Raw genomic sequence first — 72,089 nt, 5'->3', positions numbered from 1 at the left:
AAGTGCAACGCACTGCCTGCTTTGTTGAAGACATCGATCAACTTTTCATTGTTATTCATACCGTGTATCACTCACTTCGCGAAGTAGAACATGTAGCAGTATTATGAACAATACTACGTTCATGGGCACAAAGTGATTGCGATCCAAATAGATTTTCAGTGTGCACAGGATTAGAATGAGGTCATTGTATATTTCTTAAACCGTCGTCCAATGTTCCCATATTCGCGTTTTGTGTAGCATTTTTTACACACTTTATGATCGGCGCACGAAATTAGGACTCTAGTAACAAAAAACGCCAGTTTCTGTTTATAACAATGTTGACGAGTTAATTTTTAACATTTTTACATTTAAGATTTAATGAATCGCCAACATTTTACGAAAATAAAAACCTGTCGCGTTTATTTCTGAACCATTCAAATTTATTTAAAATAATAAAAAAAAACATCATCGGTTATTTATTTGGCTAACGCGCTAAAGCATTGTTCGCTCAGAGCGTAAGCCATAAATTGTGACATTTATATTTATTTATTGATATTATTAAATCATTCTTGCTGTTAAAATCTTTTTTGAGAAATAGTATAAATAAACAAAGACATATTTAATTTACCTTCTGAGAAGTCGGTAAGAGAACACGGTAGCCTTCGGTGATTGACGTAATTATGAAAAGACGCTTTACGACCTTATGTGGCTTGGACGCGTGCTCCGGATGCCGCCAAAAAGTGTAACACGTCGTACCCTTATGGCACAGCCTCAAGAGTTCCGTCGCCATGGCCGGCCCTCACTCACCCTGCAGCGGTGCCACAAAAGCGACCTACGTGATGCAGGTCTGACATGGCGGGAGGCGCAAGAGTTGGCGATGGACCAAGGGAAGTGGCGCGAACTTGTGCATGCCATATGCTCCAATGCTGGGTTAAAGAATAAGATCTTCTCTTTATAGAAGGTAAACCATTGCGCACTACCAGAAAATGCTATTCTGAAGACCACCGGCCGCCACTGCCTTATGATCTCCATTGACCGTAACGCGAGCTCCCGCTTTTTTTTTAACAAATAAGGTTCGATGATTCCACTAGCATGTAAACCGCATAAGCTAGTGTATTATTTGTATGTAAAGAGATCTGTAGGGTCTCTTCTAGATTGAACCCCATATGCGCCAATTTTGTTTATTAACAAACCCGTTTAGCCCAAAATAAGCGTCATCGCTTAAGTAAAACATTATTTATATATTAATTAAGTTAGCATTTACTTAGTAAAATTCCATTTTAAAAGAAATGAAAATATAATTAATATTAAAAAACCTGTAGAATTTTATATTAATTATATTTTCATTTCTTTCATTATTTAAATCTTTGAATCGCTGTTCGATCATTACTCTTTTCATGATTTTCCGGTCTAAATACTGATCATAAGTGTCAAAAAGAATGCGCAGTATTACAGGTCGGTTTGAGGATTAACCCTTTCGTATGTTCTATCTAAGCAAAAAATAAAACTCTTTTTCCATTGTGGAATCTTGAAAACAGAGAGGTAATGGTATTTCATGCGAATCGAGTTTAAATATCACGAAATCGGTGATTTAATGTAGTACAAAATTATAATATTTTACCTGCCATAAAATACAAAATCTCGATCGTCTTTTTCATCTTCAGCGAGTGTAGTTATGTGCAGTGGATAAAAATTCATCTCTCAAGTAAGATATTCTTTGTCCACTTCTCCTTGCATGTAGCGTGTATAGTTTGGATAAGTGATTGCACCCCTCACCTTACCCTACTACACTTTAGTTTATACAATCAAAAATTTATGGAAAACCTCAAACAGCTATTCATTCATTAAAGACCAATAATTAATGGGCGAAAGCGGGATGTGCCGCAAGAGCGGGCAAGCCAAACGTTATTAATTTAATTTACAAATTAATTATAGTGATATTTTTAATAACATTCCAAAATCACGAAATATTGAAATCAACCGTAGAAGTTTTCACTGGTAATAGTTATTTTGAGTTTCGTTGTCTAATAGTCATTCCCACACCCCACAATTCCTTCGCCAATATGAATTAGTATCGTGAAGTGAGTGTTCTATTAAATAATGTTGAATTTTGAAGTATGATATTAAAATATTGTTTATACTATTGATCGAAGTTGTTTGATGAGATTTGAATATTTTTTGTGACCTTTGTTTCGCCTTCAAGCTAGGCAGGTGACAGTCACTCAGATTCAACTGGCTCAGATATGTGATCTGGGGGTCATCTATGTGAGGATCTTGGAGTACATGGTGAAAACACTCGAAGATGGTGCTTCACTACAGTTATTTTAATGAATAAAACTCACGTTCAGTATAACGATATTTATTGTTAATGTTACTACTATTATCCCATGGTCAAGGTCACATATATTTTATATATTGAATAATATAGTTCTTAAAAAAACTGTAAAGAAAATATATATACTAATAATTATAGGAAATAATTCGTAGAATTTTATTGACTATTTAAGTCCAAATTTATTTACATATTATATTTATTTATTTAATTTTTAATAACTTATAAATGTCTTAATATTATAGAGTCGCTTATTAGAAAGTTGAAGATTCGCACACGTAATTAGGATGTTTTCGCGGCTTTTTATCAGGTTTGACCAGAAAAAGAAGAGATACGCTGCGAGGATTAAAGTTTTACCTCTCAAATAGTTACATCTTGAATAAGAGAAGTTAATAGTTTACATACATAATGATCCCTTAGCTCATCGACTGGACTTGTAAGGATTTACGTTTACACTTTATGGTTATATCATCCAGTTTTGAGCTATACAAACTATGATTTTTCATCTCTACTTATGTTCGGACATACTAGTCTAAATGATAGATACAAAGTTATAAAGGCTTAAGATTATCGTAGTCTATTAGTTAATATTATTATGTTCGCCTTATATCTATGTTTATATAAATCTGTTTATTATGTCATCACAAATAATTAATCTGCAAGGAAATTTTGATTATTTCTGTTTTAGTATTACGGTATTATCTCGCTCACTCGTATAGAGTTTATCTATGGAAAATTGCCCACCTAGTGTGTGCTCTTTCCACTCACTGAACCTTATACTTCAAACAAAACGTGTGTGGAAAATTGTCCCGAGCGCTGGCTCTGTCTGACATACGGAGTTATATAGCAATTATAAGAAGGAGAGCTTGCACTATATTATTAAATGTACGTAAATTTGCATAATAATAATGCATATTTAAAAGATGCTGCTTTTTACATGATTCTATAGAACAACTTGGGATTCTGATACGTCATTTGATTATAATATAATGGCAATCATATAATGATTATTAATTCAATCGATTCTATACATCGTGTAATGGCATATTAAATTTGCTCGTTGATCTTATGTTAACAATACAATTAAACATTTAAATACATATTAATTCGTTATGCATACTAGTAATACCTTTACATTTATTTAATTAATCCTATATACTAAATCTATAATACTTACCGCTTAGGTCGACTCTTCGCATCCACAGCCCATCCTGTTTAATTGTTAAACCGGTCAGTATAAATTGCGGGACTTACTCCTTGGTTCTTACTTTGGTTTTGTTATGTGTGGTTTACGGCTTTTTATTTAGCGACAGGATTAATTATAAGGCTGAAATATGCAGTTATATCGTCAAAATTTCACCTCCACGAACACCAACTGAAGGTCAGTGCTCTTGTGCTGGTGTCACAGGCCTATGCACTACCTCCAACGACACTATTGTCAGTTAACTCTCACTTCGTTATTTAATAATGTCTGTAGATGCTGAAAAGCAAAGTGAAAAAAAAAAACAAATGGAATATTATAACATATAACAATTGATAATATTGAATTTTTTTTCTAGGTTTCTACCAAGGCATTTTTCACAGAGCATCACGATACAGGCGACAGTCAAAAATCCTCAGATGATGGAATCCAGGATAGAATGATGCAGTATTCAGAAGTCACGATAGATGAGAAAGACATTAAAAAAGAAATCTTAGAACGAGATACTCCGAAAGAACTACGCCTTATTCTAAGAAGAGTAATCCATTTCTCACGTAATTTAATTTGCTGCATTTGTAGCGCAGTTTTTGGTAGCAGAAGTGCTCTAAAAACTCACAAAATTGCTCACATGGACGTGATTGATGATCAAAATCAAATCATATTTTCTCAACACAGTAATATTAAAGCAAATAAAAATACAAGTACAGGTGAAAAACCCTTTAAATGCAATGTATGTTCATATAGTAGCTCGCGACTTAATAATCTTAAAACACATAAAATGACACATACTGGTGAAAAACCCTATAAATGTAGTGTATGTTCATATAGATGCTCGCGACTTTGTGTTCTTAGGAAACATAAAATGACACATACTGGAGAAAAACCTTATAAATGCAATGTATGTTCATACAGATGCTCGCAGTTTGGTCATCTTAAATTACATAAAATGACACATACTGGTGAAAAACCTTATAAATGCAATGTATGTTCATACAGATGCTCGCAGCTTGGTCATCTAAAAACACATAAAATGACACATACTGGTGAAAAACCTTATAAATGCAATGTATGTTCATATAGATGCTCGCAACTAAGTAGTCTCAAAACACATAAAATAACACATACTGGTGAAAAACCTTATAAATGCAATGTATGTTCATATAGATTCTCACGAATTGGTAATCTAAAGACACATAAAATGACACATACTGGTGAAAAACCTTATAAATGCAGTGTATGTTCATATATATGCGCGCGTCTTAGTGATCTTAAGAGACATAAAGAGACACATACTGGTGAAAAACCTTATAAATGCAATGTATGTTCATATGGATTCTCACAACTTGGTAATCTAAAGAAACATAAAATGACACATACTGGTGAAAAACCTTATCAATGCAATGCATGTTCATATAGATGCTCGCATTTTAATGATCTTAAGAGACATAAAATGACACATACTGGTGAAAAAACCTAATAAATGAAAAGTATTTTCAATTAGATGCTCGTGACTTGGTCATCTCAAAACACATTAAGTGACACTTGCGTACTGATAAAAAACCTTATGAATGCAATGTATGTATATATAGATGCTTTGTACTTGCTTATATCAAATGACACATACAGGTGAAAAACCTTATAAATGTAAAAGTATGTTCATATAGATGCTCGCAGCTTGGTGATCTTAAGAGACATAAAATTACACATACTGGTGAAAAACCTTATAAATGCAATGTATTTTCATATAGATGCTCCTCATCTAATAATCTTAAGACAGAAATTTATACAAACTGGTGAAAACTTTATCAATGCTCTCTGTGTTCATATAAATGCTCGACATCTAGTTGTCTTAACGACCCATATGCTCAGCGTAGGTCAAAATGGACAAAACCATGATCCTGGTAACTCCTTAAACGTTGCAGATAATCTATTTATATAATTTTGAAGCCTTATTATCCTTTATATTTATTTTAAACATTTGATACTGCATAAAGTATTTTTATTATATAAAATAGGATTCTTTTTAACCTCTCGCTCGAATGTTTTAGAATATAGTCATATTTCAGTACATAATTGTGTAGTTGTGTTAAGATATTTTACATTTATTAATATTTAAACGCATTTATAAAACCATCAGTATAATTTATGTCGATATTATTATAGTGAAATATTTACGATAAAAAAATATATTGATAATCTCAGTGATCCCAAATTTGACAAGAATTAGGCATTTTATTATTCAAAAAATAGGCAAGATTAACACATTTGAAAAAAATTCTAAAGATACTGATTATAAGCTATGTCTTTGACCATTTAAGTGTGATAAACATCGTATGAATAATGATTGCTTTATATTAATTATTGACCTAAGAAAGAGGTAGTATTTTTTTGAAATACACCATTTCTATTGGCATTTCATAGTGGTTAAGCTACAACATACGGCCGTTGCTATCAATTGACAAACGATAAATGAAGTAGGGATTAAGATCATAGTAACGCGCGTGTTTGAACATGTACCGTTTTAAAAAAATATTTTTTTTTCGGTTAGGTACATGTTCAAACACTCGCGTAATTGTAAGAACATTAGAAAATAATCAAACCTTTTATTTAAAACCAGTTAGACGCCACTGAAGTCCTGGCACGCGAGCAGCGTCCACCAATGCCAAGGATGTACAGGCACGCACTTGTTTCAGTGCCGAATTTTTTGAATGTAAGTAGGTACTATGTTTTAATTTTATCGTGTAATTTTAAAACAAACACATTCGCAAATGAATAGCAATTGACAGAAACTCGGAATGTTTGTGAATTTTATTATAAGTATGTATTGTAGTCATTGTCAACACAATGTTATGTTATTTTAATCAAACTTGTATTTTTTTACTTAAATAAATTAATAAAAGTATTTTCGCACTAATATTTTCTACATAAAACCTATGTTTTTCCAAGATTGAACGAACACGATATTAATAATAAATCTCTTAAAACACTATAAACTACGCCAGGAGGCCAATCCCCGAATGAAGCATGGCCGAAGTGAGTAGTGGTGAGTAGTCATAACGGGATAGTGTGTTCTCTGACGCGTCCGCGGAAGTGTACTACCCCTTCCTGTGTCCAATAGTGCAACCTAATAATTGCCAAAAATCGGGTGTAATATTATATGATCGCCTTACAGTTTGCATTATATTTTTGTCTATGCCGTCATCTGACGGCATAGACAAAAATAATATGTAGAAAATAATATGTAGCAATCATACTAAAAGTGTATTTACTTATTCCTTTGCAGAATTAACAAAATGTCAATGGCCAATAGGTATCAGATGGAGCTGTTGGTAGAATTCATGGAAAGTAAGTACATAAACGTTTTTCTTCAATTTGGATATATTGTAAACATATCTCGTATACTCGTAAGAAATGTAGCCTACTAAAATTATGCCAATATGTGGAGTTAACACAGTTCGAGACATAACCTGTATCATTATTATGACATAATTTTATTATATGGTTGAAAGTGTTTAATTTGCGACGGCGAATTGTGTAATGACCTCGTTTTTTGAGACTAAAAACCAAACCATATCCTACTGTAACTCAAACCAGTGACACGAACATAATTCGTAGACCCTAAGTGAATGCCCCTCTGGGGGAGTAGTTGGAGACCCAACCATTTTGGTCTGACCTCAATAGCAAAATCTACCACTGGACATATGACAGTTGCCCCTTGACAAAGCTAAACATGATTAAATATGTAAATGAGTCCCACAGTTTGCCTTGCCAGGTCCCATCACCTCTCAAGGTGAACTGTGGAGGAGAAAAATCGGTCACAAACCATGTATATATAGGTAATAAGGTAATGTAATTACAATTTCAAGTAAATTCATGTTAGGTAAAGGGTTAACTAAGATAGATTGAACATAGAGTACGATATAATTGGTAATGTAATTTGTAATATAATAGGTAAATGTAATATAATATTCAATGGGTTGGATAAATAATAAAGCGGGATATATGGACGGGGGTTAATTGTAAGTATATGGTAATTAATGTAATTGAGGTAATATTAATCATTTATAGGATATAACAAAGGGCTACTAGGAAAGTTAAGTTGATCATTCAATATAGGAAAGCGCTGCAACTGTGCCCAATTTATTTCTAATATATATTTTTTTAAATAATGTTATAAAACTAGGTACCATGTAAGAGTATTATTAATGACTAATAACTAATTAGTTAACTCCATTAATTATTTTTCTTAGAATTGACGATTTACACCTCTTGAGTGGAATATTTTTATTGTTTATAAAGAATAATGACCTATTATTAGGTTTGACGATTTATTATAATAATATGCTATCCAGTGTGTTGATATTAATAAGATAGGGTTTTTACTAATTAGGTTTTTTACAGACACTTCAACTATTCATAATTCGTTAGTTGTATTTTTTCTTTTTTGTAAACTCTGACTAGATACGTAGGTAATGGAGTTTTTACCTACTCTATTGTATTGATTTACTATATTTTTTTTTCTTTCACCATATCACGTCCAAACATTGGGGCATAAGGCAAGCACAAATTGGCGCCACTTCCCTCGGTCCATCGCCAACTCCTGCGCCTCCCGCCATGTCAGACCTGCAGCACGTAGGTCGCTTTTGTAGCATCGCTGCAGGGTCAGGGAGGGGCGGCCACGGCGACGGAAGCCTTGAGGCTGTGCTACAAGGGTACGAAGTGCCGCACTCTTTAGCGGCATCCGGAATACATGTCCCAGCCACGTAAATCGTCTCTTCGTGATAACTTCAATCACCGAAGGCTGTTGTGTCTGCTCACGAACTCGGGTGTTTGTAACGCGGTCGTACCAATGTACCCCTAAGATTCGGCGGAGACATCGAATCTCAAAGCTCAAAAGCCGAGACTCTTGAAGCTTAGTTAGATGCCATGTCTCACAGCCATACAGGAGCACAGGTAGCACGCACGCGTTAAACAAACGACATTTGGTCCTCACAGAATACAGCCTTGACCTCCATGTGACTCCAAGTTGGTTGAACGCAGAGCCCGCCACACCCATGCGGATTCCGAGCTCACTAGAAATACCACCATCATCGGCAACCGTGGCACCCAAGTATTTGAATCTGGACACCAGCTCGACGGGCAGACCAGAAACCCGCAGAGGAGTGTCGGCGTCGATGCAAGCAGCACTGCACATGGATTTGGTCTTAGCGGCATTCAGATGAAGACCCACACGCATCGAGTTTGCGGCTAGCCTGTTCACGGTCACCTCCAACATTTCGATCGTCGAGTAAAACACGACTGCGTCGTCTGCATACTCCAAGTCGCACAGTCGTTCTTCGCATAGATCGCTTGTGTCATCATGATATAGGCGTGTCCCACTGTCGGGGCAAACCGTCTTATGCATTATGAAATCCATCATGATGATAAAAAGAAAGGGCGCAAGTACACATCCTTGCTTGACTCCTGACGTGATTTCAAAGAGGTCAGAGGATGTTCCGGCTGCTCTCACGCGACACTCTGTATTGGTGTAGAGAGCACTTATCACGGCGACCAGTTTCCGTGGGACACCATAGCCTAGCATAATTTGCCACAGAGATTCACGATGAGAACTGTCAAATGCCTTTTCATAGTCCACGAAGCAGCAGTCGACAGGTATATTCATCTCTTGGTACTGTTGCAGGAGGCATCGGAGAGTTGAAATATGCTCTGAGCAGGACTTCCCCGGGACAAATCCACTCTGCTGCGCACGCAAAACGTCCAGCATGGGACGAAGATCTTGGCATAAAAACATCAAATGTCCACTTTTTTCCATTTTCATTTTATTGCATTTCTATATTCCCTGTGTATGATTACATACAACTGTGCAAAGATATATTTAAAAAAAAAAATCATAAGTCCCTCAAATCTGCTCTCAAAAATATGCCACTTTTCTAAAAACCGCAATAGTCCAGGCATTTTTGTGTGAAAACAGCGAAGGTCCAGTAGTTCTACACTTTTATCACCAGGCGGCGTTAGTAATGTTAGTATACATTCCATACAATTTAGTGTCTAAGCTGTCAAATTATCCTTGATTCGTTTAATTATTGCTTTTTATAACGTTTTCTTATGATTGTTTTTTATATTTTATCATGGATATTACTAGCATAGACATCTGAAACGTCTCGAAAGAGAAAAATAACAAAACCATGCAACGTTTTTACCAAATAACGGTGACATTCATTATTGTTCAGTTGGATGCAATAAGGAAATTTCTGGGCCCTTCATTATAAAATCTAAAGAGTCCGGTCTCCTTAAAAAGATTTTTTTTAAATGAAATATAGGTTAAAACTTAGGCATTTTTCGGTAAAAATTTGTAGGCTAGTTATAATGTACAAAATAGACCAGGCTAGTAAGGGGGAAGTGCTTTGCGAACATTTCAGTTTCTCTCTAGGCTGTGGTATAGATTCAATGTACCTAGTGAATAAAAATCAAATGCAAGTCACGATTGCATTTAAAACAACATAATATGGTGGATTAGTTCCATTGAAAGGAGCTAAGTAAAAAAATATTTTAAAAATAGCTAAATATTTACAAAACCCAATAATGTATCGTTTAATTTGCTGATAGTGAAGGTGTCAGACGAGGCTTATCGGTTTTCTTTTTTCGTGTTAACTATCAATTCATGGTGGAAATCCATTGTGTTAATGATTTTATTTAATAAAACACATTTTTTTAGTACTTATTCCACTTTTAATAAATAAATATGGATAGGTTTCGTCCACCTTAGAGGAACATTTTCAACTGTTGAAAACAGTTGGCAGAAAAACAGAGGCGGACGAAACCGGTCCAGATTTATTTATTAAAAGTGGAATAAGTAGATACTAAAAAATGTGTTTTATTAAATTAAATCAATAATAATAATATGAAGCTAATTAGTATTAACCCGCAAATGATTAAAACATTTTTTCAAATATTTAATTCTTGATTTTTTAGAAACATTTAAGTCGTTTGTTAATAGGTAAATAATATGCCCAAACCTTATTAAAAGTTGTATTATGATTAAAAATTAACAGAAATATATATTCTTTATTTTATTTAATAAAATTATAGTTTTAATCATACTATTTACATTTCGATCTTTTCAATTTTGCAATAAAAACAACAAATGTCCAAAAATTGTGTAAAAACAGCAAATGTCACACTCATTCTTTTTTAAATATCTATTTAACCGAAATAAATTTAATATTTTTTTTTACATTCATATAGTGCATATACAATTTCTCTATAATTTCTCATTGTCAAATTAATAAAAAAAAAATTGACAACCAAGATATTATGTTTTTACCTTCTCCTGAAAAAAAAGTGTTTTGTGACATTTGCTGTTTTTATGCCAAGATCTTCACTTCTAATCCTGTACAGGAGAATCTGCGCCAACACCTTCCCGGGATTCCTCTGTAATTATTACAGTCTTGTGGGTTACCCTTTTTGTGCAGAGTAACAACGGTACCATCTCTCCAGGCTTTGGGGCACTGCTCCCTTTCCCACATCTCGTGCAGAAGGTCACACAAGGATGGCAATACAGCGCTCTATGTATACTAGCGCGCCTATGTACCTATAATATAATCGTCAAAAATGCGTAATATTTGCTACTAATGTGTGATACCAGTGTTCACGTATGTGGGTTAAACATGGAAGGTAAATAAAAAAAATGAGATTAGCGCAACGTGGCATGGAATGTGCATGTTGGGCATAAAATAATAAAATCACAAATTAAATAATGGATACGGAAGCCGACAAGAGTAGTGACACGAACGAAAACGCCGACCTTCAGTTAGTGTTTGTGGCAGAGTATGGTTTAACGACAAAACTATACAAATCTAGCCTTATAGTCAATTCTACTTCTCAATAGCCGTGCGACAACCTCACGACAAAGTACAAACAGGATATATAAGTCCCATGGTTCTAAACTATGGAAGGAGCAGAAATGAAATTGGTCGAAAAAGACCATGAACAGGTAACAAGTAGCGTAATCGTTTAGTAGTAGAAAGTAAATGTATATTGTTAACCTTTTCTTTTGTAAATGTAATAAAAATTTTACGTAAAAGTTTCGCTTCAGAAAATCGAGACTGATCGAGTGTAATTGTAACACTGTGATCACAGGCCTCGAAATGTCACGTCGTATATTTCGACCGCGATCTATTTTAAATATAGATTTCCGGATAATGTCCATTAAACTTAGAAAATAAATTATGAGAAAAATTTTTTACGTAAAATTTGACAAGTACATGCTTGAATAATTTTTATATGAGTAATAAAAATGTATGGAAATTGAAAAAGAAAATGTAACATTTATAAATTTATGTACTGTATATTTATGAGCAACGAATTTTAACACTAATTTTATTGAAACAAGATAGAGGCGAGCTATCATAATAAAAATATTGTAAACGCGTACCTATGTTATGGACGCGTAATTATTAATTATAGACTTTAGTAATACTATAACTCGCTAACTATAATAAATATTATAAAAGTAACTATTAGAAAAACTTGAGACCATGGTATAAATGGGTTTCTGCTCATAAACAATAATAAATCTCAATCGCGTCCTAGGTAAATAATATAATAAAGTATCGCTTCGTAAAACACAAAATAACTCGCGACCTTGAACTTTGAAGAAAATCTGTCTCGGTCAAATACGCGACTCAGCTGTTTTGCGTCGCGAGATAAAAATAGATTAAAGATTGCATTTAAATTACTATGAAAAAGCTATTATGAAAGATTGAATAAATTGGTAGTTGCTCATAATTAACATCTTGTTTAAATCAAACATTTATATACATACGTGTAAATGTTAAGTGTGATATTATAGTATTTTTACGTAATAATATTTACCCGAAAGGTAATTATCGAATGAGAAAGTCTCAGAGGGATCAAACAGTTTTATTAAAACTTAGTAAAATTCTATTGGCCTAAAATAACCTAGAGTGGTGGAAAAGACCAGTGTAACCCTTTCGTTCTGTCGTTTTAAATTTAAAGACTGCCATCCCCTTATCTAGTACACGAATACCTATTCCGATACCTCGTTGGAAAGCTAAAAACTTTCTTCTTCGTTTGAACACGTAAAATTATACAAAATCAACTATTTTGGTTACGTCTTCGTAACTGCGCAATTAAGAAACATGTTCTAGAGGGTGTTAAAAACACCCCAATTGAAACCTAATTTTACAAAAATAAAGTAGAGTAAATTCAACCCGACTAAAGTGGAAGTTATCTCTATTAGAAAGTTGTCAGGAACAGGAGATATACGTAAATTTATCTCATGAGAGAAAGGGATAGATCTTCCTTCCTTTATGGACTGTTTCCTATTAAACCTCTATCCTGAGGGTATAAAAGGTGACGCTTTTTTTCCGTATAATCATTAGTTTTCTACACTATTCACCAGCGATCTTCAACAGAGCAGCAGTCCTCCCTGCAAGTTGCGAGACATGGTTCTCATTAGCATTCGTGAAATCTACGTACAGTAAGACCCCATCGGCGGGCGAAACGTAACGCGAATACCACGTATCTGTCGGTAGTGACGTGTGCCGCGGAGTAATTTTCTTTTTCATTACGCATCGTACGAGGTGACGCAATCGGGATAAATTACGTGATCGAATTTGTTTAATAAAAACAAATTAATAAATTCAGTTTGTAATAATAAATTTTAGAAATTATTTCGGGATTATAAAATAAATTTTTGAAACTTTAGTAAACAATAATTATAAAACAAATTTTAGTAAATAAATTTGTCAATATAAATAAACAATTGTGAACAAGTTTGTAAACATAAACAAACCTTCTGTAAACAAGTTCGTAAATACAAATAAATATTTGTAAACATAAATAAATTTTGTAAACAACAATAAAATAAATTCTATTTTTTTTATAAACCCAATACTATGTGACTAAAGAACAAATTATAATTTTTCTTACGAGAAAACATTTTATGAAATAAAAATATTCAAAGAACATCTGCGTATACATTCCCTGAGTTAGGTGTGACTTTTTGGAAACTTGTGAAAGATTTCACAGAGATTCTATGGCGAACAAATAAATAGTTTACTGACACTTTAATGGGATTTAATTGCGAGAACAATGACAGATAACTTTATTGTGAAGCCGTGAACTAAAACCTGAATAAATTCGGTACCACACCTAACTGAGGTCCATTTACCTGGATCACCCAATGTTAAAACTCCAAATTTTTTTGGGTGCGTTTGTTTGTGCATCGTTAGTGCACGTTTGTGCACGATTTTTTTTCGTTTGTGCACCTATAATAACCGAAAAATTCCAATTTCAAATTGGGTGTTCCAGCTAAACGTTGGGTCACCCAATGTTGAAATTTCAACTTTTTTTGTGTGCATTCGTTTGTGCATCGTTAGTGCACGTTTGTGCACGCGTTTCTTTCGTTTGTGCACGCACATTAAGGGGGTTATTCGCATTTCAATTTGGGTGACCCAGCTAAATGCTGGATACTTGTGTCACTAAACTTAGATTTTTTTCAAAATTTAAATTGTAAACACTAGTGCGTTGGTAGTGAACGTTAGTGCACGATTTTTTTTTGCCTTTTCATCTGTATTCAGCGCGCTTTTTAATTTTAAAGTTTGTATGCAAAACCTGACTGCGTGGGTTTAAAAATATTTTTTTTAGTGAAATCTCTTGTCGCAGAGCTAATGCGCAATTCTGAATACTTTTTTAATTTTTTTCTCATATAGTGCGTGAGATATTTGATATGAAATATTTGATGAACGTAAAGTCGAACCACCCAACAAACTTTTTTAACTTTTTATTAAGTCATCAATTTGTCTATTATTGGCTTACGTTTGTGCACGTTTTTGATTTCGAGATTATATCTTGAGAGATATTATTTTTTTAAATTTAGTGACTTGATACTTGAACCATTAAATATACTTTAAATTTGTTTTGTTAAATGCATACGATTACATATATTTTTTTAACCTTTTAACATGATTTTTCAATTTTTTATCTTTTACATTAAGCTATAAATTTGCTTTTGAATGGCCGTCAAGTTTTAACATCAAACATTTTTTTTCCACACTTTTTAAATGCACGCCTTTGAGTAATTTAATTACATGATTTTTCATGTAATTTGTATTGTTTTCCCATGTAAATTACGTGAAAAATTCGCATTTTTCCATTTTCACTAAGTACCCCGTCAAAATATCCCGAACAAAAACAACCGCATCCGTTTGGAAGATCCAGTCAACAGAGTCTCGCAAAATAGCCAAAACGGTGTATGCCAAGTGTATGCTCTCTAAATATTTCGGTTAATAATAGATTACTTAAAAATAATATTTTTTATACACAAAAGTTTCAAAATTTAAAAAAAATCATTATTAAACTTAAAATTTGTCTTTTTATTTATGATTTTGTTATTTTATTAGCAAAAACGCAGTAAATAATAATTATACGTACCTTTTTTGTTTTTAACTTATGATCCGTAATAAAAAATAAATAAGTTATAATACAATAATTAGGTTGGTATGCATATTTTTGAAAAATGCAATGTATTTTTATGCAACAATATTTTCTTCAAAATATAATATTGGAATGACATTCCGTCAACTAAATGCGCGGAACTTGTAACTCCGTATTGACCAACTTCACAGAAGGAAGAAAAAACTGTTTTAAAATAAAACGGACTGGTTTAGGAAATTTGAAAACCACTTTAAAGTTATAAATGAGTAAATCTGGTCATTTTTACAAAATATTTATTAACAGAATATAGAGGAGTTACATGGTATGCTTTTGTTTTTTTTTGAGATTTGAGATGGGAGTTACAATGTTTGAATTAAAATTAACAGCACCAAGTCTTACAGTATCTATTAATTGCTTGTCTACATTATGTTGGAAAATTCAATAAAATTGCATAAATAGGGGTAATAAGCATCACATAAATGAACGAAATAATATTTAATTCATTTTAATTTTCGAGTTAGCTTTCAACTGACAGATTATTATAAAATTAGTGATAATCAGCCACCATACTTGTTTTCAAGAACTGAAGGTATTCTTACTTATTTTATTTTATTTCATGCCTTTCTTGATATAGTTGAGGGGAGGCTGCAAAGAATTTTGGTTGCATAATAGTACTTTAATTTATTCGTACAGGGAGCTCTTGCTATTCTTCACTAAAACGCAGTTTGGAATTAATATTTCCATTTATTAGATCCATTATATTGCAGTGCTCGAATATAAATCATTAGTTTTCTTCCTGGTCGTACCTATGGATTTGTAAAATCTAACACTAATATTTTTTTTATTAAAATGATGGCATTTAATATGTCGTCGCCTTAGGATTTGTTTCCCGAATAGACCAAATGTCAATTTTACAGGAGACGAAAAACAAATTTCATTGTCGTATATTTAAATATCAGTAGATGTATCAATCATTCTTTCTACACTGTATGATTGCAACATTATCTAAGAATAGATTCCAAGAATAATATACTGGTATAAATCATTAAATGCACAGAAAATACGTTTTATTTACAAGTACTCACTGTGGATATTCGGGAAATTTTTAGCGCTCTCTCAGAATAATGGATATTCGGGACAAAACAAGGACGTTCGGGATTTAAGACCGTAGCTTATTGCTGCATGGCCCACGGATTACTGAGTGGTCAAAAAGTACGCGCCTCAAATGTTATATTTATTTACACGATAATTGTTAATAATTACTTCTACTATTTAAATACTTAATGATCGTCATCACCGAAGTTCGTATATAATAATAACATGCGGCAATCGCTTTTTCGGTTTTTTTCGGATTAAGTACCTAATAAAATAGTTTTTAAGTAATTAACTATTTTTTTATTGAACGAATAATCCACAAGATTTAAGAATGTACCATTCTAATAATTGAACATACATAATTTTTAAAATCACTTCTGAGAAAATATATTATAACCAATAGAAAAAATATTTTTGAAAAAAGTAAGACACCCGGCAGGAATCGTCCCTGCATCTCCTGGGTTTACGACCCAGTCCACGAAGTATCCACTATGCTACGAGGTGACATACTTATGACGACAAACTTTAACTATTGGCCTTTTAATACCTGCTCATCAGTATTCTTCAAAATTAAGCGACTATCGGAGATCGGTTTTTGTTTATTAAATAAAAGTAGGTATCTACTACTTCAATTACTAACCGACGTCACGGATTTCTCCAATATTTTATGATGGTACTTACTCGTACTTGCTAACAATTTTATATTAATAGTTTTTCCAAAAAAAAAATCTATGTATATATATCTGTATATTATTATATCTATATATTTCTATAATTAACAATTAAACTTATTACAAACCACCAAATAAATATTATATATTTACTTTTGGAATGACAACACAAAATAATAGCATCTATTAATTAATTACCATTGGCTGCTAATATTAGGTAGGTACCAATATCCTAAGAATATAATATTCACCAAATAAATAGTTACTAACATACATATTAAATTAAATTAACTATCAGCGCATTAAAAAATAAATACTAGCATCGCCTTTATTTTCATAGAAATACCTAGATTAAAAGTAAAATAAAGACAAACAATGTTTGATTAATAATTTGAAATAATAATTATTTTTTACGTTATAGTAGTTGCCGGGTCATACTGTAGAATTCATATAACCGTTGGGATTTTGTGTCATTTATCAAAACAAAATGCAGTTATTTAGGTTAAAATACTCACTTCCATAACTTTACTATAAGTTCAGGGCGAACTGGTCATGTATCAGCTATAAATGATCTCTTCAAATTTTATGAATTCACTATTAAAACAATAGTAACTTTAAAAACAATATCAATAAGACGAAATTTGAAAGAGCACTCCGGACGGCCGAAAAATATGACAGTGGGCGTGATTGTTTTAGAGCTAGACAGCGTGAATGTGGGAGCGAGATGCATGGTGTCAGCGCGGTTTGATTGGCTAAAAGTCATATTCGGGAAATAAAAACAGCCATAGATTTATTTCGACCGAAATTAACTTGGATATTCGGGTACGAATAGTTGCACATTCGGGAGTACACCACGGAGTAATTGTAATTTAACATGGCGTATTCGGGTTTTTTTTTTAAAATATCTCTGTTCCTAGATAAAAATATATTGTTTTTATAAATGATTTCGGTAGAGTTCGATAAAAGAAATTGAACTGCATTAAAATGTCGATTTCGACAAAAATGGATATTCGGGAAACAAATCCTATAGCGACGAGTGACATGGTATGGCTTAGGTTTTTCCTGGCTTCTTTAAACGCAGTTACATAATCAGCATGAACACGTTTTTTTTATTTCTCAACCTCATTTCAATTACAGAGCGAATCGTTCAACCTCAATTTGAGTGTGGTCCTTCTCCTTTTTTTACTGTACATTGGTGCACTGCACGTGGCATTGCAATTTTAGTTTAATAAAGCATTGGTGAGTACTAAATTTTTTAATGGTTTTTTTCCCTGCTCCATCACTATACAGAATGGTGGTTTTATAGTCGTCGTCGTCGTCGTAGAAAGAGGCAGAAGAGGAAGAGTAAATTATTGACATATTACACTGGAAAGCTAATTTGCAGCAAGCCCACTTTCGACTTTAATCAAAACATTGCAAAAACCATCAATCGTTTTTGGTTGCAGAGAGTAAAATTATGAATGGCGAGTTTTGTTTTAAAATATGCGCTGGACACATTAGATTTTGGATATATCAAAACGCATTGTAGGTCTATTGTAAACACATATTTTTCAGTAATTTTGTCAGATTCCTTTTCACATCTGGCGTAGGTATTTTTTCTTTTCTTGCTGAACAAGGTATTTTAGTCCATCTAAATTATTTGATTGACTGAAATAGTTTTCAATTCAGGTATTCAAATTTCTGACTTAAACTTCCATACTATGTTTAAAATGTTTATTTGTCCCTTAAAATGGTCGAAATCAGTGTTTCTAAACCTTTTTACAGCTGCGGATTACTGAAATTATTAGAAACGTATTACGCACCGCTAACGTATAAGGAAAACATATTATATATAATATATTATAATAACGTATGATAGCAGTTAATTTCGTCACGTAAAACAATTAATATATTTTAAGGACAAAAACACAATGCACAAATACTTACAGTTGCACAGGTTTTTATTAAAATTGTATTAATTATTAAAATTAAAAAAAAGACGCCAAAAATCGCGGACCACCAGAAAACTTTCTGAGGACTACTGGTCTAAATTATACATTGGCATCATTAAATGTACAACCAAACCAGGGCTCGAAATAGACGGGAACGCGCCGGAGCGCCGTTCCTGTTCGTGAAATTCTAAAAGATACCGTTCCGGCTCGTGGATTCTTTGAAAATTGCGTTCCGTTTCATGTTATTGAGATAATATTGCATGTAGGTATATAGTTTTTAAAGTTGTAAGAACCGATTCGTGAGAATATGTTATTTATTAACGATTAGTCCTATAAGGTCTATAATATAATATAAGTGTTCGGATTTCAGATGTGCTCCAAATTTGTAATTATTTACTCTTACAAGCAGGGCTGAATTTACAAAAAGGGCTACAGGTCCGGGACCCAAAATTAGTAGGTCTACAGAACCCGAAAAATAATGTGAAATCACAAAAGAACCTTGCAGCGAAGGAATACAAAAATACGAGCTTCTAGAATTTTTAAGATAAGAGCCCAATTCTAAGAAAATTGATGAAAAATAAGTGATTTTGTACAAAATGAGTAGGTACCTTTAACCTTTCCCTTACCATGATAAAAAAATTACGCCCGTTCCCATGCCGTCCACTCAGTGTCCCGATAGAAATTTGGCATTTTAAGGCATTTTAAAAGCTAATTGATTGCTTCAAAAGGTAAAGTATGTTTTTAAATACTGTTTAGTCATCGTTTAACATTTTATTCTGTGTATATTACATGCAATTATCTTATAATCGTGTATAATATCGGACATCGATAAAAGTACGTCATATCTAAGCCACGGCGTGTCTCGGTCTGTTTTAAATGGAACAACCAACATACGCTGCCATTTCACGGAGAGTGGGGGTGGCTAATTCATCCGAAGCGAACGAGGGATGTTATTAGGTAGGATAACATCTGTGTGGACTTGCGTTATCACGTTCACCACATAAAATAATAGTTATAATTTTGCAATATCGATTCCCTATATAATTTTAAAACACTGTGATCTTATTGTATCATGTTATTAAGTATTTTTAAAAATCGTATTTTAAAACACATTAAAATAATATACTTACATAAGAACAATTAATCAAGAAAAATACTCCGATTGATCGTATAGTTTCCACTAAATATATTTTAATATCATGTTTCTTATGCTGAAATAATACACATTAATAAATATAAATAACTACGCTACTTGAACTTATACGCACGTATTAAGTCTATACCTCTAAGACTTTAGATATATCTTACCTACTTTTAGATAATTTCCCTAGTATATAAAAAAAATACTTATAATTTTGCAATATCGATTCCCTGATTATAATCTATAATATAAAAATGAATATTTGTTAGTTTGTTTGTTCGTTTTTTTATGCGCTGCCATACCGTTCATCCGATTGCGATAAAACTTTGTCAACTTATTGCTTGCACTTGCGCGCAGATTATAGACTATATCTTATACATACAAATGAAAGTCTGTCTGACATATGCGTTCCTATACCATTCATCCGATTGCGACGAAATTTTGGTGAATTGATGTGTGCACTACGGGTGCGAGTCATAGACGCTAAATGTAAAAGCAGCTGAAATGGTGGATTGCTTTGAGAGAAAGATCCTTAGGCGGATATACGGACCCATGAATGATGATGGGGAGTGGAGAATTAGGTACAACACGGAACTATACCGCTTATACCAAGATTCAAAACTCTCCAACATCATAAAACTCCAGAGGCTAAACTGGGCAGGCCATGTCCAGCGCATGCCTGAGTCACGGATACCGAAGAAGATCCTCGAAGGAAACCCAGGAGGAAAAAGGCCAGTGGGAAAGCCACGCACACGATGGCGTGATAATGTTACAAAAGATGCCAACCAGATACTAAAAATCAGGAACTGGAAAAGACGTGCGGAGGACCGTTCCGGCTGGAGGATAGCGGTGGAGGAGGCCAGGGCTCGACTTGAGCTGTAGCGTCATCGAAGAAGAAGAAGATGTGTGCACACCCACAAAGGTTTCTGAATTAGAAAAACTATCTTCTTCTTCTTCATTATATCTTCTTTTATTCATATGGTTCCTATACCATTCATCGGATTGCGATGAAACCTTCGCCAGTTGTTGTGGCAACACCCGCAAAGGTTTCTGAATCAGTACAACCATCTTCTTCTTCTTCGTCGTCTTCATTCTATATTCTTTTATTCTTATGATTCCTATACCATTCGTCCGATTGCAATGAAACTTGCGTCAGTTGTTGTGCCGACACCTGCGAATGTTTCTGAATTAGTACAACAATTTTCTTCAACCTTTTTTTCTATTCTATCTTCTTCTATTCGTATGCGTTCTTATACCATTCATCCGATTGCGATGAAATTTTGATCAGTTGTTGTGCGCATGCCCGCGAAGATTACTGAATTAGAAAAACCATCTTCTTCGTTATATCTTCTTTTATTCGCATGGTTCCCATACCATTCATCGGATTGCGATGAAACCTTCGTCAGTTGTTGTGGTAACACCTGCAAAGGTTTATGATTTAGTACAACTATTTTCTTCCTCTTCTATTCATATGCGTTCTTATACCATTCATCCGAATGCGATGAAATTTTGATCAGTTGTTGTGCGCATGCCCGCGAAGATCTCTGAACTAGAAAAATCATCTTCTTCTTCTTCATCATATCTTCTTTTATTCATATGGTTCCTATACCATTCATCCGATTGCGATAAAACCTTCGTTAGTTGTTGTGTTAACACCTGAAAAGGTTTCTTAATTAGAACAACCATTTTCTTTTTCTTCTTCATTCTATCTTCATTTATTTTATATAGTTCATATACCATTCATCCGATTGCGATTAAATTTTGGTGAGTTGTTGTGTGCACACCCGCAAAGGTTTCTGAATTAGAAAAACTATCTCTTCTTCTTCATTATATCTTCTTTTATTCATATGGTTCCTATACCATTCATCGGATTGCGATGAAACCTTCGTCAGTTGTTGTGCTAACACACGCAAAGGTTTCTGAATTAGTACAACCATCTTCTTCTTCTTCATCGTCTTTATTCTATATCCTTTTATTCGTATGATTCCTATACCATTCGTCCGATTGGAATGAAACTTTCGTCAATTGTTGTGCCCACACCTACAAAGGTTTCTGAATTAGTACAACAATATTTTTCCTCTTCTTCTATTCGTATGCGTACCTATTCCATTCATCCGATTTTAATAAAACTTTCGTCAGTAATTGTGCCAACACCCGCGAAGGTTTCTAAATTAGTACAATTATCTTCTTCTTCTTCTTCTTCTATTCGTATGCGTTCTTATAACATTCATCAGATTGCGATGAAATTTTTCTCAGTTGTTGTTCGCACACCTGGGATGGTTAGTATTATATAAAATACAAAGTTTGTTGTTTGTTTGTTCCATCCAATTTTGAATTTTTTACTACATATTAATACTATTAATAACGTTTGCATATTTTGGATTCGATTTTAATTTACAGTTCTTTTGTTTGACCTTTACTCCTATTAGAATTACTTTCATATTGTATTACACAGATATTTTAATATTAAAAAGATAATTTCATTATTATTTTTTAAATATCTAAGGTAAATGTATCCACTAAGCGACCCTGTGCGAAGCCGGGTATCTCACCTATAATATAATTTCAAAACACGTTAAATATTTATATAAGAATAATTAAAAACAAAAATAATTCAATCTTATAGTTTCCACTAAAATTATTTAATGTTATGTTTATTATGCTGAAATAATTACACATAATAAAAATTAAATCACTACGCTATGTGTACCTATACGCATGTAGTAAGTCTATAATATACCCACCTTTCGAGAATTTCATAACAAGAGGTTTTCTAGTCTATGTTAAAATAAATATATTGTATCTCCATAAAAATGTACTTTCATACATATTATATATTGCCAAACTGGTAGGTGCGCAGTGTTGCGAAGGTAGGCACGAAAAGTTTTACACAAATAAAGCCACGTCATGATTGCAGTTTGCAAATAAAGTTTATAAAACAGCCGCTAGTTATAAACTACATAAAAACAGTCCTAAAAAACGTTGTTTGTTAAACTGTCTGAAGATAATATGTAGACTAATTTTTTAATACCTCACTTCTATACTATTGTTGAGTGTGCTGGCTATCTCGTGAAAAAATGATATACAAGGATCAAATCATAATATTGAAATTTGAGGCAAATTTGTTAACGAATGATAACTGTTGTTAAATTTGTCTATTTAGTTAAAATTAAAAAAAAGTGAATAAATCAATGCAAGGACCACTAATGCATTGACTGATTTAAAAAGACAAAGTGAAGGCATACATAAAAAATTGGAGCTTTGGAAATCAAAATTTAAAAAAAAAATCGTCATGTTTCCACTTTTAAATGATTTTGCGCCAGATATATTGAAGCAAACAAAAATCTATTTACTGAGCGTTATGATAGTTTGCTAATGCACTTTCCCCATTATTTATTTCACAAATTTACTCTAATAGTAAAAAAATCATTTGATTTCAAAACTATGATATATTAAATATGTAGGTAGTTGTACGTTTGATGTGATACCTATATCATGAGTGATATATGTAATGATAACTCCCGTGTATGTGTATAATTTAGGAAACACTACATTATAGTACCACACTGCCCTTAACCTCAGAGATAGGTAGGTGGGCCCGACAAATATCCTGGCCTAGGGGCTCGCTTTTCGCAAAATCTTTTTTAAACATCCATCGCATGAAAAATAAATTAATTTAAATAAGTATAAGTAGTAATATAAGTAGTAAAACCTTGTTTATTATTTATATATTTAGGTTTTCTTTATTTTTGTATTAGTGCCTAAATTTTTGACTATTTAAAAAGGTGTCTGAATTATTTAATGAAATAAAGGGGGGAGGCGCCAAGTTTCATTTTTTTTTAAAAAGGAGGCGTAATAACATTAAGTTTGGAAATCACTGATGTATTTGATAGGAACCGTAATTTAATACTTGTGTATTTTTGTAGATACTAAACATTATACTTACCTACATATAATAAAACAATCATTAGATTTACTTAGGTGGAAGATAACGGTGTGAAAGACCCCTTACTTCAAAAATTGTACTGAATTCCACACCACCGTGGAGGTACAGTTAAATTGCGGGTTTTTTTAAATCTGTGGTTTTCCCATTACGACTATTTCATTGTACTACGTTTTAACTTAATTTTCTAAGCATAACATATTATACAAACTACAAATGAATATATCTACATAATATTATCTAATTAAAATTTAAATGGTGACTCATAACTTTATATTATAATATAAAACAATCGAAATAATAAAACTACCTACTATTATATTTCTAAGAAAAATACTCACTTTCTGAAATGCAAAATATTAAGAATAACATTACCTACATAATATATACAAAATACATAAAAACATTTTATACATGTGATAGAGGTATTTTTTGCAATTTACATTAAATTTAGTCAATACCATTATGTACGGACTATGTCCAAAATGGTATACCAACATAAAATGAATTGATTTTACAGACATGGGGTGCAGAGAAATAATATTATATTATGTTTATACCTACATCAGATTGAGTATGATAACATTTTTATAATAAAATAATATTATTTGGTACTTATGACATTAAAAGCAAAATTAATAATTAGTAGGTAATCTTAAATGTATTAGTCCTACCTAAATAAATTCACTGATTTCAGGGACATAATAACATGGAGTTAATGTTATAGTATAATAACTACATGTAAATGCAACAGTTTCAATATAATTAATTATTTAGACATGTACCTACTCACTAATATTATTTTTTTTAAATAAAAAAGATAAAAATAAATATCAGTAAGCACTTATTCATTAGACGTAACCAACTGAAAGAAAGCATAGTGGTTCGTACCACGAGAATGTCGTGTATACTATACTATTGAAAATACTAAAAATACTTTCTGCGACTATTGTATACCTACATACTTCATAAACAAAAGAATATCTAGTTGTATTTGAAATGCATGTCCTGACTAAATAATATTCTTTTCGGGCATAAGTTATTATTAGTAATTTATAACTACAATATAATTTATTATAGAGGTAGAATATGCAAGTACTCATATGCACAAAGGAAAACCGACCGCTTGCTGTGCGTTTTTGTGCAGGTCACTCGAGGTAGGTATATTTTCAAATGCACATGTTCCACAAACTGATGTAAACTTTACAGACCTTGTAATAAGGGTTGGTATTCTTCTAAATCTGGGTAAAAAGGTTTTTATGACATGCCCGAGATACCGGGAATTTAAGGTAAGTGTTTAGGAATAAACGTCATATGAAGCAAAGTTAACATGATAAAATAAACACTAATAACATTACATTAAGGGTTAGTTTGGCATTTATCGTCAGATGCACGGAACATTTTAAATTTCAAGGTTCGTTATATTATGGGAGGATTTATACGAGCCATCAGTCATATAATTAAATTGAACAAACACATAAATTGGTCTCGCTGTTCTAACAAATAACATTTTATAATAGTGTCTCACTTTACAAAATTATTATGTGGGTTTCTCTAACGTATATCTTTTTACATAGCCCTATCACTGTCTTATCAAAATATCGATCAGACTTTGGAAAATGATTAATTTTATATAGAAAACATTCAATTAAACTACTTGTGCATTTTTATTTTTACGCATAAGCATTTTATCTACAAATAGCTAAAAGTAGATTTTTTTGTATATAATAATAAATGGGGTATCCATGATTTAAGGGCCTAAATAAAGTGCGAGTTCTTCATGGCAACGGGAGTGTTAAAAAAACTATATTTTAATGTTGTATTGCTGAGGGGGGGGGGGTAATGTGTATTAGCTGAGGGCTCCTTCAAGCATAAATGAAACTCTGATTACTATGCATATCGCCCTTATAATATCCGAAAAATATTTAACCCACTTTCATATTTTAGAATGATTATTCAGCGCTCCGGTTCGTAAGATTTTCTATTTCGAGCACTAAACCAAACTAACTGCTTTCTGCTTTCTTGGGCCATGATTAATTGAAATTGATGTAAAGTAGAAACAATGATCGAGTTTGACACAATATTAAGACAACACGGATGGTATACGAACAGACCGATAGACAATAATTAAATTTACTATATAACACTGCATACTTAACTCATTTTAGACCAAAAGTGGAGTTACAAGTTCCGCGCAATTAGGTGACGGAAAATAAATGCTTATTATATGGCTCCAAATGGTATAATCATGAAGATTTCAGTAAAATTAAATAACGTAGGTAGGTACATATGTATTTATTAAAAAGGTTCATTGAAATTTTAAAAAAATATATAAAATAATATGAAAAAACCATTAAAAAAATAATTGAAAAAACGAGGTTTCAGTATTTCACTGTATCCATCATTTCAGAATCGTCCTTGTTTCTCTTATGAATGCCGGATTTATCTGAAATACCATCTGAGATAGTATCTGGCACCACATAATGCAAGACACAAAAACAAATCATTATCTTCCAATACTGGAGCAATATTTTTTGTGTTAAATATAATAATTGCTATAAGTACTATATAATTATTAAAATATCATTAATATCGATAATTCCTATTATGTATCATCTGCAAAGAATAATATTTTCCGAATTAGGTATTCGTACCTATTTTAACAACAACTGTAGCGTTTCACTATTGCAAAAAGAAGTTTTTAATTTTTTTCTTCAATTTTCGTTTAGGTTTTTTAACCGGAATACATAGTTTTTCAACTGCGCCACAGTGGATCAAATAAACAGATGTGGATGGTTCAATGTCATCTTGCCGAGATAATAATATTATGTATGATTGTGACTATGGTTGTATATCTTTTAGTGTTCTTTACTGTTTCTGTAACTGTTTATTATTGTGTATTTGCATGGTAGAAGCTGTTACCTTGTGGCAGTGAAATTTAATGCTGCTCTGGTCTTTTCATTTTCTGATGTTTTAAAATAACTCCACAATATTGAAACAAGTTATAAATTTTTGTAGAGTCTTCACAGCCTTTCTAGTGTTTATCATTTTGAAGTTTTCATATTTTTCTTCACCAATAACTTTTCTAAAAAAATCACAGGGAATAATTTTGGTTCAAGTTGTTCTGTGTGAAAATGGAGACCAAGCTATTGACACGAGCAGAAACGCCGACCTTCAGTTAGTGTTTGTGGCAGAGTATGGTTTAACGACATAACTATACAAATCTAGCCTTGTAGTCAATTCTACTTCTCAATAGCCTTGCGACAACCTCACGACACGGTTCAGACAGGATATATAAGTCCCATGGTTCTAAACTATGGAAGAAGCAGGGAAGAAATGGTCGAAAGAGACCATGAACAGGTAACCAGTAGCGTAATCGTTTAGTAATAGGAAGTAAAATGTATGTTGTTAACCTTTTCTTTGTAAATGTTATAAAATTTTACGTAAAAAATTTCGCCTCCGAAAATCGAGACTGCTAAAGTGTAATTGGAACGCTGTGACCACAGGCCTCGAAATGTCACATCGCGTAAGCTCAGCGCGATCTATTTTGAAAATAATTTCCGGGAAATCTCCATTAAACTTAGAAAATAAGTTATGGGAGAGATTGTTTACGTAAAATTTAGCAAGTACATGCTTCAATAACTTTTATAGCAATAATGGAAGTGTATGAAAATTGGAAAAGAAAATTGAATATTTATAAATTTATATACTGTATAATTATGAATAAAGAATTTTAATACTAATTTTATCAATACAAGATAGAAGCCAACTACCGTTATAAAAATACTGTAAACGCGTACCTATACTTATAGACGCGTAATTATAATTATAGATTTTATTAATGCTATAACTCGCTGACTATAATGAATATTGTAAAAGTAACAATTGGAAAAACTTAAGATTCTGGTATAGATGGGTGTCTACCCATAAACAATAATAAATCTTAATCGCATCTTGGGTAAATAAAAGAATCAAATACTGCAACTAAAAATACAAATTGACGTGTGACTTTGAACTTTAACTGAATTCTGTTCGACTCGAATTTACGGCCCAGCTGTGTTGAGTTGCAAGATAAAAATAGATTCAAGGTTACGTTTAGATTACTATGGAAAAACCACTATTAAAGATTAAATAAATTTGTAGTCGCTCGTAATTATTAACATCTTGTTAGGATTAAGCATTTATATATTTAAGTTGAAATGTTAAGTATAATATTATAGAGTTTCTACGTAATAATATTCGTCCGGAAGGTAAATATCGAATGAAACGTTTTCTGCGGGAATAAATAGTTTTATTAAAACTTAGTAAAATTCTATTGGCCTAAAAAGGCCGAGAGTGGTGGAAAAGACCAGAACGTGGGTGTCAACCTTTCGTTTTGACGTTTTAAATTTAAAGACTGCCATCCCCTTATCTAGTACACGAATGCCTATTCCGATACCTCGTTGGAAAGCTAGAAACTTTCCCCTTCGTTTGAACACGAAAAATCATATAAAATCAACTATTTTGCTTACGTCATCGTAACTGCGTATTTAAGGGACATGTTCTAGAGGGTGCTTAAAACACCCCTATTAAGTCTTAATTTTGCGGAAATAAAGTAGAGTAAATTAAACCCGACTAAAGTAGAAGATATCTCTATTAGAAAATTGTCAGGAACGGGAGATATACGTAAATTTATCCCGTGAGAGAAAGATATACATCTGCTATCCCTTACGGACTGTTTCCTGTTAAACCTCTATCCGAAGGGTATAAAAGGCGACCACTTTTCCCGTAAAATCATTAGTTTCAACACTCTTCACCAGCGATCTTCAGCAAGCAGCAGTCCTCACTGCAAAGTTGCGAGACATGGTTCTCAGTACATTCGCGATTCATACGTACCAGTAAGTCCCCTTCGGCGGGCAAAACGTAGCGCGAATATCACGTATCTGTCGGTAGTGACGTATGCCGCTAAAACGTAGCGCGAATAACACGTATCTGCCGCTAGTGACGCACGACGCGGAGTAATTTTATTTTTCATTACTCATCATACGAGGTAACGTAATCGGGATAAATTACGCGATCGGATTTGTTTTATAAAAACAAATTAATAAACTCAGTTCGTAATAATAAATTTTACAAATCTTTTCGGAATTATAAAATAAATTTTTGAAACTTTATTAAGTAAACATAATTATAAGAAACAAATTTTAGTAAATAAATTTGTAAACATAAAAACAAATTTTAGTAAATAAATTTGTAAACATTAAGCAAACCTTTTGTAAACAAGTTTGTAAACACAAATAAATATTTGTAAACATACTGTGAACATAAATAAACTTTATAAACAACAATAAAATAAATTCTATTCTTTTAATAAACCCAATACTATGTGACTAAAGAATAATTTATATTTTCTTACGGGAAAATATTTCATGAAAAAAAATATTCAAAGAATATTTGCGTATACATTCTCCGAGTTAGGTGTGACTTTTTGGAAACCTGTGAAAGATTTCACAGAGATCCTATAGTGAACAAATAAATAGTTTACTGATACTTTAATGAGATTTAATTACGGGAACAATGACAGTTAACTTTATTGTGAAACCGTGAACTCTAGAACCCGAATAAATTCGGCACCACACCAGCTGAGAGTTTTATTTGGGAATTCAAAAGTTGTGACACTACAAAGGAGATCCACCTCTCCTAGTTCATCACTAGTCTCCTCAGTGACGGCCCGGTAGCATTATTGAGCTAGCCGTGAGCCGGGTCATGTCAGTAGCCAACATTTTAAGACCGCCAGCACGAGGTCGGCCAAGAAACATGTTAACCTCGACATCCCAGGTAGACACAGAGCCAGCTGCTCGCAGGAGAAATGTTGTCCCTCAACCGATCGCTGAGGTGCGGTTGGAACACGTTGGCCATCTTCCTTGCTTTCAGGATGACCATTCAACATCCGTGTGCAGATATCCTGGATGCAAGTCCCGCACCAGGTATATTTGCAAATATTAAAATGCAATATATACCTGTGTACAAAATTTTTCTTTGAGCTGTATGATGCAGCTCAAAGCAATTTTAAAGTATATATTTTAAGTGTAAATATATTTAATTATCCTATTTATAATGTTTTTTTATTGTTTTTATTGATAATGTTCTAATAAAATTATCCATTCCTTTGAAAAAGTTGTTCTTTTTACCTTCCCTAGGTTTATAGAGAAAGTAATATTCATCTCCAGTGTGACTTCGGGGATCTAGGATCATAAGGGCGAAACTACAAAAACACTGTACTGAGATAAATGGGAAAATAGGGTAAAATAGTTTTTATTGTTAAAAAAAACAATTTCACACTGTAAAAATACAAAAAAAAAACTAAAGCCGTTGTAACATATTAATAAGAGTAATGTAGAGCATCAATATCGTCATTTTTGTCATTAGTTAGATTGGAAAAAATAAAATATAATTAACGGGAAACATTCGCCCTTTTGTCTCTCAAAATATTTTCAAATAAGGTTACTGGTAAATATTTGTTCTTAATACAATATAGATAATACAAAATATAGGCGAAATATCTTTCATCAAATTCTATTCCTAAATCTAACTATATACATAATTTTGTTATGCATCTTTTTCATCCATGTTTTCCTAATTATTGTAAACATTTGACAACTTTAAAGAATTGTAAAAATAATGATATTGTTCCTGAATAATGCCCATTGATATCTTTTTCGCAGTGAGGGAAAGTGCTGCGTTATATTTAGGCTGGAGTCGAAAAGATGAATGGTTAATTATTCTGGTTTCTCTTCGTATGACTTGGAGCATTTTGAATGGCTCGTCACAATCATATTTTCTCAATCCGTATGAATCGTATAACACTTTCTCCATCCGCATCAATCTTCTTATTTTTATTTTTATTCTTTTTTATTTTTATTTTATTCTATATTTCTTATATGCATTTTTGTCATTTTGTAATTCAGAAAAATCAAGAAAATCTTGTTGATCCATCTCAGTTACATTGTATTTTTTTGTGTGCCATCTGAACAGCAGAGTACCATGCGGATGGATGGTATTTATATCCAAATGCTTTAGTTTTCGATTCTCGCATGAACGGAATCTCATTTCATTTGCGAGTGCCTGGATTCAAAGAACATTTGATTAACTATCGGAATTTTTGGGAACGACTATGTTTTATAATGAACATCTTGTGGCACCATCCAGTCTTTGTTTTTCAATATCGCCTAAAGACCAATATGAATTCAACATTGTCTGCCGTACTGTTTCGGTAAAATTCTCATTGCACTTTCTGGGACATTTAGAACAGTCTTTGGGCTTTAAATAACTTCCTTCAATTTGCTTACCTGTAACTGAAATATATAACGTTCCGTTTTGTCTATTAGTTATATGCTTATTTTTCCATTCGTAGGGCTTAGCAATACAATATGTTCGTTTATTATTTAACTCATCAAAAACACAATCTTATTTCTGAATTGAACATTATCGGACATCATCGAAATTATTTCTTATTGTAATTTCTTCTGGGCATCCATTAAATTTTTCAAAAAACTGGTTGAGCTATTCAAAGACGTAGTAATTCCTGAGATGCTGTAAATGAGTTTGTTCTACAGGAAATCGATGAATTAACTCACTTTTATCTGTTTTCATAATATAATATTATGAAGTATATACCATGGTTAAATTCAGCATATAATGGTGGTTCATGCGTAGGTTCTAATATATTTTCTACTGACAATAATAATTGTTCCGAATGTCCTGGTAATGGCTCAAATACAATCTCTTCAAAAAATCCTGTTTCACTATTCAACCACGAAGTAAATTCTGGGATGATGTGCATGTCTAAGAAAAGAAATAGTATTTTTAATACAAAAGACAGATATTTTGAATCCGGTTTTCTAAAAAAAATATAAAATATTAATTACATAATACATAATAGAGCTCAATTCTGTCTTTTATGATGAGTGAATATTCTGCATTATTTTCCATTAGTAATTTTGCTGGCCATCCTGGTAACGACGTATCAGGGAGAAACTCTCGAAAATATTATCTTGAGCTCTGCAACCATGAAGTAACTCCTAAGATGATAATATGCATGTCTGAGAAAAAAAAAGGTATTTTTAATACACTCAGCTAGTGGATAAAGCCATATTTGAACAAATGAACAATTCATTATAATATTTCATCAAGGTTAACTGTTTATCAGAGTTATTCTCCTTGAAATTATAATCATTAGTCGGTTTATTATCTGGTACATGATTTGAGTTCAAAACATTCAGTTTTTCGTCTTCCAATTCTGTATTTCGATCTGCAAAAACATGATTTATAATGATGCTGTGTGTATATAAATATTTAATCAGATTACATTTAAAAACAATTTGACCGGTTAGGAGTCGAAATAACATAACTTAAATATATATTACTCTTCGCATGCTTGTACGTTGGTTCTGTTTAAAGATATCCACAATCATTACTTCTTCAAAACATTGTTGATATGCAAGTATGAACCGATAACAAGTGTTTACTTAAGTCAAATTGACAACTTACGCCAAACTAAAAATTACGAAACTTCCATAAACTAAACTTTATGTCAGTGACATAAAGGCGAAACGCCACTTACGTCGAAGTGTCCTTGATTAATCGGCATTAATGTCAGAGTCACACAGGTGTAAGAGGACATTCACCCATATGACATTAAAATTCCACGTGGATTTGTACATACGCCAAGTAATATCTGGCAAACCGCTACACGTACGAGTTTCATCTTTGTACATATGATAGAACTGCGTTCTAGCAAGACAATGCAATATTTAACTCAAAACAGCCATTTTTGTAGTTTCGCCCTTATGATCCTAGAACTCAGACTTGATATCCACATAATGTGCATATAGAATACCTATTTGAGGCGCCGAGCGCCAAAGGAGCTCAAGCACCATTTAACAAAAGTGCTACAAAATGGCCGTCAAGTTTTCAGTGAATTTATTTTTTTAATTTTAAACTTGAATGTTGAAATGGACAATTATTTTCTAAGCAAAGCAAATTTAAAAAAATCAAAGTATTATTTGCAATAATATTTAATGAAAAATATCTATTGGATTCCAAAAAAAAATGGTGTTTGAGCCTCTTTGGCATATAGAAAAATGAAAAAAGGTGGCACTTGATACTTTTATTTGTTGCATAAGCTTCTGTGGCATTAACATTTTCAAACTCAAGTAATGGCATTAATTTAAAAAAAATGTTTTAAAGTAAGGGTTTGGTAAGCAATAAAAAAACATTTTGATATAAACAAATTTTATTATGCCAAATAAACACTGAAAAAATGGTCAAATTTGTTATGATTGTTACATGAGTTTGTTTGGCACAAAATTTGCCATATAATATTAAATACGTTTTTGCCATTACAGCAATGATTTCAAAGCCTTTGGATTGTTTTTTTTTTGTAATAACTATCTATATACCCAATATTATTAATAATACTAAATAAAATCGTTACTCCAAACTGGCCAAAATAACAAAATCATTATTCAAATTTAACACCATCATTTTTTCTCAAGGATTCAGGTGATTTTTTAAATACTTTTTTTAGTGTATATCAATCGTAATTGGATATAAAACAAGATGAAATTAGAAATAAGAATTATTTTCCTTTCCACACTTCATGTGTTAGTGGACATAATTACTAAAATGATGTTAATAACCATATTTCAAAAGTAATCTAAAATATTTTAAACAGCTGCGTACCTATGTGAGAGAAAAACGGATAGAACATGTTAAACTTACCGCGATTTTCCTCGTTTACAGGTTTAACACACATCGAAACTATTTTTCTAATCCTTCTTGAGCTCATTTTTAGTTTTTTTCACTGTTGATAACGTATATTCAATACGACAAATCTGACAGCTGTTTTGGTCTCGCGCTCTCCATAGTATAATGGCGGATAAGCTTCTGTGGCGTGCCGACATAACTACCAAAACAATTATGCCACAGAAAATAAATGTCTATTGTAAAATATCTATAATTATTTGAGCGATAAGACTTTGTGGCATGAGACATATCGATTTATAGAAATATCCTACATTCAAATGTCAAAAATCGTAAAGTTGGCGCTTGAGCTCCTTTGGCACTCGGCGCCTCATTTTACTTGTTATAAAATAAAAAAAAAAAATTTTTTTTTTGTCATAGACTCTCTTCTTCCTTCTTCTGAATTAATTCAATAAAATCAAAGAAATATTTTTTTCAATGGCTGGTTCTCCCTCGGGTCTCAAGAGGTATGTTACGACGGTATTATTTGCGACCCGGGTTTCGCCTTTCGGCATCTTCAAGGTACTGTGTTCACTCACCAAAAGGCAAATAAACACTTACAATGAGTACGTCTTTTAACTCTTACTTATATAAAAAATCAATACAATAAAGTAGGTAACATTTCCATTACCTACCTATCAAGTCATGGGTCACAATAAAAAAATATTACAAAAAAATTATGAATAGTTGGTGTTTGTAAAAAACCCCCTCTATTATCATCAATAATAAATCGTCAAAACTTAATAGGTCATTAGTAATTATAAACAATAAAAATACTTCACTCAAGACGTGTAAAACATCTGTTTTGACTCATTGCCGGATACCGAGTAGACGGCGCTGATTCGGCTTCATCAGCTTAGGATCGCTCTTCACAGGAAGCACGATCCAAATTTGACCGACATGTCTACCAACCTAAATTTTCGCTGTATTACGAATTGGAGAAAGCCGCCGATAACTGTTTAATGTATGGAATGCCTTTCGTATTAATTTGGACAATGGAAATAATGGAAACGTACTAAAGTGATGACCGTTAAGAATAGACCTGTTGGAAAGGTCTATTCTTTACGTCGATACTTTATTAAAAAGGAGCGTTTCCGATTTTTCTTATTTGAAAGATGACGTCATAATGTCACACCTGTCACACCGCGTCTCGCTGATAGCGATATCAAAAAGCGCTTCTCGCTGATGGCAAGATCGTAAGCGAAAAATATCTAATAGGCTTCCACCAGAGATTGCTATTGTAAACATATGCATTTCGCATTCCGAAAAATTTATGAAAATGTAATAAATAGTAAACTAGGTAGGTATATGTCAAATAAAAATCTCCGTTGTGTTTATTTGATCTCTCCCAAGTCCCAAATAACAGAAGATGACCAGCAACAAGCATACCGAGCGAAGAAAGAGAATGCATATTCTTCGCACTGACGGGAGATGGCAATAACTATAATATTATGGGTTACAATAATAAATAGTTTCCTTGTGCGAACAGGTGCTACTTATTATGAATGGGAAAGTGTGAATAAAAACGATTAAAACCAAATATGTTTCCGATTTACTTTATTTATAAACAAAATATAATACATATTGTCACAAAATTCAGTTTTTAACCAAGCTATCGTCATACACAGCAGGTTGGTATCTTCCACTTTGCAAACGGCTAAAAATGTTGGGTTCATTCATTCAAAACAAAAACTTCCGTCGGCTGACATTTTATTTAGACATAGGTACCTAACCAATTCCAATCTCTTCGGACATAACTATTATTACCATAACAAACCAAACTCTTAATAATTAAGAGGAGCTTGCATAGAACATTTAAGAACACCTATAATTATTTACAGGCATAAACGAAAATACGATGACAGTTGAACATTTTTTTTTGTATTTAGTGACGTCACACGTATTTCGATTCAATGAAGTAGATGTGTTTATCTACCAGAGCATCTATTCTATACACAAGACTATTACTGGCCGCTATCGGCAACTATCGAGGGGCGTTTTCATTTTTTTGTGTCGAAATATTAGCAGTTCTTGTAACAATAACAAGAAGTTGGTTGTAATTGTTACAATACGTGCTAATACTTCGATATAAAAAGGAAAAACTACCCTCGATAGCAATATTGTGACAAGAATAGATGTGCAGAGGCACCTAGCGCAAAAGTACGAAGCTTGCACACATTTATATTTTTATAAAAATCTATGTTTTTTAAAATGATTATAAAAAATATTAAAACAAAGAATAAGTAAAAATCTCTTAAGCACATCATAGAAAACTTAATAAACTAATACCTTAATAATATGACATTAAACTATATGTCCCTAAGTAATAATAAGATGGGGTCCTTTGACAATTTCACATGTTATAACATTTTTTTTTAATTGAAAGTTTATCTTTGACTTTAATGTTTTCAGATAGGTAGGTACTAACATATTTATTAATTTAGTTAAAATTGTGAATTATCAAAAATATGTAAATCGCCTTAAACCCTGCGAAACCAAACCATAACAGAATATACTTTGTCAAAAAATACTCATCTATCTATAAAATATATGCATGAGAAATTGCAATTATCATATGTAAATGGCTTTAAACTAGAATGAGTCATTTTGTGCAATTTTATGCTACCAGATTTTATGCACGAGTAATTATTACATAAATCACGTTTAAAAAGCTTTTCACCAGACTGCGTGTTTTTGTGTTTTTTCATGGTACCTGAATGTATGTATAAGTAATTTTTCTTAATCACATTTCATTGTTGTTTAATTTATTAAAACGCATCCTTCTGAGTCAGACGAAACCGGACCTAATTTATTGCTTAAATGTGGAATAAGTACAACAAAAAAAATGCGTTTTATTAAATTAAACAATACAATGCAGTTCAAAAGTTTTTCACCAGAATGAGTCTTTTTATGCAATTTCATGGTACGAGATTTTATGCAAGAGTAATTATAATATATTAATAATAAATATAATATAATAATATTAAAAATAAAGTAACATTTAACACATAATAACTTTCCAACAGGATGAGTAATTTTTTGTCTTGTCATGTGACTAGACGTCGTGCATCAGTAAATTCATGTGTCACATTTACATGTTTTTTCACCAGAATGACTCATTTTGTGTCTTTTTATGTCACTTGATTGGCTGCATGAGTATTCGCACTTATCACATTTAAATGGTTTTTCACCAGAATGAGTCATTTTCTGTCTTTTCATGGTAAATGACTGTCTGCATGAGTAATTGCATTTATCACAGTTAAATGGTTTTTCGCCAGAGTGAGTCATTTTGTGTATTGTCAAGCTACCAGACGTCGTGAATGAATATTTGCATTTATCACATTTAAATGGCTTTTCACCAGAATGATTCATTTTGTGTCTTTTCATGACATCTGATCGTGTGAATGAATAATTGCATGTGTCACATATAAAAGGCTTTTCACCAGAATGAGTCATTTTGTGTGTTTTCATGTTACCTGAATGTGTGCATGAGTAATTGCATTTATCACATTTAAATGGCTTTTCACCAGAATGAGTTATTTTGTGTGTTTTCATGTTACCTGAATATCTGCATGAGTAATTGCATATGTCACATTTAAATGGCTTTTCACAGGAATGAGACATTTTGTGTCTATTCATGTTACCTAAATATCTGCATGAGTAATTGCATATATCACATTTAAATGGTTTTTCACCACAATTAGTCATTTTGTGTGTTAACATGTGATTTGATTGTCTGCATGAGTATTTGCACTTATCACATTTAAATGGTTTTTCACCACAATTAGTCATTTTGTGTGTTAACATGACATCTGATCGTTTGCATGAATATTTGCACTTATCACATTTAAATGGCTTGTCAAAAGAATGAGTCATTTTATGAGTTTTCATTCCACCAGACGTTGTGCACGAGTAATTGCATTTATCACATTTAAATGGCTTTTCACCAGAATGAGTCATTTTATGTATTTTCATGCGACCAGACGGTATGCATGAGTAATTGCATTTATCACAGTTAAATGACTTTTCTACAGAATGAGTCATTTTGTGTGTTTTCATATGACCAGATTGTTTGCATGAGTATTTGCACTTATCACATTTAAATGGCTTTTCATCAGAATAAGTCATTTTGAGTGATTTCACGTGACCAGAACGAAATCTTGAAAAATGACCATCGTCACATATAACCAGATTTGCAACGGAATCGGTCGTTTTTGCAATTGTGGTTTTATGTATCGCTTTGTGAAGCAACATTAGGTCGAACGATGAAAAAAAATCAAAACAGATACTGCACACAAAATTTTCTTTATGAAATGATTTTTTTTTCAGTTGTATAATAGCCACTAATAATTCTGTGGTTAACATATTCGATTGACAAATATCACGTTTAGTATTGCGACAGGCGACATCTTTGTACCTTTCAATATATTCCCCTAGTTCTTTCTTAATGTTTTGTTCCTCAATGTGTAGGTCTTCACTAGACGCTCGTTCTTCAGTCACGTCCCTGGACGATATGAAACTCGCAACATTGGCCGGTTCAGTGCTTCTAGCGATAATCTAAAAAAGACATTTAAAAGTATTAATAAATTTAAATTATAAGATTTTTAAAAAACAGTTAATTATAAGTAAAAGATCTAGGTATAAATATTATACCTAGACACGGTGTTAGCAAACCTTTTTACAGTGGCACCCGTGCCAAAATTTTCTATATATAATCTTTCGACTGTCTGACGTGCCGAGCAGTTTTTTTATTGTGAATGAAAAAATGAAAAAGCAGTTTTTACGAATTTTAATAAAAAGGATTTAATTTTTGCAATAATTCTTGAGATTCTATCTTTCATCGTGTTTCTAGACGGATGCATATATTTTATTCTTTGAATATATAATTTTTGCTTGTTTTAAATTTTTTCAAAAAGGTCGTAGGAGCAATTTAACCACGCTTGTTTTATATATTCCCCATAACTTAACGGTTTTTTATTTCCAGTGTCAGTCAGAATTACTACTACTAGCTCCACCAAGTTTTTGTTTTTTATTTCGTACACAGGCATTTTTGTTGGTGCCAATTAAATGGTTTGTTACTGTAGTACTCAGATGAGGCATTCTCTCGCTACAGTGGTCTCAAGCATTGTAAATCGATCAAAATCAGATGTTCGCGCAGCGGCGTCCTCCGCCGCCTGATGAGGTGAGTACGACACGATTGTCACTTATTTTCTTTCGTGAACCGATTATAAACGATTGCTTTAGTTGATTTAAAAAAATGGACCTCCTCCAAGGTCGTGCAATTTGATATATCTGGATTAATTCCTGTAATACTTCGTGGAGTAACTGGTTTATGCTGATAAACTCAATGGAAGCCATTATTGTTCGCGATGTACACCCAGCAGTTCTCGAATAAATGACATCCAAATTGGGTGACCAGAATTTTTTTCCTTGAGAATAATTCTGGTGACCATATTAATTTTAATGCCATGTAGATATCGATTATTCGAATATAAAAAAAAATGTTTAAAAGTTGTGTTATTAGTGAACCTGTAAATGAACGTACCTGGTCTACTGGGCTGTATTGTCGATCCAAGGAGCCGGGTTGAGGATTCTCATTATTGATTTGGCGAATTGTTTCGTCAACAAATTCTTGTTTGATGATGAACACCTCATTATCATTCTCCGACCTTATATTGATCAAGCTGTCTCTACACTCCTGAAAATAACAACATGATTAATAATATTATGTAACAGTATCGCTATTATGATCAGCCAGAGTCAATCCATTTCTGGATAAGACCTGCCACCAATGTACGACTGCATTTGGCAAGTGTGTGTATACTCACCGAAAGACATTCGTAAACTTCGTACTTTTTGTAAACATATAGCACATTGAGATCTATAGGGTCGTAACTGCAAATAACATGATCGTGAGTAATTTAAGTTTGAATGTTAAATAATTAACTACAATTTAATTAATTGCAGTAGACTGCAGAAAATTGTACCATGTTTGAATTCTTTTGTTACTTTACCCTGTAGTTCTTAAATATATTAATATATTTTAAAAATTATATTGTGGATTTTAGCAGTTGCGGCCATATAGTTTTAGAATTGACGAACATACTTGTAGATGCGGCTTCATAGTTTTAATATAAAAATTCTTTTATTGAAGAAATAAAAAAAACTAATAAAAATAATATAGAACATATAGAAATAAAAGAGGACAATAAAAATAACTTAATCATCAGTATGATTTGAAATATCATATATTTCAATGTCGGACTTATAAAAATAATCGGTGTGTGTACTTATGTATTCACGTTAGAAGTTATACTTCTTTTGCGTAACAAAACAAGAACAAAACTTGCGATAACCTAGATTCTTCGACTAGCTCTTAATCATCTTGTTAAATTACACACGTAAGAAATCAGGCCGCCTATTGAAGCGCCGTTGGTTTATTTCTATAAATTATATAATTATTTATCGTTTTTTTTTATTTTTAGAGTACCAACTGTCACTCTGACGTTTAATTGTTTGTTTAGGTAAGGAATTGCAAATTGCTGACAATAATAAATTCGCTGCCTAGGCAACGGAACAATTCTTACCTATAATATTATAGTGTATAATCGTCACGATTGCAGTATCATACTGTGGCGTAAAGGCAGCGCGTTCGGCTGATAACTGAACAATCGGTGCTACGAATCTAATCGACTGCGTTTTTTTTCGTGTGAAAAAATTAAATATGTGTACATTTTTGGATGATTTTGCAGTTGCGACCCTATAGATCTCAGGGTGCGATAAGTATTTATCATACCATGTTAAACATACATAATTTATAAACACTCATGAGAAAATATTGCCAATAGAGAAATTATTTTTCGAAAAAAGTAAGAATCAAAACTGCGTATCTTGGGTATCGCGCACTGTGCATTACCACTATCCTACGACTTCCATGCTTAATTACGAGAAATTTTAACTATTGGTCTTTTAAATACCTGCTCATAAGCGCTTTCCAAAACTGAAAAAATCTATAAACACAAAAATGACGATCCTCAGCCATGAGTGTACGACCAATAAGAAGTGCAAAGCATAGTGTTAGCCGCGTTAAGCAGGCTCTCACGTAAAAACCCGTCCATCTGCAACGTGTCGAATACGTCATCGTTATTCACAAAACACACGGTGCCAAATGGATCTGCGCAGATTGGCAAAAATAGTAAATTAAATTATTAGCAATTTCAAGTAAGTTACAACATCTTCAAGTGATCCGTGACGTCAGTTTGTAATTAATGTAATTAATACTTATTTTGATTTAAAATACAAAATCTAACTGCCGATAATAACTCAATTTAGAAAGCGCTTCAGAGAATATTGTAAAAATTGAGAGTTCAGAGTTCGTCGTCGCAATTAGATAAGATGCCTATACCACTGTGTTCAATGAGCGTCGGCGCAAATTCCAAGATGCAGGGTCGATGCTTAGTGGGTGTCAAAAAAGATTTTTTTCTATTGGTTATATATTTCCCAGAAGTGTTTTCAAATTATGTATGTTCAAACATTCATAAATCTTGTGAATTATTCGTTGGATCAAAAAAAAGCTGATACACAGTTACGTATATAATCACCTTTCCATAATTTATAGTGACTTGCCAGATATATTTTCAAACTATTTCTGTATATCTTCCACTTATAAGTATATTATGCGTCAATAATTCGCAACAATACGAGGCGGTGTACGCGTGTCTAGTAATCGAACAATTGTATCAAGATGGCCACGCGGCTTAAGCGTCGGCCTACACCGTCGTGGGTCCCAGGTTTGAGTCCTAGGTCTGGCAAGTATACATATTGTTTTTCAATTTGTGTATGAGAATATATTGACCTAACAGGTTGAACAAAGGGCTGACATCCATTTTTCGTAAAAACAAAAATATGTTAATACAAACCTCTACTCTGATGAGGCCCATATGAACTTATTAGGCACGAACCTAGATCTGAAAAAATAATACTAACCAAAGACGGATTTGGGCGTTCCCTAGATTCGACGAACGTATGGCTGCTTTCATTGTCAGTCTCTTTGAGAAGAGGATCAACTTCACATATTATTTCCACATCAGGTTTGATGTCAACCTATAAACAAAATAGTAAGTATGCACTGTCATTAATATATTTATAAAATAAATAATGTGTTTGACGAGATATCGTTGTATAACATTGAATCATTAAGCCTATTCCAGACCAATATAAATACAGTGTCACCTTAAAGTAGACTTAGAATGCGGCCACTTTTAACTTTTAGTTTCAAATTGTCAATGGATACATTTTGACCACAGAACATCCTTAGAAAATGGAAAACGGAGTAAGTCCATTCTACTATCTCCACGTTTGTTGTCCTGGTTTGTAGAGTTTCATTTGAAGAGAAATGAGCTTACAAGCGGTAAACGATTTGATTTCCTCATGGGAAGAAGCGATCCGCAACTTTGCAATGAATGTGATGTTTTGGAGGACATTGTACATATAGCAGTACAATGCCCAAAATATAAACAACACAGGATATCTTCGAGAATGCGAGTGCCTTGGCGGTGGGTAGGACGGAAGAGATTGACAGAATTGTAATGTTCTTTAACAGAATTGGAGCGAGGGTCTGTTCGGCGGATCCTCTTCTAGATGAGAAGAGGCGATATGACAAATGACACACAAATGAACCCATAAACCGTCCAAAATACCTGGTAATCATCTTAGACTGGACGCTGTCCTATAAGCAACACTGCATTAATAACAAAAATTAGACAGAAGCAAGGAACAGCATCCTGAGAAAACTAAGTAGCAATACGTGGGGAGCTCAACCACATACACTCAGGGTCTCAATTCATGCACTATGGAAGTCGGTGGCTAAGTACGCCTGTCCGGTATGGTACAAGTCTGCGCACACGAGACATCTGGACACTGCGCTTAACGAAACCTGCCGGATCATAACGGGGTCTTTAAAACCCACACCTGTAACCAAAGTTCGAGTGCTTACAGGAATCCCCACCCCACCTAGCCAATCTGACGCTAAACTACAACCCGAGTTGAAAGGGCAGCCCAAGAGAGGGACCCGCGAAACGTCATGCCATGTGTATCAAATGTAAAAAACAAGCCTCAAATCCAGAAGAAGCTTGGCAACAACCATACCTCTGACGCTCCCACCCGAAGAAGATAGACTATCCGCGTGGAAGGCGAACCTAGCCTCTGAGGGTCTCAAAGATTGGGTAAAGCCAACAGAGCATCTCCTACCCGGAGCCAGTCTCGGGTACCGTACATGGAACTCCCTAAACAGACTGACAATCATGGTAGGGCGCACTTGAGACAACATGGTGAAGTGGGGGTTCTCCGATGACCAAACCTGTGAGTGCGGTGAAATGCAAAGCATGGGGCACCTTTTTTCATGCACGGCTCGCCCAGAAAGTTGCAATTTCGACGACGTCCTATAGGCGAGGAAAATGGTGTGGCCTTCGACAACTTCTAGAGTGACACTTTATAGCTATTGAAGCCCGGAATCAACAAAAATAAATGATTCTTATTAATTTACATAGGTATAACATGTAAAAACAAAGCTAAAATAATACGGACAAACTAATCCATGTGAAGAAAACTACACAGTTGCAATATGACGCCACAATTTGTATATATTTTATAAATACTTGGCCTTTGTGGCGACCAGCTCAGACGGCCCGATATGATTTTTAAAACTATTATAACTTCAAACTTTCTAATGAAGCGACAGCAGCGTCTTCTTTATGAATATATCTGATATTTTCATTGGATCCTTCATTCGCCGCCTTTTAAAATGTGCCGTATCTGTACAATGCATAACCTGCCAAACCCCACGGGACGTCACCGTAAATATATTATATCTGCATTCAAACAACTGACCTATACAATTACATATGAAGCTATACGTCACAGTGTATAGGTATAAGGATCCTAATTGAATGTCCACACCTGCAAACGACGATACCACATAACACAAATTTGGCGTAGGTTCTGAATTGAAACATTCCACACCTGTCGTACAAAAATAATTATTATCTACACATATTATAGACTCACGTATAAACTTTGACGTCACCAAGGCCGTTGCATCGAATGTCTTCGAGAAAGGGTGCTAAGTAGGATATGTTGCCCTATGCCCGGAGGAAACCGGGTGCCCTACACCAGGGAACACAGAATTAATGAGGACTGAAATACCTAACGGGTGTGGAGTAAGAGGCAACCGATCTAAGGTGTGGAAGACTATGGAATAAAATAAACACATGTCAAGAATACACTTGTATTTCGTTCTGACAACTGCTCTCGGCTTAGGCACTGACGCTCATTCAATATTGGTGTATTGTAAGGTTGCAACACACATTATCGCACGACTATAATGTGAGGTTCATTTTCGTAGAAAACTCTCGCGTGGTGCAGTGCGTAAGGCGCTCGCCTTCCATCCGGGAGCTCCGGGTTCGACCCAGTAAGGTTAAAAATATATTTACATAATCTAATAGATAGCTTGGGAGTTATGCCACTGTTATTGGGCTTCACGGCCGGTTGTGGTGTTTAACAAAGAAACAAAAAGAAAAAAACCCCTGCATCAAAAGGTAGTGTATTCGGGGTATTATAGCATAACAGAAGTCTATTTATTGCTCTGTTCTGTACTCAAAACCCTTCATTACGTAGATTGGGTACAAGTTGTTATGGGGAAACCAGCAGCAAACACATTTTGAAAATAGCCGATATACTGTATTATTTGTAAGGTTGGGCTAGTTTAGGTTAAGTTACGTTAGGTTATCATTCTTGAATTCAAAAATTAGGTATGCCAACATCAGCTATGACAATTAGAGCGGTTCCCGCCTGGCTTCTCCATAACCGTCTTGTACCGAAGGTTGTAATTACCAAAACGCCAATCTTGGTAGGTATATAAATATATAATGTATTTTACTGCGAACCGACAACATATTAATCAAATACACTGACTGACAAGCTGTGTACATGGTAACTGTTTTCTTAAGAAGAAACAACGCGTGGCATGTGGTGTACTACTTGTCCACACTTCATTTAATATGATAGTATGACCGAATGATTGTACGCGTTGTGTTTCAAACAAATGGTTCTGCGCCTTCATTGGTATGCGTCAAGCACTGTACAATAATAAAATTAGATATACTTAATAATAAACATATTATATTACCTCCAAAATGGCGGCGTACGAATGCTCGATACGGAATTGTTGAATAAAATATGATTGTGACGTTTGTCCTTCCGGGCTGTGCGAGCGTTTTATCGGTATATAGATAGAACTGAATGATGTTCCGGGATCGGTGTCAAAGTCTGCCGGTTCACTTTTAATTTCCATCTTTTAAAATGTTACGTAAATTGAATGAACAGTAATTGGCATCAGTGACAGCTGACAGCTCACGAAAACGTTACTAAAATAGTGTCAGTGTTGCCATAAGAGAGAAGGTTGCACTAAAAGGCGACGAAATAAAAATTAGTTTTAACTAATTAATTAAGAGATTAACATAACAACTCATTGAGAGCAATGTATGTGTATTGGTAAACAATCTATGTACCTATTTAGGCGAACCTCCAATGAATTGGGTTTCGGCAGCTGAACGACTCACTGAACAGCTGACTTCGGTTCAGAACTAGGTAGTCTGAAGTTTCATACCAAACCATTTCTGACGGTCAGAGAATGGTTTGATTTTGGCTAGAACAGTGAACAAACGCAAATCTTAAACGGTTTACCTACTTTCTACGCCTTCGATAATAATTATTTTACTTATATTGTCTATGGTCATACGGATGAAAACATCACTGGAACGCACCTTTATGCCAGCGCTCCATTGGCGAGCCAAAAGTCCGACGACAATAAGTCTTCAGATTTTTCTACGTTCTGCTACTGGCCAACAGACGTTCAACGAAACGAGTATATAATTAATTTGACGAGTAAAACAGTCGACTTTGACAGCATAGATAATATACGTATATCTGACAGTTAAATCGTGATGGCGTTAAATGATACCGACGTTTTATGTTTTTTGGGTTATTGGGTGGCAGATAATGTAATAACGAAGCAAAGGGTACACAAATACTGGGTGAAACATTGGATAAGGAAACGAACGACATTATCCCACACAAATTTAATACGAGAATTGCGTTTGCAACCGAGCGATTTCCGCAATTATTTGCGAATGTCGGAGGATGTATACACAGAACTGTATAATTTGGTCTCCCCATTTATTAAAAAAAAAAATACTATGATGAGGGAAGCTATTTCTCCTCATGATAGATTATGTGCAACCCTGCGATTTTTGGCTGCCGGCGGAACATTCACTGACTTGCATTATAGAACTGCGATTGGAAGACAAACTCTGGGCAAGATAATTCCCGAAACTTGCCAAGTCATCATTGACGTTTTGAAAGGAGAATATTTCAAGGTGTGTATTATATTATACGTCATCTAATAAAGTTGGGCAAATTTACAAATATATCATTAACAAGTAGACATTGGTTGGTCTTATAAAGTGAACGTTTAGTGGATTGTTTTACCTATTTAAATCATAGACGGCAACATCATAAGAATGGCAGACAAGATGCATTTGAGATAGGTATATATATAGTCACAAATAAGGCCATCGTTGACATGCTAAATATTCAATAGACCATTAGAATGCTGTACCTAGCCAGGACTCTCCATATAGGCTGTAAGCAAGCTGCTTAATTATTCCTGTTGAATGTATTGTAATACTAGTCATATTCTTCGAAAAGCAAGCATGGAATTTGATTTCTAAATGAGGCCACATAATAATATAGGTTTGCTAACATAGCTCAAATACTTACCATTTGTTGTATCGCTTAAGCTAAGGTTTATAGGCATAAAAACAAACAAAAAAACAAATATTTTTACAAGATATTTATTCATACAAAAAACATTAATTTATTATACCGGCTTTTGTACATTTTTGCTTAATATACGATAAACTGGTTGAGTATGAACAGTAGTTGCTGGCATTATTTTGTCACTTTGTCCCATAAAGGCAACTTCATGCATCAGCTTCTCGGCCAGCAATCTTTGTCCCTGTGACATCGATCGTAGTTTCATGGCCATCATTTTGCCAAAAACATCAAATTCATCTTCAGTCTTGCTTAGTTTGTCGGTGATTAATTCTAACACTTTGTTGGCGCTATCATTCGATTTTTTTCGTTTGAACGATGGGGGTTCTGGTGCTCTATTGAGATTCGACTTTGGAGTAGTCGACAACGTGGATGTTGAAGGCGAATATTCTATCTGTAAATAAAATGTTGATTATTTTTTGTTGCAGTTCCCTGATACGCACGAAGAAATGGAGACGATTGCAGAAGAATTTAATAGTAAATGGCAATTTCCAAATTGCCTGGGCGCAGTTGATGGGAAACACATTGCAATCGTGCCACCTGCAGGCGCCGGCTCCCACTTTTATAATTACAAACATTTCCACAGCATTGTTTTGATGGCGATTGCAAATGCTAATTATTATGAATTTATTTATGTTGATGTTGGAACAAATGGACGTATTTCTGATGGAGGCGTACTGAGAAAATCTGATTTTTTCAAACGTTTAGACGAAGGCAGATTAAAAATACATGCACCAAAAAAACCTACTGCTAATTCTGATGCACTGCCATTTGTTTATATTGGCGATGAAGCCTTTGCATTACGTAACGATTTCATAAAGCCGTATTCACAAAGGCAATTAAATCACAGTAAAAGAATATATAATTATCGGACATGCAGAGCCAGGCGAATTATAGAAAATGTTTTTGGCATTTTAGCTGCTAGATTCCGCATTTTTCAAGCTCCAATAAACATGAAAATTGAAAATATCAATACAGTTGTATTAACTTGCTGTGTGCTGCACAACTTTCTTCGTCGCAAATCAACACATACTTATACTCCTTCTCATGACCTTGATAGGGAAAATCCTGAGACAGGTTTAATAGAGCTCGGACTGAGGTCACAGGACACCTTAGCGCCTTTGGAAGCAACGACTAATCGGAACTCGACTGCCAATGCTAAGAAAGCGCGAGGAGATTTCGAAAAATATTTTAATACTACCGGGGCTGTCACATGGCAAGAAAGTATGATAAGCAATAGATAAATTAAACCAATGTAACAATTTAGTTAAAATGTTTTACCTCAATACAATCTTCGTTGTTTAACGAGTTGGAGTAACTCTCATCAGGAGACATGTTTTCCAAATCGTCCACCATGCTGGATATTGAGCTCGATTCTGTAAAACAAAATGTAAATTGTTAAAATACAACATAATACTCAAACTTGTTTTTTATTATCTCTCCCCTAAGTACCCATTCCTTCATACGGTTAATATTGATATTGGTATTATTGGTGTAATCCAGTATATCGGGTATTTTCAAAATGTGTTTTCCGCTGTATTCCTCATAACCAAACTGTACCATTAATTTTGATTGATGATTGACGATTTATTGATTGTCTCTGAAGGAACCTAACTCGAGCGATTTTTGATTTTATGATCATTTCTTTTCTTCTTCTTTCGACCATGTCCGATCATAATATGGACCTCCACGGAGTGGAGGTTTGTATTGACAGATTTTGTTTTTACGAGAAATGGATGTCAGCCACTTGCTCAACATATTAGGTCCATACTCTGACTCATACACATATTGAAATTCAATGTGTACTTGTCAGACCCAGGATTTGAACCTGGGACCCGACCACGACTCAATAAGCCGCGGTTCCACCGCCATGATCGTACCTATATATTATTATTTCTTACCTACCTCAGCAAAGAATAAATAATTTTATTGTGACTAGAAATGATTCATAGCTGTATGTTTTAATTGCTTAATAGTAGCTAATCTAATGCGATGTCACTTTCAGAGATACGACAATGTCATAGTCTGCACGTGTATAATAAATAGCTTTAAAGCATTCCCTCGTACCTATATATTATTATTATTTATTACCTACCTCGGCAAAGAATAAGAAATTTTATTGTGACTAGAAATGATTCATAGCTGTATGTTTTAATTGCTTAATAGTAGCTAATCTAATGCGATGTCACTTTCAGAGCTAGGTACGACAATTTCATAATCTGCACGTGTATAATAAATAGCTTTAAAGCATTCCTACGTACCTTCCATTTGGTCGTTCAAGAACTCCAAATTTTTATAGTACCACAGTTTGGGTAGATAAACTGCGTCTGTGCCGGCTCCGCTTCGATATGATGTCCTTACTTTATTTCTCTCCTTTCTGTAACCTGACCTCAATGTCTGTATTTTCTTTTTAACATCGTCGACCCTTGCCTGCGGCTCCACCTTGATTAAAATCTCCAAAAGTTCCGCATACGCCAAGGACTTGGCATCACGATTCTTGTATAGTGGGCTGGTCGTCTTCCACAACGATGGGTTGTCTTTAAAACAACTAATAAAATCTTCCAAGAAACTTTTCGAATGCACTCGTAGATCTACCATTGTTGTTATCGATGTGAGATGTCCGAACACTTTGAATGACAGTAAAATAATGATGGCGCTGTCGTCCGTCGGCATAGATATAAATAATGTGACGGTAAAGCGTGGTGAACGTACGAATTTCAGCGGCTCGGCGAGTAAAATATCAAACATGTTTGAAATCCAACGAGCCTGGTCTGCGGATTAAAAAGTCCGCAGACCTGGGGTGCTCCACGCGAAAAAAAAGTCCGAAGACTGTAAATCGTCTGACTTGCGTGCCAATGGAGCGCCGGCATTAGTCATTTGTCTATTGACACTTCTTTCAATCTTCTTATGCCGGCGCTCCATTGGCACGCAAGTCAGACGATTTACAGTCTTCGGACTTTTTTTTCGCGTGGAGCACCCCAGGTCTGCGGACTTTTTAATCCGCAGACCAGGCTCGTTGGATTTCAAACATGTTTGATATTTTACTCGCCGAGCCGCTGAAATTCGTACGTTCACCACGCTTTACCGTCACATTATTTATATCTATGCCGACGGACGACAGCGCCATATATTAGTCTATGAGCGCCATCATTATTTTACTGTCATTCAAAGTGTTCGGACATCGAAAACAACAATGGTAGATCTACGAGTGCATTCGAAAAGTTTCTTGGAAGATTTTATTAGTTGTTTTAAAGACAACCCGTCGTTGTGGAAGACGACAAGAATCGTGATGCCAAGTCCTTGGCGTATGCGGAACTTTTGGAAATATTAATCAAGGTGGAGCCGCAGGCAACGGTCAACGATGTCAAAAAGAAAATACAGACATTGAGGTCGGGTTACAGAAAGGAGAGAAATAAAGTAAGGACATCATATCGAAGCGGAGCCGGCACAGACGCAGTATATCTACCCAAACTGTGGTACTATAAAAATTTGGAGTTCTTGAACGACCAAATGGAAGGTACGTGGGAATGCTTTAAAGCTATTTATTATTCACGTGCAGATTATGAAATTGTCGTAGCTCTGAAAGTGACATCGCATTAGATTAGCTACTATTAAGCAATTAAAACATACAGCTTTGAATCATTTCTAGTCACAATAAAATTACTTATTCTTTGCTGAGGTAGGTAAGAAATAATAATATATAGGTACGATCATGGCGGTGGAAGCGCGGCTTAAGCGTTGGCTTATTGAGTCGTGGTCGGGTCCCAGGTTCAAATCCTGGGTCTGACAAGTACACATTGAATTTCAATTTGTGTATGAGTCAGAGTATGGACCTAATATGTTGAGCAAGTGGCTGACATCCATTTCTCGTAAAAACAAAATCTGTCAATACAAACCTCCACTCCGTGGAGGTCCATATTATGATCGGACATGGTCGAAAGAAGAAGAAAAGAAATGATCATAAAATCAAAAATCGCTCGAGTTAGGTTCCTTCAGAGACAATCAATAAATCGTCAATCATCAATCAAAATTAATGGTACAGTTTTGTTATGAGGAATACAGCGGAAAACACATTTTGAAAATACCTGATATACTGGATTACACCAATTATACCAATATAAATAATCATATCAATATTAACCGTATGAAGGAATGGGTACTTAGGGGAGAGATAATAAAAAACAAGTTTGAGTATTATGTTGTATTTTAACAATTTACATTTTGTTTTACAGAATCGAGCTCAATATCCAGCATGGCGGACGATTTGGAAAACATGTCTCCTGATGAGAGTTACTCCAACTCGTTAAACAACGAAGATTGTATTGAGGTAAAACATTTTAACTAAACTGTTACATTGGTTTAATTTATCTATTGCTTATCATACTTTCTTGCCATGTGACAGCCCCGGTAGTATTAAAATATTTTTCAAAATCTCCTCGCGCTTTCTTAGCATTGGCAGTCGAGTTCCGATTAGTCGTTGCTTCCAAAGGCGCTAAGGTGTCCTGTAACCTCAGTCCGAGCTCTATTAAACCTGTTACGTAATGCAAAGGCTTCATCGCCAATATAAACAAATGGCAGTGCATCAGAATTAGCAGTAGGTTTTTTTGGTGCAGGTATTTTTAATCTGCCTTCGTCTAAACGTTTGAAAAAATCAGATTTTCTCAGTACGCCTCCATCAGAAATACGTCCATTTGTTCCAACATCAACATAAATAAATTCATAATTAGCATTTGCAATCGCCATCAAAACAATTCTGTGGAAATGTTTGTAATTATAAAAGTGGGAGCCGGCGCCTGCAGGTGGCACGATTGCAATGTGTTTCCCATCAACTGCGCCCAGGCAATTTGGAAATTGCCATTTACTATTAAATTCTTCTGCAATCGTCTCCATTTCTTCGTGCGTATCAGGGAACTGCAACAAAAAATAATCAACATTTTATTTACAGATAGAATATTCGCCTTCAACATCCACGTTGTCGACTACTCCAAGGTCGAATCTCAATAGAGCACCAGAACCCCCATCGTTCAAACGAAAAAAATCGAATGATAGCGCCAACAAAGTGTTAGAATTAATCACCGACAAACTAAGCAAGACTGAAGATGAATTTGATGTTTTTGGCAAAATGATGGCCATGAAACTACGATCGATGTCACAGGGACAAAGATTGCTGGCCGAGAAGCTGATGCATGAAGTTGCCTTTATGGGACAAAGTGACAAAATAACGCCAGCAACTACTGTTCATACTCAACCAGTTTATCGTATATTAAGCAAAAATGTACAAAAGCCGGTATAATAAATTAATGTTTTTTGTATGAATAAATATCTTGTAAAAATATTTGTTTTTTTGTTTGTTTTTATGCCTATAAACCTTAGCTTAAGCGATACAACAAATGGTAAGTATTTGAGCTATGTTAGCAAACCTATATTATTATGTGGCCTCATTTAGAAATCAAATTCCATGCTTGCTTTTCGAAGAATATGACTAGTATTACAATACATTCAACAGGAATAATTAAGCAGCTTGCTTACAGCCTATATGGAGAGTCCTGGCTAGGTACAGCATTCTAATGGTCTATTGAATATTTAGCATGTCAACGATGGCCTTATTTGTGACTATATATATACCTATCTCAAATGCATCTTGTCTGCCATTCTTATGATGTTGCCGTCTATGATTTATATAGGTAAAACAATCCACTAAACGTTCACTTTATAAGACCAACCAAGGTCTACTTGTTAATGATATATTTGTAAATTTGCCCAACTTTATTAGATGACGTATAATATAATACACACCTTGAAATATTCTCCTTTCAAAACGTCAATGATGACTTGGCAAGTTTCGGGAATTATCTTGCCCAGAGTTTGTCTTCCAATCGCAGTTCTATAATGCAAGTCAGTGAATGTTCCGCCGGCAGCCAAAAATCGCAGGGTTGCACATAATCTATCATGAGGAGAAATAGCTTCCCTCATCATAGTATTTTTTTTTTTAATAAATGGGGAGACCAAATTATACAGTTCTGTGTATACATCCTCCGACATTCGCAAATAATTGCGGAAATCGTTCGGTTGCAAACGCAATTCTCGTATTAAATTTGTGTGGGATAATGTCGTTCGTTTCCTTATCCAATGTTTCACCCAGTATTTGTGTACCCTTTGCTTCGTTATTACATTATCTGCCACCCAATAACCCAAAAAACATAAAACGTCGGTATCATTCGCCATCACGATTTAACTGTCAGATATAGGTACCTACGTATATTATCTATGCTGTCAAAGTCGACTGTTTTACTCGTCAAATAAATTATATACTCGTTTCGTTCAGCGTCTGTTGGCCAGTAGCATAACGTAGAAAAATCTGAAGACTTATTGTCGTCGGACTTTTGGCTCGCCAATGGAGCGCTGGCATAGCCACAATAATTGTGATATTTTGCGTCAATTAAACTTCGTAAGATTGATGTAAAATGCGAACTAACGGATTTTGAATATGAAGCAGAAGTGCAGCAATGGTTTGATGTGCCAATAATCCATCCAAACAATCCGGTTACAAACATTTGTATAAAGCAAGAGAATGCTTTTGATGCCAACAGCACTATTGAGGTTAGGTTTTCCAAACTTATTAATCATTGTAAGATTGTGTTTATTCTTCATTGAAGTGGTGTCTCACTAATGCAAATAAAACATTTGCACGATATATTGGACTTTACTTACTGAAACATGACGTAATAAATTATACATCGTTGTATTGATACTTCACAAGGATCATTTGACCAGATAACTACCTACCTATAGGTTCTGCGTCTCTGTGGCTGCTGGTTTACTACTTTCAATATTTTGAAGACAACTTTATTATTGAACATTTATTAATAATAGTAGACAGTATCGAATCGTGTTAATAGGTCACATACAGAAACGGTCATGTGTTTGCGCACAACGCTTAATAATAATATATAGGTGTAAACACGTATTATAAAATACCTTCTGTCTTGTTTTTCAGAGCCCTGTAACCAGCCTTGCCGATATTAAAACTGAGATTGATTCTCTCCTAGTTGATTTCAAAGATGAATTTTCCGAAGACAGTGATCCGCAACCCAGTTGCTCATATTCAAAAAGCGAGCCAATAAATCAGGTACCTACTTACCTATTTATACAATATTTTAAATAGGTAAATATTATGTAATTCACATCGTACTTGTATGCGATCAATGCGATCATTTCAACTCAAGCTCAACACAACCCTATGGACCAGGTACGTTCATTTACAGGTTCACTAATAACACAACTATAAAATTTATTTTATATTCGAAAGATCGATATGTTCTCGATCGATATGATATCGGAAACTTTCTTTTTTAATAAATGGAATTTCTTCAAAGGCGACCTATTACAAATGTATTATGAAATGCAGAGTATTGATTGGAATGCTTTATATAGTACCGATGATATTAATAGTGCAATTGATGTTTTCTATGTAAATATTTATAGTGTATTTTCCAAGTCTTTTCCCATTAAGAAGTCTTCAGGTACTTCGCGCAGCTACCCTAAATGGTTCACTCATAGCATTATTAAATCCATTGACTTAAAAGCCATCTGTCATAAACGATGGAAGCGCTCGAAGTGCCTGAATGATTATGGTGCTTTCTCTGATATGCGCAGAAGAGTTCATCGCGCCATTGACGCTGCTCACAAAGCGTACATTGAGAAAATTTCCTTGAATTTAACCTCAGACCCGAAAACTTTTTGGACGTATGTTAGGAGCTTACGTAACTCTTCTGCACAGCTATCGTCTATGTCTTTTGGGGGTAGTGTATTGAATGGCTATAAATCCATCGCTGACGGTTTTGCTGAATATTTTAGGTCAGTTTATTCCACGATTCCACCAAAACTTCAACCTCAACCTGAATACTTTTCGTCTTCTTGGCCCATACTAAATATTGGTCCTCTTGATGAGTCAGATATGAAATATGCTTTTTCTAGACTATATCCGAAATCCTCAGTAGGTCCAGATGGCATTCCTCCATGGCTATTAAAAGGATGCAAAAAACTTTTAAGCGATCCTTTGTTGTATATTTTCAATCTATGTTTAAGTAAATCTACCTTCCCTGAATGTTGGAGCTTAACTCGTATACGACCGGTGTATAAAAATGGCTCGGTATCTGAAATAACTAACTTCCGACCAGTGGCTGTTCTCTCTGCACCGGTCAAACTATTTGAGTCCATTTTACATAAATATATATATACACATGTGGATGGTCAGCTGACTGACGCTCAACATGGTTTTCGATCTACTCGATCAACAGTTACCAACCTCATGGAGTACACTGAATACATATCTCGTTCACTAGACAATCATTGTCAAGTTGATGCAATTTATACGGATATGTCAAAGGCTTTCGATCGAGTTGATCATGATATTCTTTTAACTAAACTAAGTGCAGTAGGCGGATCTATTAATTTTGTAAATTTTTTCAAATCTTATTTTTCGCATCGTTGTCAATATGTCGAGTACGCTGGGTGTGCATCTGAAGTCTTTCAAACTCTTTCAGGTGTTCCCCAAGGATCAAATCTTGGACCAATTATGTTCCTCATATTTATCAATGATATAGTTAAAGCCATGGATGGAGTAGAATTTTTACTTTTTGCGGATGATTTGAAATTATATGCACCAATTCGGAATGAGTTGGACTGTTGCATGTTACAGAGAAATCTCTGTTCAATTGAAAGTTGGTCAAAAAAGAATAAATTAGAATTTAATACTGACAAATGCTTTTGTATTACTTTTTCTAGGTCAAGAACTCCGATTAAATACAATTATATTATGTCAAAAAATTCTTTAAAACGTCAATCTGAGGCGAAAGATCTTGGGATAATTTTTGATTCTTCATTATCCTTTCACTCGCATATAACTTCCACGGCTCTACGTGCGAGTAAGCTTCTAGGATTCATCATGCGACAATCCAAACCATTCAAGAGTCCTAATGTATTACGTACACTCTACGTCTCATTAGTGCGTAGCATTCTTGAATATGGGTCGATTATCTGGTGTCCTTATGAGGTTTCCTATAAGCTTATTTTAGAATGCGTCCAGAAGAAATTTCTTCGATGTCTTTATTTTAAAACATTTAACTATTTTCCTTTCGATAATTCGTCAGATGATTATTTTCCGACTGCTTTTCTACAAGGCATGCTTACTTTTCACTCTCTTGAATCTCGTCGGTCTCTTCTGCTGTTGAAACACTTTTGCCTGTTATCGCGAGGGATGGTTTCCAATCCCGGTGTCCTAATGAATTTGAATTTCCATGCGCCTGTCAATTACCTACGTGGTCGCAGTCATGATTTATTCTGGATTGGAACCGTTTCCTCGCGTCAAGCCTATCAGGCACCATTAGCGAGGGGTGCAAGACTAGTAAATGCGCTCCCTAAAGACATAGACATTTTCAATGATGTACTTTGCATTTTATTTTTGAAACTGTATTTTTCTGTATAAAATTGTATATTTTCCGTTCTCAAAAATTATATTTTTCTGTATTAAATTATACTTAAGTATGTTTTGATTATATATTTTTTTTTGTTATTATTATTGTTATTATATATATATTTCTTTTTCTATATTCTCTTCTCTCTTGTGAGGGTAATGTTTGACTTATAATGTAAATCTCATGTTGTGTACGTCTTGAATTTAGATTTGTTATGTCCACAATGTTTTGTATTCTTAAATAAATAAATAAATAAATAAATAGATATATTCTCAACGAAGAAAACTCTGGTCACCCAATTTGGATGTCACTTATTCGAGCACTGCTGGTCGTACATCGTGAACAATATTGGCTTCCATTGGGTTTATCTGCGTAAACCAGTGAATCCACGAAGTTTTACAGGAAATAATCCAGATATAACAAATCGCACGACCTTGGTGGAGGCCAATATTTGGCAGTTCTATTTTTCAAAATCAACTAAAGCAATCGAAGACCTTGGCGTAAAAACAGCAAATGTCACAAAACACTTTTTTTCAGAAGAAAGTAAAAACCTAATATCTTGATTGTCAAAAAATATTTTATTGATTTGACAATGAGGAATCATAGAGAAACTCTATATTCACTATATGGATATTTCTGTTATTTTTTAATCATAATACAACTTTTAATAAGGTTTGGACATATTATTTACCTACTAACAAACGACTTCAATGTTTCTAAAAAATCATGAGTTAAATATTAAAAAAAAATATTTTAATCACTTGCGGGTTAATACTGATTAGTTTCATATTATTATTGATTTAATTTAATAAAACACATTTTTAGTAGGTATCTACTTATTCCACTTTTAATAAATAAATCTGGACCCGTTTCGTCCGCCTCTGTTTTTCTGCCAACTGTTTTCAACAGTTGAAAATATCCCTCTAAGGCAGACGAAACCTGTCCAAATTCATTTATTAAGAGTGGAATAAGTACTAAAAAATGTGTTTTATTAAATTAAATCATTTATAATATGGATTTACACCATAAATTGATAGTTAGCACGAAAAAAGAAAACCGATTTTCTTCACAACATTGATTATTGAATCAATCCCACAGCCCAGAGAAACAGAAATGTTCGCAAAGCACTTCCCCTTACTAGTGACGTTACCCCGCTCTGGTTATACCAGGACCGGGTAAGAGCGTTATACCTTCAACCGGTCCTGCCCTCTAGATCAGATTGAGAACCCTTGCTTTAGGCTAGTTCAGTTCTAAGTCGGAGGGGGTACCTAGTCAAATAAAAGTTCTTATCGACACTTTCGAACACACCGCAACAATATTGTTACCTACTTCCAAACAACGAAAAGGTTCGTTGTTCCATTGTCCTGATTGCCCGAATAAACCTGGGTTGTGTTTAGAACCCTGTTTTCGACTATATCACGAAAAAAATTAGTTTTTCTCAGAGTGAATCAGAAATTTATTCTATAAATATATACAAGTCATAATATTTTTTTGTCTCGATTTATATGTATCTTCACAGATTTTTTTAAACGTACATAAACACATGTGAATCTAACATTCCAACGTTCTTTCAAAGTAATATCATATATTGTAGTGTATCGTGATTGTGTAAATTACATTTCAACTATTTTTATATCATTGTGTCTTTTTCGTGAACTTTTTCAACAATAAGAAATATTATCAACTACATTTGAAGTTGAATAAATTGCTGTAAAACAAAACATGGAGTAAAAAAGGTAAGATAAAATTCCGTTCAAAATAAAATGTATATAAACGCAAAATATTATGTTAGTTTGAATATGCCTTCAGCGCATTTCACGCGGCGCGACATCAATAAAACACTGCACGTGTTTCGATATCTGGTAGGTAAACAATGCAAATACATGTGGCGCACAGATGCATTTTGTGAGATAAAATATAATAATAGTTTCTAATAGAGTTTTGTGGTTTCGAAAGGTAGGTATTTTTCAGGTTCTCTGTAAAGCATGCGATATTTTTTGCGCAGCCAACGTAATATTTCCTAAATAAACATAAAATTCATCTTTCTGTTTTATTCTCTTCTTGTTAGACACACTCTCGGATAGCATCGATATAGGTACCTAGGTACTTATATAAATTCTTTTATATTACCTATATTAATCGTTCAAAATCGCCACCCAATAATAGGCTGACGTCAGAATTCTTTAGATACTTTTTAAATCTTTAATCCAAATTCGTTTCGCACCCACGTGCGCGAAACGTCAAAGAACAGCTGATAGCTGTCATCCAGTTCTTATACTGAATTATGTTTCCGAAAAAAAAAGATCGCGAATTTATTTCAAATAAAAAAAAAATCTTCAGCAGTATTGTTTTAATTATTTATTAGATTATTATTATATATTATATTATACGGAACTATCTTACAATAATCATCAGTCATTTGTTGAACTATGCATTTAAGTATGGTTTATGATAAATTTTCCATGATGCGTGTTCTCAACACAAAAATAGTATTTGAGGGCCATTTTGGAATAAAATACGTAATTTTTATGGGAGAAAAGGGTTGTATTTTAATTTAATTTTGAATATAATGACAGTATTCTCCGATCGTAGCAACTACCACATCATGCAGACTGTATTTTACATACTTACTTGTTGTATGATATCAATGTCATCCATATATGCAACATGCTTCATTTATGCTTCATTTTTTAATAAATCATGATTTCACCAGAATGTGAATCACAAAAAGCAGTGAATTTATTTGATGTAATTGAGTCTGTAGGGTCTCACCTATATTGGACTCCATGTACACCAATTTTGTCTATTTACCAATCCGTATCCGTAGTCATGAAACTAGCAATATTTCTCCTGACATCAAATTTGAAGTCTCCCATGTGTTTTGTTATAAATTAATAATATTATAAAAAACAAATACCTTCTTTAAAGGGTGTAGTCATGTGCTGTGGTTAAAGATTCATCTCTAAAGTAAGATATTCTTGGTTCACTTTTTCTTGCATACAGCGTATATTTTTAGTGCGGAGTCATTAGACCCTTACCCTAATCTGTTGCAGACGAGACAAATAAAATTAATGGAAATTTGTGTTCAAATAACTCTTTGCGACCAATAATTCATAGACAAAAACGAAGTGTGCCGCAAAATTGGGCAAGCCAAACGTTATTAATTTATTTGCACATTAATAATAGTGATGATATTTTTTAATAATCATGTTCCAAATTAACAATATATTGAAACCAACAGTAAAGGTTTCTACTGGGAATTATTGGCCTCATTTAATCTAATACGGAATAGCACCTGTCGTTAATCATCTTTTAAATCATGTGGAATTCTGATGTATGAAATATTAAAATACTGTCAATGATCGAGGTTGCTTGATGAATTTTGAATATTATAATTTTCTAGCTTTGCCTTTCAGCATGGCAGGCACTGTGCACACTCTCAAACGACACTAAAACAGAACACGATATAATTATTGTTCTCGGAGATGATGTATACATACATATAAGTGCATTGTTTTGACCCACTTATGGATCTTTCCGTAACAATATTTCACTCTCACTTCGCTATTTAATAATATCTGAAGTAGCTGAAAAACAAAAGTGTCAGAAAAACAAAATGAATATTATAACTCATAATTAATAATATTGATATCGATACCAAGGGATTTTTTACGAGGCATCACGATACAGATGAGAGTCAACAATCCTCAGATGATGGCATCCAGGATAGAACGATACAGTATTCAGAAGTGACGATAGATGAGAACAACATCAAACAAGAAATCTTAGAACGAGATGCGCCGAAGGAAATTCGACTTATTCTTAAAAGAGTAATCCATTTCTCACATAATTTGATTTGCTGCAATTGTAACGCAGTTTTCGGATCCGAAAATGCTCTAAAAACTCACAAAATGCTGCACATGGACGTGATTCCTGATCAAAATCAAAGTATAGTAGTCTCGCAACATAGTAATGTCAGAGTACTTAAAATGACAATTACTGGTGAAAAACCTTATAAATGTAATGTGTGTTCATATGGGTCCTCGAGACTCAATGATCTTAAAAAACATAAAATGACACATACCGGTGAAAAACCTTTTAATTGCAATGTATGTTCATATAGATCCACGACACCATGTCAGCTTAAAAGACATAAAATGACACATACCGGTGAAAAACCCTATAAATGTGATCTATGTTCATATGGGTCCTCGAGATTCGGTGATCTCAAAAAACATAAAATGACACATACCGGTGAAAAACCTTTTAAATGCAGTGTGTGTTTATATAGATGCTCGCATATTGGTGATCTTAAAAGACATGAAATGACACATACCGTTGAAAAACCTTATAATTGCAATGTATGTTCATATAGATCCACGACATCATCTCAGCTTAAAAGACATAAAATGACACATACCGGCGAAAAACCTTACAAATGTAATGTATGTTCATATGGGTCCTCGAGACTAGGTGATCTTAAAAAACATAAAATGACACATACCGGTGAAAAACCTTATTATTGCAGTGTATGTTTATATAGATGCTCGCATATTGGTGATCTTAAAAGACATAAAGCGACACATACCGGTGAAAAACCTTATAAATGCAATGTATGTTCATATAGATACTCGCTACTTAGTAGTCTTATAAAACATGAAATGAGACATGTTGGTGAATAATCTTTTTAAAACAATATTATTCATATTATGCAGGTGATCCTTTTCACATTCCTGAATAGTATCTTCAAGTGACCTACCTCACATTGTGTTTGTGTAAAGTGTTCAACATATTTGTGCTACCAACGCTCACGTAAGTATCTGAAACATGAACTCTTAATGTAAGATAAAATTTAAAAAATATGGATAGCTTGCGCAACTAGACATGAAAAAGTGCTTCTTGGGCACAACGGTTAAAGATTGCAAGAAAAGCTAATTGATAAGGAAACAGGCGAAAATACGCGATGTGATCGAGCTCGCTAAGCTGATAAAATTTTAATAGACTAGAGATGTCTCTCAGTGAGTGGATAACCGCTGGACAAATGCTGTCGTATAATGGTACCGAAAGAGCGGAGCACTAAATGCCCACAGGTACACCCTTAAGCCCGCTGGATTCATAATGTTTGGAGGATGCACGTGACAGCAAAAAAACTGGGTACCGAGAAGTCTAGAGGTAGCTTTACTGGGTTTCGAGAAAAAACTTCATCCTGCTTCCAGCCTATTAGATTCTGGTTTCCTGGAAAGTAGATCCATATCATCTATTTATAGAGTGCACCTACGAAATGTTGGTATGACCTGGAATTATGCTAAGAGACTTCGGAGCGACATGTATTCCTGAAGGCGCAGTGTGGTGTCTAGCTAACAAGGAAAAATAATAAATATTTTTTTAAAATAAAGAATTATGTCAATTACATATTGGAATTTCTTTTAATGTGTTTACTATCAATAAATTGTGGAACTGCATTGTATTATTAATTTAATAAATCGCAAGATTATAAGTACATATTTTACTTTTATTTTTAAAAAATCTGGACCGGTTTCGTCCGCTTTAGAGGGACATTATCAACTTTAGATAGTCGTATGTCTCTCTGAGTCGGAAGTTGATGAAGCACTAAAAGTTCTGCGTTTTATTAAATTAATCAATAATATATATATATATATGAATATTATATAATTAATTTTTAGGTACATTATCTGGAGTAACACTGACCCACCTTATTAGGTTCACGGGCTGCTTGAAGGTTGTATGAATTATTATAACACACAAGGGATACACTGATTTATTATGTTGAAACAAGTGTGGTTTTCTGTTGGCATGGTATATCCGCCGCGTGGGTAGCGGACCCTTGGATGGTATCACCGCTTCGCAGTTTTTTTTTCATACTGATTGAAAAATATCTCTAATTATTATCATGTGACGGAAGGAAGGGAGACGCGTAGGAAGTCTGAATAGTATAGCTTAATTCCCGAATATTCTCAGGTCTTTTTGGGTTTTGAAAATTTACCGTTTCTTGGGATCGAAGCGAGCTTGGCTCGGCCGAGGTTTAGGGATAGACAATAGCATTGGGCGCAGGCAGGTACTCGAAGGTCGCCTCTCGCAGAAATCGTTTGCGAAATGTTATTTATTTTATAATATTTATCAGGGATTGCAAACTTTTATCAGGGGTATGTTTGTCATTGTGGTAAGGTTTGTGATATGAAATTGCTGACGTTTTTATAGAGAAGGGTTTTACCTAATCACACAGTACTTTTTTTAAATGCCAACATTGCAAAGATCAGATCATCATATAATATTAAGTATAATATATTGTATTTTACTGCGAACAGGAAACATAGGTATTCAAATACACTGACACAACTGCTGTGGCCATGTTTACTCTTTTTTAAGAAGAAACAATGCGTGGCATGTGTTAAAACGCGCAAATAACCTACGACGTGAATTGACCACATTTCATTAAATATGATAATATGACCGAATGATTCCACTCGTTGAGTTTCAAACAATGGGTACTGCGCCTTCATTGGTATGCGTCAAACACTGTAAAATTAGACATTATAAACCTGATTTACTTAATATTAAGCAATTCCCAGAGACCGGTACTTCGAACTGCGGAATCACTTACATTTTGCAGATAATACTGCTGACCGCACGGGCTGCACAAATAAACTTTGGAAGATTAGTCCCTTTTTGAGTGAGCTACTAAAAACATCCCATACTTTGCCCAGACCTGCTCATAATTCCATCGACGAACAAATGATGCCGTTCACTGGCCGCTGTGAACACAGACAATTTGTGCCTAACAAGCCAAATCATGTAGGTCTTAAAAATTTTGTTCTCGCGGCCAGAGATGGATTAGTGTTAGATTTTCACATATAATGTAGAGAAGGGAAAGGTATCGGATGGAGATATAAAGCAGTTCGGCCTGGGCGCACGTGTGGTCAAGTTACTCTGCCGGACTCTCGCCAATGACTCTTCCTGCATTGTCTATACTGATAGTTTTTTCACCAGTTTATAGCTCGCCGATTCGTTACTTCAAGACAAACTATCCTTTATTGTAACTGTCAAAAGTAGGTAATAGAATCGGCGATGTGATAAAGAAATTAAAAAACGATAAGGCAATGGAGAGGGGAGATTGGGATGAGAAGTTTCAGCAGGAAGACAAAGTCTGTGTAGTCAAGTGGGAAGATAATAAATACGTGTTATTACTTTCCACCGAGGTCGGCAGTACTCCTGTTGGTACCTGCATATTGTGATGGGCGAAGGAAGTAAAGAGGAAGATCAATGTCACTCAGCCGGCTATTGTAAAGCACACTACAATATGTCCATGGGTGGCATTGATCTTTGCGATCGGATGATTGCTTATTACAGGACTGCGATGAAGACATGCAAATGGCCTGTGAGAGTTTTTAACCACTTTGTGGACTTGGCGGTGGTAAATTGTTGGTTGATGTATATGCAGAACTGCAAACCAGAAAATGTACCCCGAACGGATATTATGGGACTGTTGTCGTACCGAATCAGATTAGCAAAAGCTATGCTTCGGTATGAAGGTCGGGTAGTCAACATTTTAACACCGCCAGCACGAGGTCGGCCAAGAAACATGTCGACATCGCAGGTAGACACAGAGCCACCAGCAGGCAGGAGAAATGATGTCCCGCAACCTATCGATGAGATGCATTTGGACAACGTTGGCCATCTTCCTCGCTTCTAGGATGACCATTCAACATTCGTGTGCTGATATCCTGGATGCAAGTCCCACACCAGGTATATTTGTATAAAATGCAATATATACCCGTGTACAATTTTTTGCTCTCAGCTGTATCACACGGTATAGGATGCAGCTCAGCAATTTTAAAGTATATGTTTAGGGTTTTATTTCATAATTTTAACTAATTTTAAGTGTAATAATATTTAATTAGGTATCCTATTTATAATGTTCTAATAAAATTATTATCCATTCCTATTAACAAGTTGTTTCTTTACCTTCCCTAAGTTTATAGAGTAGGTAATATTTATCTGCAGTGTGACTTGATATCCACATAATGTGCATATAGAATATTTTACTTGTTATAGAATGAAAAAAGCTAATTTTTTTTTTAGACATAGACTCTTCTTTCTTCTGAATTCTCTTAAATAAAATCAATTAAATATTTTTTTCGATGGCTGGTTCTCCCTCGAGTCTCAAGAGGTATGTTATGGCGGTATTATTTGCGATCCGGGTTTTGCTTTTCGGCATCTTCAAGCACTATGTACACTCACCAGAAGGCAAATAAACACTGACAATGAGTACGTCTTTTAACTCTAACATATATAACAAATCAATGCAATAAAGAAGGTAAATTTCCTTTACCTACCTAGGTATCTAGTCATGGGTTACAATAAAAAAAAATAGTTGGAGTTTGTAAAAAACCCCCTATATTATCATGAATAATAAATCGTCAAAACCTAATAGAACATTTGTAAATATAAACAATAAAAATACTAAGTACCTACACTCAAGACGTGTAAAACGTCTATTCTGACTTATTACCGAGTTATCGACTAGGCGACATTGATTCGGCTTCATCAGTCTAGGATCGCTCTTCACCGGTAGCACGAACACATCCGAATTTGACTGACATGTCTACCAACCTAAATTTTCGCCGTATTAAGAATTGGAGATATGTAGCCGCCGATAACTGTTCAATGCATGGAATGCCTTCTTTATTAATTTGGACAATGAAAATAATGGAAACGTACTTAAGTGATTACCGTTAAGATTAAACCTGCTTGAAAGATATTTATACGTCAAATTTTTTTATAAAGAGTCTCCGATTTTTTTTATTTGAAAGATACATAATGTCACACTCCTCTGGAGGCCTGGAGAGGCCGGAACCATTTCCGAGCTAACTCATAGTAATGGTCGATAACAAGAAAATAAATATCCGGCAATGTTGTTTGTCAGAAGGCAAAAAAATGCAACTCTCCATTTGTGTTTACTGCTTTTGTGATGGGAGATCGCTTGCAGCGCTAAAGCGCTTCTCGCTGATAGCGACATCGAAAGCGAAAAAGTTTAGGTTTCCAGAGATTGCAATAAAATTGTAAACATAGGTATTATACATCTCGCGTTCCGAAAAATTGATAAAATGTAATAAATAGTAAAAGTATAAGCCAAATTAAAATCGCCGTTTTAGACCATTCCGAGGTATTTATTTGTCACTCCTAAGTCCAAATAACAGACGATCACCAGTAACCAGCATACCGAGCAAAGAAAGAGAAAGCACATTCTTCGCTCTGACGGGAGATGGCAATAACTATATGGGTTTCAATAAGGAATCTCATATTAATGTAGGTAGTTTCCTTGTGCGAACAGGTGCTACCTATTATGAATGGGATAGTGTGAATAAAACCAAATAAGTTTCCGATTTTCTTTATTTATATATAAAATATGATATTGTCACTAAATACAGTTTTTAACCAAGCTATCGTCATATTCAGCAGGTACCTTCCACTTGTCAAACGACTAAAAATGTTGGGTTCATTCTTTCAAAACAAAACTTCCGTCGGCTGACATTTTCTTTAGACGGAACCAAGTCCAATCTCTTTGGACATAACTATTATTACCATAACAAGGCAAAAGTTTAATAATTATCGATTAAGAGGAGCATGCACAGAACATTAAATAACACCAATAATTTACAGGCATAAACGAAAATACGATGACGATTTTACATTTTTTTTGTATTTCAATTAAGGAGATGTCTTCACCTACCAAGGTATCTATTCTATACACAAGACAGATATCGGACGCTATCGGCAACTATCGAGGGTAGTTTTTTTCATTAATTTGTATCGAAGTATTAGCACTTATTGTAACAATTACAAGAAGTTGGTTGTGTTTTTTTTGTAAAAACTACCCTCGATAGCGTGCAAAGACACCTAGCGCAAAATACGAAGCTTGCACACATTTATATTTTTATAGAAATCGATGTTTTTTTTAAAACATATTAAAAATAAAAAAAACTATTAACTAGTAAAAATCTCTTAAATACATCAAAGAACTCTTATTAAACAAAATTTTAATAATACCTAAATAATATGACCATAAAAAATATGTACCTAAGTAATAATAAGATGAGGTCCTTTGACAAATTCACGTGTTATAGCATTTTTTTAAATTATAAGTTTATCTTTGACTTTAATGTTTTCAGATACATATTTATTAATTGTTACAGTAGTTGATATTGTAAATTATCAAAAAAATGTACATCGCCTTATACCCTGCGAAAACAAACCATAAAATAATATACTTTGTCAAAAAATACTCATTTATCTATAAAATATCTAAAATTATGCCATATTCATACGTAAAATAAGATATAATTAACTATTTCTTTTATTCAAACGAATAATTCACAAGATTTAAGAATATATCATTCTGATTGAAAAAAGTAAGCCAACCGGCTGGGAATCGAACCCGGCATCTCCACGGGTAAACGCCCCAAATCGTCGCATTCATCCATTATGCTACGGTATGACATACTAATAGCGACAAATATTTAACTATTGGTCATTGAATACCTACTCATCAGCATTCTTCGAAATCACGCTACTTTGGCAATCGATTTTTGTTTATTAAATCAAAGTAGGTAACTATTTTACTATGAGTATACAGTATGAGTATTTTTGTTGAGTATGAGTCAGTATGAGTCTTTTTATGCAATTTCATGTTACCAGATTTGATGCACGAGTAATTATAATTTAAGTAGCTTTTCTCCAATTTGAGTCTTTTTGTGCATTTTCATGCTACCATACGTCGAGCATAAAAATTGAATATATCGCAATTAGACGGCTTTTCACCAGAATGACTCATTTTGTGTCTTTTTATGTTATCTTACTGTCTACATGAGTAATTGCATTTGTCACGTTTAAATCGTTTATCACAAGAATGAGTCTTTTGTGTATTTTCATGTTAACTGATCGTTTGCATGAAAAGCTGCACTTGTCACTTTTAAATGGCTTTTACCAGAGTGAGTCACTGTGTGTCTTTTTATTTTACCTGACTGTCTGCATGAGTAATTGCACTTATCACATTTAAATGGTTTTTCACCAGAGTGAGTCATTTTGTGTGATTTCAAGTGACTTGATTGTCTGCATGAGTAATTACACTTATCACATTTAAAAGGTTTTTCACTGGAATGGGTCATTTTATGCAATTTCATGTGACTAGACGTTGTGCATGAGTAATTACATATATCACATTTAAATGGCTTTTCACCCGAATGACTCATTTTGTGTATTATCATTTTACCTGATTGTCTGCATGAGTAATTGCACTCATCACATTTAAATGGTTTTTCACCAGAATGAGTCATCGTGTGTCTTTTCATTTTACTTGACTGTCTGCATGAGTAATTGCAATTGTCACATTTAAATGGTTTTTCACCAGAATGAATCATTTTGTGTATTTTTAAGTTACTTGATTTTCTGCATGAGTACTTGCACTTATCACATTTAAAAGGTTTTTCACTGGAATGGGTCATTTTATGTAATTTCATGTGACCAAACGTTGTGCACGAGTAATTGCATATATCACATTTAAATGGCTTTTCACCCGAATGACTCATTTTGTGTATTATCATTTTACCTGACTGTCTGCATGAGTAATTGCACTTATCACATTTAAATGGTTTTTCACCAAAATGAGTCATCGCGTGTCTTTTCATTATACTTGACTCTCGGCATGAGTAATTGCAATTGTTACATTTAAGTGGTTTTTCACCAGAATGTGTCATTTTGTGTGTTTTCAAGTGACTTGATTGTCTGCATGAGTAATTGCACTTATCACATTTAAAAGGTTTTTCACTGGAATGGATCCTTTTATGCAATTTCATGAGACCAGACGTTCTGCACGAGTAATTGCAATCATTACATTGAAATGGATTGTCACCAAAATGAGTCATTTTGTGTGTTTTCATGTGACCTGATTGTATGCATGAGTAATTGCATATATCACATTTTAATGTCTTCTCACCAGAATGGCGCATTTTGTGTGTTTTCATTGTACTTGACTTTCTGCATGAGTAATTGCAAATATTGCACTTGAAGTGATTTCCATCAGAATAAGTCATTTTGAATGATTTCATGACGTGACCAGAACGAAATCTTGAAAAATGAACCACGTCACATTCAGCAAGCCTAGCAACGAAATCAGTCGTTTTCGCAATTGTGGTTGTGTGTATAGCTTTGTGAAGCAACATTAGTTCGAACGACGAAAAAAAATCAAAACAGATACTGCACACAAAATTTTCTTTATGAAACGATTTTTTTTCCAATTGTATAACAGCCACTAATAATTCTGTGTTAACCATATTCGATTGAAAAATATCACTATTGCGACAGGCGACATCTTTGTACCTTTTAATATAATCCTTGAGTTCTTGCTTAATGTCTTGTTCGTCAATGTGTAGGTCTTCGCTAGACGCTTGTGCTTCAGTCACGTTCCAGGACGATATGAGACTCGCGACATTTGCCGGTACAGTGCTTCTAGCGATAATCTAAAAAAACATTTAAAATTATTATTAAATTGATATCTTTAAATAACAGTTCATTATAAGTAAAAGATCTTGGTAGAAATATTATACCTAGACACGGTATTGACGAACCTTTTTTACGTAGGTAAGCGTGCCAAATTTTTCCAAATATAATCTTTCTTTTTTTATTGGGAGAAAATGAAAAAGTAGTTTTTTAATAATTCTATTAAAAAAGGATTAAAAATAACTAAGAGAGGTTCTATCTTTCACCGTGTTTCTAGAAGAAAGCATATTTTTTATTCTTTGATATAGGTCGTGGAGGCATTTTAAGCACGCCTTTTTATTGGATTCCTATAACTGAACGGTTTTACATTTTCACTGTCATTTAGAATTACTACTACTAGCTCCACCAAGTTTTTGTTTCTTATTTGGTACGGGCATTTTTGTTGATGCCAATGAAATAGGGTCTCAAGCATTGTAAATCGATCAAAATCAGAGTTTACGGAGCGGTTTCCTCCGCCGCCTGAGGTTAGATTATATATTACGATTAGAGTCACGTTCACAAATTTACCAAAACTACCTAGAAAATATGTTATCGATTCGCACACCTATAATTGCATTTTCTTGCAAAATTGGATTTAGTGATTTTGCTCATTCTCGCTAAACGGGTTTGTTAGTATGAATTATGCCGCATATGGATTGAGACCGATCCATAAAAGTCCCTTGATTGCATCATTTCCCATCCTCAAGTCAGGCGATATTTCATGTGGGGGGTTGCGAATTCATTGGCTGATGCCGACAGTTAAGCAACAATTATTGGCGAATTTAAAGCTAACATTCTTCGTGTAACACAACTGGCAGTGCACGAAAAAAGTTGCCTAAGTTGGGCGACCAGTATTTGCATCGTTGAAAACAGCTGCAGTGGCAATATGCCATAAACCATTAAAAATGTAAATGCCATGCACTTCTGTCTTTTAAATTTCAAAAACTATCTAAATTTATCTTGAGTTATTTCTTACATTTTAAAGTTCTATAAATAGGACTTAAAAACATTTATAATAATTGGAACGTTCTAATGGATTCGAGCAGTCACGTTGAGAATTGCCATTATCGATTGGGCGGATTGCATTGACAACAAATTCTTTTGTAATGACGACTAATATATTTTCTGCCTTTATATTGATCAGAACGTTATCGCCATTCTGAAAATAACAACATTATTAATATTATGCAACAGTATCACAGTTCAGAGAAAGTAGGCCGCCTACAGGTATATCTTCTGCTATCAGTGGCCGCTAATGTATAACTGCATTTGGCAAGCGAATAAATACTCACCGAGCGATATTTCAAACAACAAAAATATTGTTTTGATTATTTTTTTACAATATTTGCACCGGGGCACAAACTTATCCTACCTGGTATGGTATAGCAGGCTACAGATAGATGTTAAATATGGAAAATTATGGGTTAATACTTTGGACGCGGAAGAGGCACACGGTGCGTAATGACCAGGCGGCCGATCGATGTAATTAACGTGCATTTTAAAGGGGGCAATTAAAATCTCATTATCTATTCAGCAGCGAAAGCGTTAAGGGGGGACATGCTCGTCGTAGGTCAAAATTGAGTTTTTATTGTATTTTCAAACCATGATCCTGGACACTCCTTAAACGTTGTAGATAATCTATTTATATAATTTTGAAGCCTTATTATCCTTCATGTTTATGTTAAACATTTGATGACTTTATAAAGTATTTTTGTTACATGAAATAGTATTCTTTTAAACCTCTCGCTCTAATTTTTTAGAATATAGTCATGTTTCGGTACATAACTGTGCAGTAGTGTTAAGATTTTTTACATTTATTAATTTTTAAACGCATTTATAAAACCATCAGTATAATTTATATCGACATTATTATAGTGAAATATTTACGATAAAAAATTATATTGATAATCTCTGTGATCCCAAATTTGATAAGAATTGGGCATTTTATTATTCAAAAAATCGGCAAGATTAACACATTTGAAGATGATTCTAAAGATACTTTTTATAAGCTATGTCTTTGACCATTCAAGTGTGATAAACATCTTATGAATAATGAATGCTTTATAATAATTATTGACCTAAGAATAAGGTAGTGTTTTTTTGAAATACGCCATTTCTTTTGTCATTCCCCAGTGGTTAACCTACAACATACGGCCGTAGCCATAAATTGACAAACTATAATTGAAGTAGGGAGAAAAAGGATATTGACGCTTGTGCTTGAACATGTACCGTTTAAAAAAAATAAAAAAATATTCGGTTAGGTACATGTTCAAACACGATATAAGGCTGCACCAAGGGAAGACAACTAACACATTATACAATTAAATGAACCTGATGTATTGGCCTGAAATCTGAATATGAACAACCTGGTTGAGGATCTTCACCATCACAATATAATGGGTCAAGTATATCTTCGATAATCTCGCGCTTGATGACGGCTGGTTGTTCATTTGTCTCAGCGTTTATATCAGAGAGGTCCACTTCAAAGGACTGAAAGGGGCATTATTATACTTTATATACACAGTAAAACCAGTTTCAGCGAACGCAACTTCATTAAGTGTTCAATAATTATAATCACAATCAATTAGTTGGTAGGTAAATAATAAATGTATTTCGGTTATAGTGCCGCAGATGACCGCATGACCATTTATCATTTTGTTTGGCGGAAAAAGTTTATCCCACGTAGACAATTAGATTATATACCCTTTTCTGTCAGCGGAGATGCTTTCAGATCCAATAATTTGTGTTATTATTTAAAGTTTCATATTTCCAAACATTTCGATGCAGCATTATCACACACTAAGGTTGGGTTAGGTTAGATTAATCAAGGTCAGGTTATGTTTAGTCTAAAAAGAAAGTTATAAAAGGCACCATTACCTGTATTTCTTAAAACAAAGTTTAATATTATCGTAATGTTCATACATATTTTGTCAAAAACGCAATACACCTTATAGTATAATCTGATACTTATCGTTATTATTCCAACTTAATGATTGTGAAAGACGACGTACGAAACAGTTTCAAAAAACTAACCTCAAAATGCGAAAACCTCATAGAATATCCATATAACAATGTATGGTAACTATAATCACTTGAATTAGTAGGTAAAGGTTCAAATAGACTATATGACGATCGGGCACATATATACTAAGAGCAATTTAGTGTCTATAATCATATCGATGCCATTCCGACATATTATTATATATACATATTGTATGACAGCTATGACATGTACCTATTTACACTCTGTGACATAGGACGCTAACATAAGAAACGGGTTTTTGGCATTTATAATACCGATCGTTATAGAATCTATTTGAGCCAGAACATGTCATGAATGTATCGTAACTGTCAAATAATCTTATAATCGAGTCATTTTTTGAAACAACATATTTTATGTCATCGTATGTCACTATGCAGTCGGTAAAAAAAGCAACATATTAATATTCCACACTAATGGTTGTTATTTCAAATCAAAAAAACTCAGTTTTAAAAAACTAACCTCGAAATTGCAACTTGAAACGTCGCCATTCTCTTCCTTTACATGAGTGCGAACTTCCGGGCTGTTTGGGTGGTTAGTCTGTGTATCAAACAACGGCTTGCCTTCGGAATCAGATGTTTCTCTATCACA

The 72,089-nt window shown here is 33.9% G+C and overlaps 1 protein-coding gene across 1 annotated transcript; it reads right to left on the bottom strand.

The window, feature by feature from the left end:
• Nucleotides 1-12,925: 12,925 nt before the first annotated feature.
• On the bottom strand, nucleotides 12,926-44,942 carry LOC147077318 (uncharacterized). Its single transcript, XM_085941052.1, has 5 exons — nucleotides 44,722-44,942; nucleotides 41,523-41,639; nucleotides 39,082-39,234; nucleotides 37,601-38,093; nucleotides 12,926-12,963 (listed from the first exon to the last, which is right to left on the bottom strand). The coding sequence occupies exons 1-5, from the start codon at nucleotides 44,884-44,886 to the stop codon at nucleotides 12,926-12,928; spliced, it is 966 nt and encodes a 321-aa protein (XP_085797178.1). The 5' UTR covers nucleotides 44,887-44,942.
• Nucleotides 44,943-72,089: the final 27,147 nt, after the last annotated feature.

Source organism: Rhyacophila brunnea, unplaced genomic scaffold, assembly GCF_057557595.1.
Source record: "Rhyacophila brunnea isolate RB1 unplaced genomic scaffold, BYU_Rbru_1.0 scaffold_13, whole genome shotgun sequence".
Classification (NCBI taxonomy): Eukaryota; Metazoa; Arthropoda; class Insecta; order Trichoptera; family Rhyacophilidae; genus Rhyacophila; species Rhyacophila brunnea.
This window is presented reverse-complemented; position numbering and strand designations above follow the sequence as displayed.

Bases quoted from the DNA above. Each gene is read 5' to 3' on its own strand.
- LOC147077318 (XM_085941052.1), bottom strand. From the start codon at position 44,886: ATGGAAATTAAAAGTGAACCGGCAGACTTTGACACCGATCCCGGAACA. The intron at 38,094-39,081 runs GTACGTTCATTT...TGTCTTTTTTAG, and splicing joins AATACAGCCCAGTAGACCAG to ATTATCGCTAGAAGCACTGA. The intron at 12,964-37,600 runs GTCATATGAAAA...CGCAACTTGCAG, and splicing joins ATACTCATGCAAACAATCTG to GGAGGACTGCTGCTCTGTTG.